Here is a 72,089-nt window from a genome sequence, read left to right on the forward strand (position 1 = left end):
GTTTTCTTGAAGCTCTTCTCCTTGGTGGTATCTCTGTTGTTGCTGCTGTTGTTGTATTAGCGCTTGCATGCTCCGGAGTTTCTTCTCCATATCTTCGAGCTTCCTTGCCATCGTCTCGTTGGCCGCTCTCAGCTGTTCGCAGCATTGGTTGCCTCTCTTGTGCCCGTTCCCGCTGGCGGCGTCGGCCCAGCTCACGCCTTCCCACGGCTGTTGCTGCTGCTCGCTGCCGCGCAGGTGCCTCGTTTGTCAAGTCCCTCTTTGTGACGCACTCCGGGACGCGGGGCGCCGGCGCGATGCACTTCGCGAGGCGCTGCGCGACGCGTGGCACGATCCGTTCACCCCACGTGACGTCACGTCGCCCAGCCGAGGGAAGGAGTCCGGTGATGACACGCGCTGTCTCTCGGCGTTTCGGCACTCCCATCTTCGTCTTCTCACCACGAAATGAATTTTAAATTTTGCCTTGCAGACCTTATCTCCGGTGGGGTGACCTTCGCCGCACAGTTTACATTTGGGAACGCACTTGTGTCCATCGTTGGGGTTGCTCACTCCGCACGACAGGCACACTTTCGCGTTGGGTGTTGGGCACACGTCGCCCCGTTGGCCGACCCTACCACAGCACCGACACACTTCAATCTGTTTTCTGTACAAGCTGCACTGGTGTAACGTCGATCCGTATCTCGCGTATCTTGGCACCTTTTCGCGCTCGAAGGCGACGATTACCGTCATAGACGTTCCAATGCGCTTGGCTCCCACTGCCGTCGGATTGTGCTTGGTTAGAATCTGCTCCAATATTTCGGTCTCGCTGTTTTCCGTTGGTATCCCTTTGATTACTTTCTTCACCGTGCCGTGGGCGGCCGTTCCGTATGCGTTGATTTCATACTTGTTTCCCTGCACTTCGATCTCGCGGATGCGGACGTATTTTTCTGCGCGTTCTCTGCTCGGAGTGCTGAGCACCATGATGTTTTGCTGGTAGTTGGGGCACGCCATGTCTTCGGCCCGCTCCTGCCTCTCTATGCCCGCGGCCGCCATGATGGGCATGCGGGCGGCCCGAATGGCCTCCTTTCTTGCACTCGTGCCTCTCGAAGCCTTGTTATTACGCTCGGTTTTATCGGCGTTGTCGATCGGCTCACCTTGGGCACCTTGCTCCTCCGGGTCCTGCTGCTGCCTCTTCTTCCTGTCGTGGCCGCCGATGTATAGTCAGCCGGCCGAGCTCTTGAAGTCTTCTGGCGATATATCCTCCCCTTCGACTTGCACGCACATTCGGTTCGATGGCCCCTCTTCGGATGACGTCGCCGCCATGTCTTCCTCCATCATGCCCGGCGAGAACGCCGACTGCTAGGCTTAGCGAAGCGCTAGTGCGTTAGGCTTAGCATCGCCATACCGGCGTCGAAAATTTAACTTTCAATAACTCGGCGAAAAGCGCACCTTTTTGTTGAAATCCGGTGTCGGTCGATAGTTCTCGACTTCGCGAAAACACTAGTAGCAATATCTTCGTGTTTGAGACTATTGGCACTACTTAATTGGGCATAAATTACGGAGCTGATGTAAGCACGTACGCACTCCTTGGCGACCGCAGCGCCCTCTCCCTGGTCAGTTGAATGGGCTTGCAGCATGATCTAATCGGCAATGGCTTGTATTTCAGCAGCTGTAGGAGAAGGTACATTACAATGTCGACGGATGATCTCGTCACGTGGACCTACCGCGACAGCTGCCCAAGCGGCAGCTGTGGATATGTTGTCGGTAAACGTGGCGTACGTCTGTGTTATATGTCATGTGATGGGCTGGAAAGATGGAGGGATCTGCTTTGACGCCTGCCGGAGCCTGAAGACGGGTCCATGTGACGCGGGATGGGCTTGGCCGTTATTCTAGGAATTGTGTCCCATGGTGGAGGTTCTTTTGGTAGAGGAGATAAATGAAATGTCGCAAACCATATATCAGCCAGGATGGTGCGGCCTTGGGTTGGCGTCGTGAGCGTGTGCTGTTGGGCAGTGATGTGCGCGGCTACTTTCTCCTCAAGGGTATTGTGGAGGGCCGCGTCGGCAAGGAGATCTTGGGGCGTACATGGGCACACCGAGCTCCGTTCGTAGGCATTTCCAGATATATATGGCGATCTCCAATTTATTGTTTCGAGTTTTCGTGAGTTTAAGGGGAAGGGCGTACAAAACTCTGGAAAAAAAAAAAGATTTTTGCTTCTCCTATCTTGCAAAGCTCGTGTTCTTTGAGGCCTATGTTGTGGCGGGTGACTCGACGAAGCATGTTGATTATATTGATCTGATTGATAATAGTTTTGGACTGTGCTCTTCCCTTCTCGTTGTCATATAAAGCAGAGGATGCGGATGTGTAGGCGTCAGGGGATTGGGTGGCCGTTGACAGTGAGGCTGATGAGGGAAAGATAGAGGTCTGTTTGTTTATTGCTCTGATTAAGAACAACGACGTATTCTGATTTTTCAGAGCAGCATTCCAAGCCCACAGATCTGAGCTTGAATAATATCCAAGCCATCCTGGAGGGTACGCTCCTGAGTACCCGAACTGCCTCGGAAGCTCCAACTTGTGATATCGTCGACATAAATGGCATGGGAGAGATCCGAAACCGAAAATAATTTAAAGGGCAGGTTTTTCATAGATTAAACGGAATTGGCGATAGGATGGAGCCTTGAGGCGTACCACGGCGTATGGAGAAGGGGGCTGACGGTTGGTTAATTGCCGGGTCCAATGATGCGACAGTGCGATAGAAAGTCTTTGATATAATTGAAAAGGCGCACGCCTTTTCAATTATATCAGACTTTCTTGAAGGCTTTGGAGGATCGCGTCATGGGAAACGTTATCGAAGGCCTTTTTTATATCCACGCCGACGGTAGTGCGGAGAGGACGTGGTGGCCGCTCAATATAAGAAAAATATTTTCTCGCTTAAAACATGTGCTTCGATTAAACTTTCAGAAATAAATGCCCTTTCTACACTCCTTCAAATGAGCTCAAGTATCTATTTTTTGATGGACCGCCACACACTACAATAGGCGCCTAAACACGGACAATATTGCAGTTTTTTCTAATTTAATGTGTTTAGTACTTCGAAAATACTCGCTTCTCGTTCATCATTTTTTACCGCGCTTACCGACATTTTTTTTTTCAAACTTAATGTGTTTAGTAGTTCGACAATACTCGCTTCTCGTTCCTCGTTTTTTACCGCGCTTACCGCCAACAGTATACACAAACTATGGCGCTGCACCATCTCTGAAGAAGTTGTAACATCTATAAAAAAATCTACATATGGCCCAGAAACACCGCATTGCTTAGCAGCAAAGCACATTTTGAGACACATTAGCAGCTGTGTGAGCAGCTGTTGGCGTCTCTCCTGTCGTCGTCGTAATCCTCGTTTCGTGTAGCCACGGTACTAAACTACCGGGACACTCGCTTACGCCTCGCGCGCGCGCGCGCGCGCGAGAGAGAGAGAGAGGGAGAGAGAGAGAGAGAGAGAGAGAGAGAGAGAGAGAGAGAGAGAGAGAGAGAGAGAGAGAGAGAGAGAGAGAATAAACTAAAAACTCATATACTACCCATAATAAGCTCATGGGTGGGATAGGGATTGGGACACGGGGAAATTGGGGCTTGGTCGCAGCCTCTTACAATGTGATAGTGTCCTGAAGGCCAGTGGCGTCGCTGGGGGGGGGGGGGGGGGGGGGGGGTTGCGAGTGCCAGGGGGCTCCGGGTACCACCCTATCGTTAAGGGGGTGGGGGGCGCACTTGAGCCTCTCCAATGTGTAAGGTGGACGGCTGTAACGAGACCGCAACTTTCTACTGCCTATTCATTGCCAATTTGCCAATTAAATGGAAGAAGGCGAGGAGATCTCAGTCATCCAAGAATGTCGAGGGTACCGATTAAGGGCGCGCCTCGAAGATTTAATTGGTGGTGGGGTGATGGTGGAGAAGGAAGGATTCCTGAAGAGGGGGCGCCGACGGTATGACCGCAAGGCGAGGAAGGGTGTAGCGAGCAAGCTTGTTTCTCGATGGGCGACAGTGGGGCCAACAAAGCCCCTTCGTCGCCTCGACTACAGCTTTCGGGTGCTGGAGAATAGCAATATGGGGGTGGGGATTAAGGGCCAAGAAGACTCAGTGACTGATAGAACGGAGAATTAAAAGAATTAAAAGGAGATCAAAGTAAGCCTGAAAGCATGAAATGAAGGTTGGTCTGGGAGGGCAAACTGTACAGCAGTGTGTGTCTGTGTGTGTGTGTGGGGGGGGGGGAGATAGTTGGGCCGTCGCGGTTCCCCTCGTTGCACGAACCAAACAATTCGCTAACCAACCAATCCCAAAGATCTAAAATCGGTTGTTCAGGGCCCATGCTAAGTTGCTTTTTATCGTGCCGAGTGAAAGTTCATGGTGCTTGCATGAAGATAAAGAGATTCTGGAGGGGCGTGTCACGTGCGGCCCCATGTAATAAAACAGAACAACAAGGGACGAGTAGCTTGTACAACAATTAAAATATGCAGGAAAGCGAACAGATATGTAGGCATTTATTTTATTTACCTCACTGTTAATAAGAAATTTGCATCTTTCTCGTACGTGTGGAGGTCGCGCACTCTTCAATGATAAGGAGTACAACAAGCTGATGGCGTAACATTTTTTTTGGTAGGTGCATCATTAAAAGGTATAGAATTTGAAAAAAAAAAAAAAAAAACTGGGAACAGAGAAAAAAAATAACCGCATAACAAAAATATAAACCCCTGGTACCGCCCACCCATTTCCTTTCATAGCCTTTCGGTAAGCTGGCTCCTGCCCACATTTCAAGATGTTCATGGGGTCATACGATAACTGAGGTGGGTTAAGGTGGTATAGTTTCTCTTCGAGGAGCAGGCTGCAGAGCGCCTTTTTACGTTATTTGAAGAAAGCTTGACCGAGGTCTTTCAAATGTCGAGGGCTGTGCGAAAAGCCTAAGTGCACAATATTCTCTCACCTCGTTATGCATTGACAGACGAAAAATGTACCGGAGCGAATCGAACAGCCCAAGAGCAATGTCGAAATACCAGTGGAGCGCCGTCGCCCGGCTAGTACTGTGAAACATCAGACCGCCAAAGGGACTTCGGTGGAATGTCCATCTCAGAAAGCGTGACTAACCGTAGAAAAAGCTGCTACTTCAGCCGTACTTATTCAAAGAGCTGTAAAAAAAATAAATCGTCCCCTCCAAACCCTTCCGCTTGTGTACATGCACGAACTTCGCTCCACAGCAAGGCGCTCAGTGAGTGGCCACCGCTACAACAGAAGGAAACAAGCGGCTTCCGAAAACGTCAGGCTCTTTTCGTTGGAGATTGCATTTTATTTCCTCGGCTTAATGGGAAAAAGTCGGTTCACCTAGGGACCGTACGTCTTGCTCTAGGGGCTTGCACGACGAGAATGAAATCATGGTCACAAGATATCGGAATGGGCGTGACCGAGAGTTCGTTCTTCCCTCATCGTATATCGAGCTGCATGGCTTACGGCTGCCAGCCAGCGTGACATGACGGTCCACTTGGACCCCCACAAATGCGATATGGTACTCTACCAGTTGCTCCCACATTGCTTGGAAATTAGGTTCCTTCAATGCAGATACGCTTCATTGGCCAACGGCAGCCGGCGGCACTGCCCCCAACATCGACAACCCAATCCCATCCTCTCCCCCTTTAAGCCCGAGACTCGGATATAATGTGTTAATTTTCCGAATATCCCAATGCCAACTTGGTTGCCAATGTGTAATGCAATACTTAATTATAATGTACAAATGGAAACGACATCGTTGGAAACAAATGTCCACCGACCAGACATGCACGGCATGGTCGTAGACTACTTGTGCATGACCAGGGGTCGGTTTCGGCGTTGTCATATTACTATCTACTCCCGTTCTCAATAACTGGATGACTTCACTTGAAGAGATAAAGATAATTGCCAATGTATCTATTTCAAACGTAATACTTGCAGTAACCCGCTGCGATGGCTCGGTGGCTAAGGCGTTGTGCTGCTGAGCATGAGCTCGTTGTGGGTTCGATTCCCGGCCGCGGCGGCTGCTTTTCTGATGGAGGCGAAAAGCAAAAATGCCCGTGTGTACGAGATTTCGGCACACGTTAAGGATCCCCAGGTGGTCAAAATTAATCCAGAGCCCTCCTCTACGGCATGCCTCATCGCCTGCGTTGCGTCCGCGTGTTAAATCCTACAATCAATCAATCAGCATCGGAATAAGTATTTTAAATGTGTTGAAGGCGTTGCGTATCGCCTTCCTCTGAAATGTGGAAAGACTTGCGTAGGCCAAACAGGACGCTGTCTTAAAGGAGCCATGAAGAGAAAACACAAGTTTGGTTCATTCAAAAGATTGCCTCGTTAGAATCATACTGACACCACTTTTAACGTAAACTTCGCTCAAATAAGCCACATAATTAGGAAAAAAGGGAATGGCCATGCGACCCACTAGCTCATTTCCCGCAACAGAACCTATGATGTCACACGAGACAGTTCTGCGATTGGCGGAGGGCGGCAAAAGCAAACGAAAATTAGGCAGTGTATAAGCCTGCCGAACGAGCTATTTGCCTTAAATTTAGGGCACATTCTTTTTAAAGCCGTAAGCATCGTGGTAAGTGTAAGTTACGAAAGCACATGTCAACATAGAAGTACTGCTGCGTACTGCTGTTGTTGGTACTGCGCGCACTATTCTTGTTTAGCTGCACAGGACTGCGGGGCTTTGGGGTTGTCTCAGACGACACTGGCCGATTGATTGACGCGATGGTGTCTTACGTGAACATATTTGTCGAGCGAGCAGTATGTTTCACGAAACTATTTTCTCCCAGAATGAAAAAAAAAGGCAGAAAACGACACGCCACGGTATGGTGGCGCCATCTAGGTCCAGTAACGTAAACAAATACCTCGATACCAACTCTGCCGTACAGGGTGGAGACACCCTTTGAACGGTCCCGTGCCTCTGCGATTGGGTCAACGTGCTCAGCGCGTTGTTCGTTTAATTTCCCACGCGACCCAGCAACACGAAACAAATCAGTTGATTCAAACTTCGCCAGTTAACCGCGTTGCGGCGATACTTTTACCGCGATTTTGATACAATGACTTGCTTCGGCGGCGAGCGAGCGATCCAAAATGGCGGCCCCAGCGTGTATGTGTGTCTACCCTGTACGGCGGATCGTGAATCAAGGGATCCTAGGCTGCAGAACGGTCTGTGATGTCATTGTAGCTACGAAAACACACGATTTAGCGGGAAAATCAAAATTTTAACATAAATTGATTAATTTCTCAGTGAATAAAGCAACGTTTGCATTCGAACAAGCGCTGGGGGCACTACAAAACACGAAATCTTTCGAATAACACAAACTTCTATTTTGTCTTCATGGCTCCTTTAATGTTCGACTGTGTGGACATGCAAATAATGTACACCGTGGCAATGAGGGACACTTAGCTGCCCACTGCAAAGATTGTGAAGATGGTGCTTGTGGTCCATTATTGCAAAGCTGTGAAGTGCTTTTCAGGTCGAGAGACCAGCGCACCAAGGAAATCATGGAAGCAGTGAATATTCAGACAGCGCATGAAAAGTGTATCAGGGTGCCATCTTTGCACTTTTCAGCCAAAGAAATTGAATTTCTTTAAATTGCTGGCACACGCGCTGTTGATGGCAGTGTCTGCGTGTGCAAAATTTTATCTTGTGCGACTTCACCTAATTTTTTTTGTTCCTTTCTTTTCTATTTTTCAGATTTATCTAGTGTGTTTGTAAGCGAGTGTATTTTTTTAATAAATTTCAGTTGCAGTAGTGCTCTTGTGTTGTGTCTTGTCTAGTCCCTGTCCCTTTTTTGCGCTGAACTGTACATAACTTCCAGGTCTTGCAGGATTGAACTAAGTAAAATGTTAAACGAAATTGGAGAGAAAAGAGACCTTTGAGGGACACCTCTGGCCTGAGGAAAGTGGTCACACGCATAAGTACTACAAAGAAATTTGCGTCCTTGCAAGAACTCCTGTATCCACGCTGTAATGAGGTATATTACAGGCCATCACACAATCAAGACTCTATAATCTACACTGTTGTAGGCGTTTGCACATCCAACACGAATAAAACAGAAAGCTCTCCCATTTTTCTGGTGAGCCGAATTGACGAATTCAGAGGTGGCTGCCAAGTGTGCCCATGTCCTTGTTTTCTTTAAGCTTCAAACGTAAACTGGCAAACTTACTTTCAACCGGAGCATGCATGTGCCAAATCGAGCTCTTAATTGGGATGGCAAGTGGTTAAAAACACTGGTGGTGAGCAGTTACAAACACTAATGAAGAGAACAATTCCAAAATGTGAAAAATTTATCAACATCCTATTACAGTTGCCGACCTACTTTTTGCATGCAGATTTTCCAGTGCTTTTTTGGACTTCTCGTTTATTGAGACGCATTCACGGTCCCCATCAGATCAAAAACCCAGTTATCGCCTGTGCTTTCCAGGTATTGTGTAAGCACCATTGCAATGCTGTATCGAAGAAGGCGCAAGGGTGGAAATTAGTTTTACATAGTGATGTTAACCATGCCGCTGTGCATAGAAAATGAGCGAGACAATGCTGCAAGGTGTTCAAAGTATTGTATTATAGCCAGCACCTAGACAGCGCATACAAAGTACGTGTAAATTATGCCACAAGATTAAACTAAGCATGTATAGCAGCAAGCGATTCAATTTAAAAAAAAAAATCATTCAGAAACACACATAGACGCAACTAATCTATGCCACTAAACACATTAAAAATATAACGAAGCAAACAGCAACAAATAAATGACGCAGTTAATTTTAGTTAAGCGCTAATTCGTCAGGAATTGCAGGCTGTTTTTTGCACATTAATATGTGCCATGTTTTGTGTAACATTTAGAAATCAACGCATGTACCCCTCACAAGGTTTCTCTCCACTTCTTAACGCTGCTTGGCAACCCTCAGTGGGTTCATCACAAAAAGCGACAACCCCATTACTCCATTGCCTGGCGAGCAGCTATACTGGGATTGTTGACAATTTCTCCTAAAGACTCCAGAAGTTCCTTGCGGTAATCCTCAAAGTCTCCGTCAATTTCTTCAATGCCCTTGTGTTCAATCACCCACAGCTGGCAATTGGTATCGCGGATCAGACGCTCATCGTGGCTCACAATGATGACACCTGGAAGCAGTGAACAAGAAGCTGTTGAAGCTGCTCTTGCACAGGCACAATTGAGGTCTGAATAAGAGCAAAAGTATGAATTTTAATACACTAATTTTGAGAATTTCACTCCATAACAATGAAATACTATACATACAGCTTATTCATAGTACTAAAGTTTATAGTCGTAGCCAATACATAATTCAGAATGGCACCAAATTTTTACCTATGCTGTGCAAAATTTCTTTTATTCGAGAGACGCTGCCATCAGTTTATGGCATCTTGCGTGGTCAATGCTGCAATGTATTACAGTCAAACCCTGCGATAACGAAATCCCAGAAGGTATATTTTCAGGTCCCGGGCAAACATCCATAGAAGCCCATGTATTTCACATCTCGCGGCAACAAAATGTTTTCGGAAAGCGATCCTGCGTTAACGAAATTCACTGTAAGTCTGGTCGGCATTTTATCTACCCATTTGGGGCTAACAGTGTCCAAAAAGTGCTCAAATGCACTTTTTTCAGACTCCAAGTGCAAAAACTTCTGCCACAGCGCGCTTGCATGGCCGCCGCCATTTTTGTTTCCAAAAAAGACCGCACAGCAGGCAGCCGTGGAGGCAATCTCGCACTGACACCACCAGAGGGAGACACACGGTGACTCACGGCACTGATTTGGCTTGGGCTACGCTAGCCGGCTACAGCTGAACAGCGTGCGCATGTGCGTTCATTGTGTGTGCGGTGATTGGCATGTTTGCTCTCAATAAGCTGCCTCTGCCAGCTCAAAAGCGGAAGTTTTTATCGCTACAAGATAAGGCAGCCATCATTGCCCAAGTCAGTGGCCCAAGTGGAGGAAGGTAGAATAGCACCGATGAGCTTGGAACCACCTGCAGTTTGCTCTACCCATTTTGAAAAGCAAGGATGCCACTTTTTAATGGTGCATGTGCGCAAAACAAAACTGACAGCTGTGGCTTTTCTGGATGTCAACAAAGTGGTGCTCAGTTAGTTTTGTGAACAGCACTGAAACAAAGAGGTGTCACTGTCTGGCAAAGGTCATCAACAGAAGAAGCTGGTCTTCGCTTGCATGCTCGGACATACTCGGTGCCGAAGACCAAAGAGAAAAGCGTGCAGAGAAGGAAAACCCGTGGGATGTCTTGATGCGTTTGACATGATTCGGTCATTCTTAGGCGTGCATGACTAGCAATGAACCACCTCTTGTAGTGGGAGAGTTGAGCTATGAAGTTGATGCAACCGACTTTTGGGAATGAATTTTTTTTTCTGGTTGGCGGGCGATTTTCCTGTTTATGTTTCATTCTCGTGGCAACAAAATTCCCACAAAAGCGAATGAATTTTTTGGCTTTCCCCGGTGATTTCTTCATGCGAGGTTTAAATGTATAGCGCTGACTGAGTGCCGTGCAGTGCACTGTAGATGCTAACATGACTGCTGTAGTTTAGACGTGGCCCTGCACGATGGAAATTTGCCGAAATTGATTTATTTTTATCTTGTTTTGGTCTCTGTTTGTTTACGGTTTTCATTTGTGTGCACATTGTGGTTTTGGCATGGCCACGCATGGCTCTGCTTATGGGGTTGGCTGTGGCAATGATTCTTCCGACAAGGATCCCTATGCAGAAGAAGAGCCCTCCTTAAAGGGGTATTCACACGACGGAGCGTTTCAGCGGAGAAATCCGAGGGAGGTCGTGACGTCGCCGCAGGCGGACCTCCGCTCGGCTAGCTCCTTCGCTCACACGGAGGATGCGACTTTCGGACGGACATCACTGTTTGCAGCCGCCTATCTCGAAAGCATAGCTGCCGTAGCACCGCCGATTCCGCGACGGCGGCAATTTCTGTTAAGCGCATACGTACTGATCTTGTCAACCGACCAAAAATTGGTCGTCGACGCGATGCAGGTGCCGCCGCGCGGAGAGAACGGCGCGCGACGTAGTAGCAGCCGACCGGCCCACCTACAGGCCCGCATACTGATGTTAGGCTTAACACTGCGGCGAATATTCGATCGCCGCTCTGGCAAGCGGCTCAGGTGACGATTTTTAAAGCAACTTTCCATCACATCATTACCCCATTTCTCGTATACGCAGCTTTGTTTGCGCCTTGGGGAGCAATAACAAGCTGTCGCTCGAGCTACCGGCGCCGGCCTGCGCCACTTCGCAGCCGCGGCCGCCGCTCGCCAAGCGCCCGTGCTGGTGGTATACGCGGCTCCCTCAGTGCGCCTGTCATGAGCGCCACGCATTTTCGCGTCCAATGTATTAAGAAGCGATAAAAATAAAGTGCCTGCAACCGCTCTAGAACTTCAGTCGCGGCCAGCTGCCCGACGAACAGACGAAATCCCGCCGCCTCCGCCGCGGAGCGTCGGAGGGTTTGTAGCTCGCGAGCAGAAGCTCCGATCTCCCATCGGAGGCGGTGCGCCGGAGAGAAACCGTGACGTGGGGGTCACGTGGCGCGCACTCCTAGGAGCGAAACGGCGGATTTCTCTCTCGTGTGAATACCCCTTAAAGTGCGTCTCTTCACAAGGCTCAGTGTACTTTGTAGTAGCATTAAAAATATGTTTTCCTTTTTAAGACCTGACCTTACTGTACGTGCCTGTGCCCACGCAGTACATGCATGCATCAAGTTTCCGAACCTGAAATGTTTTTAACAAATTTTATTGTAATTATAAGCATTAAGAACTTTTTGAATGTGAAACTGGCAATAGAAAAATGTTGACCACAGAAGAGCATTACAAAAAAGGATTGACTGAAGATTTGAACCCCCAAAGTCGGCAATTGTGTTCACATTATTGCAATTCCTGTTTCATCTTAACATTACTGCTCAGTGATAAAAACAATAGCATGGGCAGTGGCTTACCGCCTTCATAGTCTCCAATAGCTTCAGCCAAGGCATCAATGGATTCAATGTCCAGGTTGTTTGTAGGTTCATCCTGTCAGCACAAAACCAAGACAAGATACACAAATGCACTCTTGCTCCAACATTCATTGAGCACATACTACAGTCTCATCATCACACATTCCTTCAATGCGTTGGTAGTGAAAATCCCGAGAGAGTATTTTCAACACTTCTCACAGCAGGCAAACTGTAGTCTAATGTAGGCACTGATTTCCACTGACTGCTGCAGGCAATTTAAAGTTTTAATACGTTCTCTCTGACAGAATAATAATGTAGGGAAACAGAGAAAGTGTGGCGGCATGCAGATATGGCGGCATGGGTGTAGCAGTGATAGCTAAGGTACAACATTAAAAAAAAGAGAAGGGGAGGGGAGGGGGGGGGGGGGAAGACAAGCAACTGCATGGCAAGAGGTACACCCTTATTTTTCTCAATTGTTTGGCACGATTTTTGCTGGTCTTGTCATAGTATCCCCTGCCTCAATGCACTATCACGACACCTTCAAATGCGAACAATGGATTGCATGGTTTTCAGTGGACGCTGTGTGCATGCTGGAGATTGACTGTGTATGTGCAGTAAGGATAACTTGTGAGAGTTCACGTCCAATGCTGGTACGGAAAGACCATTGTTTGGCATGCAAGCATTTTGATTTGGGCCCCCACTGTTTTTGGCACCCGTTCATGCTGCCATTGTCTAACTTTGTAGCAGTGTACGGTGAAACCAGTGCATGTCACTACATTATTTTTGTTAATTTCAACAGAGAGCCCATCGAAAAAAGGTCTCCCAGGATGTTCTCAAGTTTTCTTGCGCAAGTGATGCCATTCGCTTGTCTGGTCTTGGCAGCAAAGATAAATAATATTGGCCCCTTCAGTGGATGCACAAACTAACGGCTGACACCCTCCCCTTTGGTGCCTGCCAAGGAGAAAGGGGAAAAAGTGGGGGGGGGGCACTCACCAGGATAAGCACATCAGGCGCCCGGAGGCAGAGCTCTGCCAGGGCCACTCGGGCTTTCTGGCCGCCAGAGAGATCGCTGTTTTTGATGGTGTGTGCGTGGCTCACCAGTCCAAAGCTGCCGAGCTGCTTGCGTGCGTCCTGGTAGTTGAGGTTGAACAGCCTCTGAAACATGCAAATACAAAACTCAGCCATGCCTGCTAGCACAGACAACGCAAGGATTCCACCCCAAACCTTTGTTTCCTTCCCCGAGCAGCGACCGTCACGCGTCATGTATGCTTGGTTTAACTCTTTGCTTGACAGCAGAGGCCCAAATTTTCAGATATTACTAATAAAACATTTTGCACATAGCCAGCATGTCTGCACACTGCCACTGAAGCCATAGGGAGTTAAAGGGACACTCAAAATATTCGTAAACAGGCTCTGATTGGTAATTACCTTACCAGATAAAAGTGTAGAATGCATAGGCCATGTTGCAAGTTTTTCCAGCCAATATACACACGTTTTTCGGCTAGAAAAGTGCTTTCAAATGTTACGCTTCCCTAGTACCCTCCTCCCCACCGATTTGCTATAGCCAGCTATGGCAATGACACACTGGCAAGTCTGTAGGGCTGGATAAAGTGGATTGCTGGCACAATTAACCTGTATACCCAGTAATTGAACAAACGAAAAGTCAACGTTAACTATAAAATGGGTGAAAATAGATGTTTTGAATGTTGACTTAGATGCCTCTTGTGGGCCTCATTGACACTTCAATGATTAGGAGAGTACTTCTCGAGTTAGATAATTAATTACAATTAATTAAAGAAGTCTTATTAACAAAAGTGACTGCCCACTACTCCACTGTACTGCAACATTATGCATTAAGTTTTCTTCGAATAACGCCATTGCTCTTTTTTAAAACCTTGCTGCATGATAGCTGGGACACCCTGTATATCATTTGCACAATTGAAACACCAACTGATAACAGCCTATGATGCTTTTCCCCTTCAGGCAAAACAATATTACTCACAGCACTGCCATATTGTACTGATGCTGTATGCACAGAGAACGTAAAGTGCCGCTAAAAATCTCAAATTCAAAAACACTGCAACCGTAAGGTGTTTTTTTTTTTTTTAAATTGAAAGCAGAAAATATTGTTTTGTAACCCCAGACTGCCCTGTACGATTGGATGTAGCGCCTTGGCAAAAGTTGCGTAATGCAAGGTGACAGCTTGTCACCCTGCCCCCAGGCCTCCCATTTCAATTTTCGAGTTGCATGTTTACCAAAATTGCACAATTTGTGCTTTCTATCCACCTCAATTTTTGACATGCAAAAACACATGCAGTAAGGTGCAGGCGCTGTTTTCGGTCAACAAAAGGAGACTCCTTTGTTTTATAGAAGATTTTGCTTACTTTCCCATTTAAAAGTAATATCTTTATTAGGAATTAACACACTCGTGAGGAGAATGATTTTTTAAAACCTGATGGGGAAGTTGAAAACGCCCAGACAATCAAGCGGTTCAGAAAATTGAATTCGAAAGGGCACTGATATGTCGCTATACCCGGGTACAACTTAAGAACGGCAACGGAAGTTGCCATTGTGCCTCATCACTGCAGCCGGATGATGCTCCGCGCGGCGCAAGTAGGGCATTACTGGGAATATTTTGAGTACTATAGCCCGAGCCGTTTCAGTGATTTTTCGGACTTAATATGCTGACAAATTGCTTCATCAACGACAAACAAACTATGTGAGAAAAGGCAGATGATATCATGCATTCATAGCAATCTCCTTTCAAAATGCACGCGCCCGTCGACATGTGGGTCTGTCGCTTAGGTGGAGTGATACCGTACACGAGCTACGTATTGCCATTTTTAACTCGTTGCCGAGTATAGAGTTTTCCAGCAAAAATGTTCTCATTGGCGTTCCTAAAATTGGTCACCAACTGTACCTGCATTTGCATTACATGCTCAAACAATTTAAATGATTAATTAAACACGCATTCCTTTCTCCTCACGTAACTACATTGTTGACACCGCAAACTTAAAAGTGCCTGAAGGAATTCTGCATAACATATGCACTAAATTATTGCGTTAGCTTCATGCACACACACACACACATACACAAACGCAAAAAAGAAAGCCCATGTGACAGTATCCTGAAGCAAAGAGATTTTTACCTGTAGGTACTCAACAGGGCTTTCATCAGGGCTCAGCTGTTCACCAGAATGCTGATCAAAACGGCCTATTCTCTGAAAAGGATATTAGAACACGGTTAAGAGCTAAAAATGGTCCTAGGGAAATCACTACCCATCGCGTAAAAAGAACACCCATGAGCAATAGCTCCTCAATATTGACGTTACGGACTCCGCCTTTTTGGTCCAAAATTTTGAACAGTGTGCACCAAAATATCTAGCAGCACAGCGAATATCAGGAGCCTTTTGAGTGCTGAAAAGTACGAGGTCTTGTGACTCAAAGAACCCGTAAGATTGAACAGGCTAACAGGAAGCTTTCCTCATGCTTAAAGAAGAAAAAAAATCATACATAACTATTACAGATAGACACATGTGATGGAGTGACAGGACAAAGAGCTCTTGCACTTTCTTTCGGCTTCCAAGCAGGGTGAGCCAGCGCGTTATCTCCAAGAGCTAACTGGTACGAAGGTGCAGACCTGCATGGCTCCACGGTGCCGAGATGTTTTGTTTGTGGTGACCAGAGGCCACACACTGTTGCAGATGGCAACTTTTGGTCATTTATGGTTATAAGGAATGTTACAAATGTGTTTTTCGGTTGGGACTTGTATTTTCTGAAAATGAGTTCTCAGAATCCTTCAGAAGAAATGCTTATTCTGAGTATCTGTACGAGTGACAATCTATTTAGAACAATTCCAAGTGGACAAACTTACTTTGCATTGTACGACATTTTTGAAATACAAGACAAGCTGTCACTTCTGAAATTTTAAAAGTTCTGGAACCTTCAACACTAGTTATGATGATGAGAAGTATGAAAAACATACTTCAATTTCTGGTAATGGCTACAGATACGAAGTTTGTTTTTGTGCACAACGCAAAATCCAAAATTTACGCAAACTCTGCCCGAAATTCTCCGACAATGCTGATTGTGCACAAATAAAGGACTGCAATAAAACTACCACTAACATTTTACTCATTGTAAGGCATTAGTTAAGATCGTTTCAAGGTCTGGTTTAAAAAAGAAGAATGGGGGCAAAATAATTTTTAAATCCTGCAAAGGGTCGACTTTTCCCCGAAAGAAACTTAGTCAGAAACCAATCAATCAGATGAAGAAGGGCTGGAATAAAGGCCACCAAAGCTCTACCTTACATCCATCTCCTCCCTTTGCACGGGTTCACCAGCTGTGGGCGATGTATACAAACACACAACGCAAAAAACAGACACCATAACCTGTAGCTATAATAATTGCTAGCCTGATGGTTTCCTTACCAGCCTGTGGTTTCTTCGGGCTTCGCCTTGGTTCTGGAACATAAAAAAAAGTTAATTACAAAACTTTTAAAACGATGAAAAGTGCTCAATAAATTTCATTGCAAAAAACTGATATTGTTTCATGGGATGAACTTGATTGATTACGGGGGTTTAACACGCCGACGCTACACAAGCGATGAGACGCGCCGTAGTGGAGGGCTCAGGTTTACTTTTGGCCACCAGCCAGGGGATCTTTAACATGCGCCGAAATCTCGAACACACAGGCGTTTTTACTTATCGCCTCCATCAGAAAAGCGGGCGCCACGGCCGGGAAACGAACCCGCGCGTCCCTGTCATGGGATGAACTTGAGAGTGAGAGCAGGGTGCTGGCCTTGGCGATTCCCTGTCACTTTTGGTTTAGCAAGTGTGTCAGGTGGTTATGCATATACGAAGCAGCAAGGGCATTCACACAGCGCCCAATTTGTTACAGTGTAAGAAATACAGCCCACATTCCTCATGGCTAGGCTACTAGGTATTATGAAAAGTTAAGCGACACCACAATGCGCTAGATAAACGAGAACTTAGTTAATTGTGAAACATTGGTAAACTTTCAGATTTACGAGAAACAATGCTAGATTTTCACATTTAACCCGGGTTTTGCTGAGCATTCCACCATGCGACCACGTGATGGTCCGGCTTCATTCACGCCTACATCAACAGCCCAACACGCATGCAGTACACATACAGCAGTGAGCAGGGAGCAGTGAGCTGTCCCTACTCAGTGAGTAAGAAGGATGCGCCCAGGTCTTCCTTGCAAACTCGTATTCCTTTGCTCAGCAGGCTTCACAGACTAGACGCATTTTTTTCGCTCATGGCGCATCTAGCGCTCTCGCGATAAAAAAGGGAGCTGAATGTAAAAGTCAGGGACTAAACATTTGCAATATCTTAAACTCCAAAATAGCTGCAAACAACACAACATAAATATCAATCGGAATGCCCGCTCCTTGCAGTTGAGCGGCTACTCACGGGTGTGAGGTCTCCACACAGGAGTTTGAGAAATGTACTTTTTCCTACACCGTTGGGTCCAACAACCGCAACTGAAATTAAACAAAAAAGTGCAGCGATTACACATACAGAAAAATCCTGGGCCATCTCCACTAACGTGAAACCTTGGGAGGCGCGAAGCACGCAGTGTATTCTAGGCGCCTTGGCGTTTTTGCCCACGGAGATGAAACCGTTGAGGGGTAACTTTGCTTTGTTTGAAGCACGAGGAATTCTAGCGCGAGGCATTGGAAAACGAGTACCCTGGTGTGTTCTTTCAATACGCGCTACGTTCTAGAGCGAGGCGTCAATGAGTGTCCCGTTGTTTTAGTACCGTGACTACATGAGACGATGACATGAGACACCGACAGCCTGAGCCCGTAACGGCTACGCCCCTTAAAAAGCAGTTGACTCAACGAGGAGTAGCATAATCAAGCCATCTGTTAAGAGTGAAGTCAAGACACGAGGATCATGGAAGCCGGTGGCCATGCATAATGTCCTCCTATTCCTGACTAGTCTGCTGAACACGGAAATCCCACAAGGGTGGTGCAGGCCCAGCCTCTGTGCTAAAAGCAAGGTGCCTTTTGCAGAGCACAAGGCATGGCAGAAGGGGTTGCTCAGCTGGTCACTTTGCGTTCAAGAGTAGCCCCGACCATCATGACACGAAGAGTGTCACAGCACCAATCAAGCCAGAGACAACGTTATGATCCCAAGAGATGCAGGTGCTAAAGGTGTGTCACCCCGAGACTACACACCTCGCTATCTAGGGCTATTGCGCAGGGCCATTGTGCAGGGGCGACATGCAAGGGAGCTCCCAACAAATGTGGATGCAACTAAGCCACGCAATGCTTTCAGCCAAGCACTGCTCTTGCAGCAAGCCCTTCAATGGCTGACACGGAAGGGAAGCCATGAAAGCCATATGGGGTGTTTCGGGAATTCATAAACTTATCTCTCACAAATGGCATTCAATGAACAATCACATTATTTTTCTGAGAATCATACTGAAAATACCATTAGGAACCTTAGTTAAAATATTGGGGAAATTATTCATTTAAGGTTAGTGTACCACTGGCAGCAGCTGGATCCACCTGAATTCTGTTAAAAATAGAGCCCTTCCCTTAGCCTGACAAACCAAGGAGAAGGGTGCATTGACAAAGGCATTCAAGCAATCCCAAGGGAGGCTTCAGGAGCTCATGTTTTCAGGCACCCACTTTTACAACCCCTGCTCTAAAAAAATACCAGTTGTTTCATTTAGTCCCCTCCCCACCAGGTAATTATTTTTTCTTAGCATAATTTTAGCAGCTTGCATATGCTATCACTTGTAACAGCGGTTGCGTAACTTCTGATGACAGCACTGATTCGGTATTACGAACATTTCAGTAACAACTGATCATATTAACCTTAATGCCATTTACACAAGCTTGTTTTCAGCTTCGCAGTCCAAGCACCTTCACAGCGTGAATTTGCGACACATTTTATTTGGAAGTCTTCTTTGCGAATGCACTCTTCTTTCTTGACCTCTTTGTTCAATGCAAGCAGTAATCTTTTACTTTATTTACTCTTCAGCAAAGTCTAGACATTTAGCTCATTTCCAGACGTGGAAAGAATACAAAACACGTACGCCTTTCACAGCCCCGTCATTGTCACACGAGTTCCCAATATGGCTTGGTACTATTTCAGTACTCAGAACTTCAAACTTGCAGAAAGAGCGCACGAAAGGGATGAAGGAACAACCGGATGAAGCGCTTCATCCTGTTGTCCCTCCTTTGTCCCTTATGTGCATGCTGTTTCCACATAATCGAAATCATGTACCCACCAGACAATATCTCCACTTTGTTAACAAACCTTTCTGGAACTATATAGCCTTGCATAGCGAATCCTAACTTTGTGAGTATCCAGGCCAAATTTATAGAGAATATAAGAATGTTTCCTAACTTAAACCTTGCAAAGTTATCAAACAGTGATAGCTTATTGCAGTGTCTTTTTTAACGGATAGGTAAGCACTTCTTTTATCTTTTTTCTCTTGTGAATGCCTGTTTTGTAGCAAGATGTAGTTTTCTACACCACACTGGTAAGGCAACATATAACGTGCACCGCTGGTGTAGTGCAAGAGAAACAGCTGCAAAATTTTTAAGAGTAAGAGTTTTGATAGAACAGGATAAAAAAAAGGTAATGTTGGTACACACTTAACTCCACAAAAACCCCAGTACAGTACTGTGTTTATTGTAAACACAGCTGCTCATTAAACCTTACCTCTAGATGACATGTCAATGCCAAAATCTAGGTTCTTGAAAAGCAGCGGTTGTCCTGGGTATCCAAACGTAACATCTGAAAAATATTGCACCCAGTTAAACGAGAAACAAGGCAACTACATGGCAGCCATGCAATAACTAGATCGAGTATTTGCCACTGCTAAAGAATTTGGCTATATATGCATAGGTGATTTTTCTGATGTCTAAGCTTTCCTGCAGGCACGTGCAAATAGTGATTTTCGCCCTTAAAACAAATATGAAGCAAGTAAACACTTCCTTCAAATAATACATTCCGCAAGCAGAAACTCGGCCTTCTTCAACGACTAGATGGCATAATAATTCAAATAGCTGCAAGAAAAATAACCACTGCAATAACACAAAAACTGCAATGAGAACTTAACTAGCTGCTTATTTTCATGCAGCCTGCGCAACAGTAAATCAATTTTGACAAATGCAAAGCAATTCTCAAGACACCACTTGGAGTCCAGAGAGCTGCTAACATTTGATGTATTGAGCAGTAATTCCCAGTAGGATTTTCTTAGTGGTGGCTGCAAATTTAATTGGGTGCCAAATACAGTGAAAGCCCGTTAATTAAAACGTCAATAATTTGAATTTATGGAGAATTCGAACCACCGTACGATTTGGTCTGTCGAAGCTCCTATAGAAGCTTATGTAAAAAAAAGTCTGTTAATTCAAACCACGGATAATTGAAACTACGCGCCCCCGCACTGGTGGCGTGGTGCCACAGAAACACTCCCGCTGCCTACCCGCGACACTGCATAATCTCCAGAACATGGGGAAAAACGGAGAGAGAAGGTATGATTGAGTAAAACCAATTAAAACCCGCATGGCAGATGCTTTCCAAGACGTCTTCTTTGCGGACTACGTTGGTGAGAACACTAGTGCAGTGAAACGTTTGATTTCACTGAGGTGGCCATTTCTCGTGATGAAGGTGAAAAACAAAAACACCGCATTAAAGATTTTGAAATGGCCTAAACTAATCCATACTCCTCCACTACACTACAGCGCACCTTATAGCCCAGGTGAAGCTTTGGCACGTAAAACCCCAAATTAATTGACTATTCAGTACCAAAAAGCGCTCTCCACCACGCTTGCTCCCCCCTGCCATGCCTGTTACCTCCTTTGATGCTTCCCTCTGTGAAGCAGTGGAGTGCGACCTTCAAACGGCAAAGGGAGCTGGCGAAGGAGACAAGGATGGACCCCAGGGAGAAAACCCCAGCCACAGAAAGATAAAAAATGTTGCATCATACAAAATATCCCTGCTTCTGACGTTACCTCATAGCATTTTACCCAGCGCTCAACCGTATCTGTGAGTTAGGCATGCTTGACTTTGCTTTGATTACATTTAGCAACTGAGCCTTAGTGAGTGGAAGAGGTGCAAGGCAGATATCACGAAGAAATACGAAAGAAAGAAAAAAAAGGTGGGCTTAGACTTTCCACGCACAGAGAACACACCCTGCATATGTCACATTTCTCACAGGGAGGAAAAGGCCGCCTAACTTCTGCTACTGGTTAGTGCCAAATACTTTGAAATTTTTGAATGCTGAAATTCTGATTGAGGCAAATATTGAATAATGTACTACAGTCGAACACGGATATATCGAACTCCAAGGGGATCGTGAATTAGTTCGATATATGAAAAATTCGATATAAAAAATATGGGCTCTGAGACCTCACCTATGGTGGACGATCACTTACCGATCGTCGCATTCAAGAATGACAACTAATTCCGCACTCACGACGCAACAGGACGCTTCATTTCCATGAAAAAAAAATCGCTGATCTTGGCCTGCTTCTTCGTCCAGGAAATGAAATTAAAGACGCTGGTCTCGATCTTCTCGACGCTGCACAACTAGAAAATTCCAGCAGTACGCTGCGCCTTTGCACACCATGCACAACACGCACGAAAAAGAACAGCGCGTACGTACCCCAATAACTTTGAAGGTAACAACTCCAAGGCTCTCTGAAAGGACTCCAACAAAGCGCTCGCGATGGTCATCTCCGAGAGAAACAGTGATCTCCGAAAGGTGCGGGACAACTCGCCAAACAACAGCAACAGCAGCAAAATGCAAGAAGGAGGAGGCCGCCAGCGCCTTCGTTCCCTCTTCCCTTTCCCGAGACGACATCGGGGGAAGACAGACCCAGGGAGAGGGAGAAAAAAAAAACTCTTTTTCGGCAAGCCGAGGAACGAACGCATCCGCAAAAAAAAAAGAAAAAAGAAAAGGACGTGCGCATTCGGGGCATCCCTACCTCGCACTGTCACATTTTCCGAGCGTTCGGGATTGTGTGCCTAGACAGGGTTCGTACAGGCTTGAAAAGCAAAAATTCAAGGGTTTTCAAGGACTTTCAAGGACCAGAAAACACATTTTCAAGGTCCCCATCTAACGTTTTATATGGGATTATTTATAACGTTTCCAACACAATGCAAAAGTTTTTTATTGCACAATACCTAAGCACATTAGTGCACATTTAGATAGTTGCTAACGGGTTCGTAAATGCTTCCCCAGCTTTATTTTTTATTTCATGGCTGGTATTTATAGGTTTTTCTTTTTCCTTTGTGTTAGCTGAGGCTGTTTGATTTTAAAACTTAGTTAATGTTGCCTGCATCTCCTCCTCTGTCAGCAAGAGTATCAGCTAAAATTAAATCCGCAAGTGTTGCTGCAAGGCAGGATGAAGAATGTACACGTCCACCAATTGCACGAAAAAGCAAACGCAGATGGAGCGTATGAGGCACAGGAAACATGCAAGGAGCATGCGTCCACAGACTATATGGAAGATGCAAGATAGAGAACAGAAGCTGGCTTTCACTGGATTGTATCGTGACATGGATTGGATTGACATGTGTCTGCTCCCACCAAACTTGTAATTTCACGCAATACACTGAAACTTGATTGTTACGATGTTTCTTTACATTTGCTAGCACCTAAACTCCACGACAAACACTTTGAATTCTTGTGAAAAGACAGGGCCATTGATTCTATCCGGAAAAATCAAGGGTTTTCAAGGACCATTCAAAAATTCCAGGACTTTCCAGGCCTTGAAATTGACACTTCTAAATTCAAGGGTTTTCAAGGTTTTCAAGGACCTGTGCGAACCCTGCTAGAGAGATTTAGCATACCGGGCTCCGTCCGCTAACGCTACGGCGGCCGGTAGCGGGGCCCAACTGGGCAAGCGCAAATTCGTTCCGGTAGGGGGAATTAGTTCCGCGAGCCAGTCTACTCCATGCCCACGCATTCCTCCACATCCTCCTCAACCTCAATCGGGGGTGCAGCGACCGCCGAAGAGCACCTTCCAGACCGCGCGGCGTTCGATATACCCAATGTCGGGAAAAATACGGTTCGATATAAACGTACGAATTCCTATACTTTTACACAGAATTTTCAAGGGGATAATTTATGAGTTCGATATAGACAAAAATTCGATATACCCGTGTTCGATATATCCGTGTTCGACTGTATTCTACTGAGTATAAAAAAAAACGAATGTTTGCGCAGGCCTACTATTCTAATCTGTGGCCGATGCAGCTATTCAGGGTGCAAAGAAGTCCTCCTAGTCCAACAAAAACGTTTTTGAAGAAGCTACAAGAGCAACCTGAATGCTGTTATTGTAGATAAACACCCTATGCAAGAAAGGAGGCAACTACTACACCTCAAATTAAAAACAAACAAACAAACAGACCAATGAACTTTTTGTACACTGGTTCTAGGGCATATGATTGTCAAACTGCAGGAAGGCAACAATAACGGCTAGCTCCCATAATTCAAATCTCTTAAAGCTGGCCTACGGTTTGAAACACGAGTCGCCACAGTTTGCCCTCAGCTACATAAGTGTTAAAGCTCCTATTATGCACACTGAGGCCATATGCATGATACGAGCACTTGTGGGCAAAGCTCTCTTCAGTGTAAACCAAGACGAATAGGGGTATGAATGGCAGCCAATCGAACATTCTCCTTTGTGGCCCCCGCCTTTCCACTGCGCGGACGAGTGCAAAAAATTTGTCCCTCAGCAGTAAAGGCAGGGTTACAAGCATAGCAAATGAGTTTTGAGAAGTGAGCTTGCTATCCAATAAGCTGACTGAGGAGATTTTTGCAAAAGATCTTTTTTCCTTTTCGTGGAATTTCAACTGCACATGCATAGTAAGGGTGCACAGAAATCCCATACTATGCAGTTTTTCCTTTAATTTGCATTTTTCAACGCCTCCATCCGACAAGCTGAAGCTCTAGCTGAGAATAACGGGTGTGTGCACAGTGCCTTGAAGACCAGCGGTAGTAACACTCTGACACGCCCCTTCATTTTGCTCCAGAAAATACCCAAGACACAAAAGACAGAGACCCAGCCCACCATGACAGCTAGTTTTAGGATAAACAAGAAGGGAGAGAGAGTAGTCCCCATTAGAGGACATTCCTCGAGATGACATTCATGCACATACACACTTAGAAGTGCGTATGCGGGTAGTAAACTCCTGAATCTTGTTTTAATTTTGCATTGCCCAATAAATTACTACTATTGTCCTTTTCCTCGGAATGAGTTTGCATTTTTGTCCATTATTTTTACAACAGAAAGGTAAGGGTTGAGTACAGAACAGCAGATGAAATAGAATTTTAGGCACCCATGTAAAAATTTTACTGACTAGTACTTGTGTTTAAGAAAATTTAAGGTTGTTGTGCTTTGGGACCCCTTTTCAATTTCAATGTTTTCTACCACTTTGTATAGAAAACAGTGAAATAGGCAGAGATAACCAACTTGCCGAGAATTCTGTGTTGATGCCCTGAAGAACACATATCAAGAAAAAGGATGCAGGTCTAAGGAACTCTTGATAGTCCCTGGTGTAACGCTATTTCTAATCACGCTATTTAACAGATGTTAGTTTTCCACAAGCAGAATGCCTAAATATTAGTTTTCCCCCTTGAAAAATAGAACATCCGTGCGGCATACTTAGGCTACCTTTAAAAAAAATCACATGGTACTTGCTAACACATATGCACACAAATGTGCTTTCTACACACTTAACTTGAGCTCATTTTCCTAAGCCTGATTAGAGAGCTCATGCACACGATGTAAAACGCCGATAAAATTGGATATCCAACACAAACCTACCCTTCCTAGCAAGTCGACTTTCCCCATAATAAATGTTTCCCATAACATAATTTTTTTTTGTAGGTACACTCTGAGTAGCTCTGTTCAAAATTGGATGCTAGAGTGAGCTGGAACAGGTCATTTTCCACAGATTAGGTGCCCCTTTGTAAAGCGTGCCCCCAAATTTTCTCACTTCATCCTTCGACAAAGTTTTCTCTCTTTTTTTCTCTACTCATCTAGTACCTCAGTATATTTTTGCTGTTACTTTAGTGGTCCATCCAAGTAACAGAGCAAGCACTTCATGACAAGCACATAAATCCCTAAATCAAAAACTCAACACAATGTAGGTACAAATAGGCACAAAGTTAAACAAATTATAGTACTTCCAATGTTTAAAACCACTCCAGCATACCTTTATAATCTTTATAAATAAAAGTGACCAGAAAATAATTACATCTCAAAATCTCTATTTTTTAGTACTGACCAGTGATGTTCCGTGTGGGGAATTTTCCCTTTTTTGGTGAGTTCTCTAATGTAATTTTTGCCAAAAGGGAAAAAGGAAATTGCTAATGGATGCAGGGAATTTTAGGAGTCAAGTAAAAAGGAAAAATAATGTCAGTAACCTGGACCTCACATCATTAATTACTTTGTTTTCTTTTCTTAACACTTCGTCGGACTTATGTTCAAATATTCACAATCATGTTCCCACAAGCCACAAGCATCCCTGACCGCTTCCAGTCCAATTCATACAACAGGAGGGAGCACAGAGGAAAGAATACTTTATGAGAAAGAGCTAACAAAGTGCAAAGTGGCGGCAGCTGAAGCGCTGAAGCCCGTTTCGCGTGTTCCTGCGCAATATACTAAAAAGTAGTTCGGGTGCGCCTTAGTCCACATGCTGTAAACCAGAGATTGGCATCAGTAGCCCTGGTGCTTAGCTAAAATTACCTCAATTACCCAACAATGTTGTTCTTTTTCATAAGAGCAGTTTTATCTTAGAGCTTTTGCATGCAAAGTAAACATGCTGTTTGGTACAAAACGTGAACTGCATAGTCAAATGCTGCCGAGGGGAAGATGTAGTGGAATTCGGTTCACGCTGAAACTCCGATTCTCTGAACAGTGTCTGCATCTGGAAGGCTACATAAAGTAGACATAGGTGAAGTAGACATAACACCCAACATACGTAAAGTATGTTGGGTATTATGTATGTGACACTGATAAATGTCACAATTTCATAGCAAAAAAATGATGACAAAATATCTAAATGGCCCTTCTCTCAAAGGGGCTCTACAGTGGAAGGGAGCCACAAGAATAGTAACGGGGAACTCCTGCCTCTTACAAAGGAAAACGCAAGACAGGCCAGGAACCGCATTTATTCAAGAATGATGCTACTATAGTGGAACCCCGATAATACAACTTTCAAGGAACTGTGCGAAAGCGTTGTATGATTGGAGTATGAGTAAATGCTGGCCCAGTAGACGGTCTCACATGACAGGTGGGCTAAGAACTAGTTAAACTACTATATATTTAGTGCGTTCTCACGTAATTTGCAAACATTTAGCTACGGTAAAATCCCAAGTTTCTAAAAAAAGAAATGCCTATTTTGTGCCCCCCTCCCCTCCGCAGGGTCTGTGCTAGCCCGCCAGCCATGCGTCACTCGCGACCCCCATGCCGTCCGATGTTCGCCCCCCAGCCCTGCGCCTGGCGTGCGCGAGATAAGCTGGGAAGGAGGAGCAAACCGAGAGGGGAAAAGGCAAGAGTGTGAAACTGCTAAGGCCAAGCGAAACAAACGATAGTACAAGGTGGCAATGAAAAAAGGCTGGAAAGAAAGGAACGGAGTGACAACGTGGCTTTGAAAGACACTGATAAGCAGAGAGCAGAAAGAGGGAGAGAGAGAGTGCCGTGGAAGGAAGAAGCTTTGATCGAGCAGGCGAGGAAAGTGGGAAAGTGGGGGCTCGGTCATTGCTGTGGGGTTGCGTCATATGAGTTTTCGTGTTCGTCAGCTCGATGGGAGCTCCAAATTCGTGGTCCGCCGGCCACCTGGACCTTGAATGAATGAACAACTTTATTTTGCCCGAGACGGAGTCCTGGATGTTCACTACTCGCAGTTGCCGTGTTGGCGTTCTGCTGCTCTGTGGGGCCGTAGAAGGTTAACCCCCACCCGCCAGTACCCGCCTGCTTGCTTGCGTCTGTTACGCAAGTGGTCTGGCCCGCCTGCGGACTTCTGCACATCAACCAGCGTCAAATGGGGGTTAAAAATGAAGAAAGGTCGGGACGAGGCGGCAAAGCGGTGTAAAAGGTGGGAGAAACGTCGATTTATCCCCGCCAGGGTCTGTCGTATGAAGTGGACCATGTGCACCCGAGCGTCGTATAACCAGGGTTTTTAGTGCATTGTTTCTATGGAGAGTTTCCCAAGACTACGGTGATCCGTCGTAAGAAGCGGGTTGTCTGGGGGATGTATCATTGGGGATCTACTGTAGCAGCAAACTGCTCAGGGGTCAGTTGGGAAGTTCATACTAATATTTCTCACGTGCTGACTTGGAATGCCTCCGCGTGACTGGTGAGCCAAGAAGCTATGCTCTAGTTGTGACCTCTACAACTGTACTACAAGTGCATTATAAACTCACTGTAAAGACCCAGGATTGGAGGGTTCAACGGCGGCGGATTCGGAAACTTGAATTTGACAATGTAGTCCTTGGGCCTCTGGATCAGCTCAGCAGGGCCGTTTTCCTCCTCAGTGCCCTGAAGCTTCTGCTTGTTCTTTGCCTGCTTTCGTGTCAGGGCTTGCACCGTGGTTTTTGTCTGAAACCGGAGCCAAAAGTGAGATAAGAGCATGGCAAACTCACTTGAGAGTTCAATGCCCAAGAGTGTTCTCACGCTTTCCACAGGCAAACTGTGCAGTGCAAAGCAGGAAGAAAGCCTGTTGGCTGCTACAGGCACAGCCAAAGGACACCCCAGCCTACTTTTTGGCAAGGCACGTTGAAAGCTGCAGCAAAGAGCTTCCAAACAGAAGAGATCATATAGCAAATTTTCGTGCTTTTGTTGCAAACAATCGATGCACTGTTGGCACTGTAGACAATCAGTGCTTAACGCATTTACAGGAAACAAATGACAGCCGAATGTCGTGAACACAAATAGCTTATACAAAAGAATCTCAAATATGCCTGGTTTTGCAAACAGAACTCCAGAGGAAATAAAATATCAGTAGATCCCAGCAAATAAGACCCGTGAAAAAATATTGAACTTTACTGGTTCCTTTTATATACTGCTTTTGACATGGTTAAATCATGCAGGAAGTCCCAGTTCGGCAGAAGTGTGACTCAGGCAAAGTCCACGTGAGAACAGAACTCAAACGCTTATAACAGAGTTCATTACACACGTCCATCAAGCATTACCACAAGCTTTTTATGAAAGTCTATCAGCCAGCCAGAATTACAGAAAGTCTGCAGACCAGAAAAGCATTTCCGTAACTAGTAAGTTGTACACGAGGCTAGTTTCACATGCAGCAGGTTTATGCACACAAGAAAATGTTAGTGAGCAAGCAACCAGCCAAAGACATAGGTGCAGATCATAGCAGAGTGAGCACAAAAAATGGCAATGCAAGCAAGAACTGTCTTACAGGAATGAGCACAGGCTCAGAGCTCTCCTATATTTTGCTGACATAGTCAATGGCACACCATACACTTGCAATAGACCTAACTGCAGCCACAAACACAGTTCAGCAATATATACTCACTGCAGTTTTGCTTGACATGCCAGACGCCTTCATCACCTTGATTTTTTTCTCTTGCTTTTCATATTCCTTGATGAGTTCTTTTCTTCGCTGCACATACATTTTCTTGAATTGGCCTACAAAGAGATAAAAAAAATTGGCCCTTGATGATCAGAAATGTCAGTAATATTCCAGTCTAAACTCTGGTTACCAGCCACATAAATTTCTGCAGACTTCTAAACAGAACACCGAAGATGCCCGAGTAATTAAATTTGTTGTGTGCTAACAATTGCGGCAAATACTGAGGATATACCCTACCAAAAAACAGTTGCAAGTCAAGTGAAATAAAAGGAATAGAATATTCTTCGGTGGGGAATCAGCAAACGTCAAATGTGTATGTGAAAAAAGGAACTTCACACCAAATTCCATGATGTGTTCCTTTTTGGTGGCAGGGCATCTCTTCGAATTTTACGGTAACCAAATTTTGGAATAACGAAAAAATAAAAAACTTACTGAAATGCTGGTAAAACAGCATGAACCAGATATATTTTGTGAGATTTCTTCTGTTTTTACCCTTCTTTCTCTGGTTTAGGGAAACACATGCTGGACAAGTTCAAGAAGTAATTTCACTCTATTGCACAGAAGCAATGCAAGTTATAAGTTTGCAATAAGTTTGTTCCAAATTGCTTTTACTTTACGTTGTACACAAATAAGAGCAAATACTTAGAAACTAAAACGAAGACAAAATGAATATTTGGAGAATGCTGCTTGAGCAAGGCTAAGTAAGCATCCTAAATATTAACAATAAAAATCAATTTACAAGTCACTATGAAAATTCGTCAAACGAACAATTACAATGTGAAAGAAAGAAAGAAGGAGAAGTATGGCTCAATTTTTGTGCCCGTAACTTACTGAAGTTTCCCCTGTAGTAGAAAAGCTTCTGGTTGTCAAGATGAATAACATCTGTACAGACATTGTCTAAGAAACTCTGGTCGTGGGAAACTACAAGGAGGGTCTTCTTCCAGACCTGTAGATAGCTGAAAAGAAGATCAAGGGTAGTGTAAGCCTCGTCAAGCCTTCACCTCAACATCTGTTCACAGTGCTAGACAATTGCCCAATAAAACAAACTGAAAGGCAGCAATTTCTTAGAAAGGTTTACTAGAACAATTATGGGGCCCCAAGCACTAACGTTTTTCTACACGGATTAGAGCACTGCGCGGGCCGGAATTTCTAGGCCCAGCCTGACCTGGCCCGGTAGAGACACGGCCCGGGCCCGGCCCGAGCCCGACAAAACATTGAGACAAAAGCCCAAGCCCGAGGGGTTTGACTGTTGCAATATTCCTATAACAATCACTATTTTATTCTATTACGGTTTTCATTACTATTTCAGTTTATTACTATTTATACCAACTAATTATCAACACCAACAGCACCAGCATCCCTACCAACACCATCAACAGCAACACCAAAAAAGTCCAGAAGGTCAGTACTGTAATAAACTTTTATCTAATTTCTAGGAGGGCAGCTGGCCATACGAGACATGCATGCAATGCAAAAAAAAAAAAAAAAGCCAGGCTTTTAGTATTTCACAGGCACCCCCTTAAATCATACCTACCAAGAAAAAACAAAAGAAAACAGACTGCTTACTTATCAAGCCAAATGACAGCGTTGAGGTCCAAGTGATTGGTAGGTTCATCCAACAGGAGCAAGGTAGGCTCAATGAACAGGGCTCTGCAAAGTGTGTCAACATATGGGGAAGTTACAGAGGCATGCAAAGAGTGTAGCAATTACAATATGAAACATTATATAAATGAGTCTCAGGTATTGATTAAAATCAAGTTCACAACGCTATGGGACCATAGCATTGTGGGGACCATAAACACTGCTATGTGTAGCAAGGTACTTGCAATACAGCAAGTTTTTCAGGGAAGCTAGAATGAAGACACCATGTACACATGACGGTAGCAAGCATCTGTTTCTACCACGACCTTCAAATTTAACATTTTTTATTAATTGCCTTTAGGGTTGCTAAAGCAATGGCACAGAGAATTGTGGGAGGGCCCACAGGATTGATGCACAGGGTGCAGAAGTCATTCTGGGGTGCATTCTCTACCACCTGCCCGGAAAGACCGGTCTGCCACCCAGTTCTTTTGGATTAGCTGCAAGTGCCGACTTTCTTGTTCTTTCCACTCTTGTTTTTTTTTAACCTGGCTTATTAAGTGGCCTCTTATATAAGACCGGCCTTGTCCCCATAATCTAAATGAATGCTCTCGGGGCTCCCACAGAGAGCACGATAGGAGCAACAACTGCCTGCAGTGAAAAGTCTGCCCGGGCAACCCGAGGGTCTCACCTGGCGAGGGACACCCTCATCCTCCAGCCACCAGAAAATTGCTTCGTTGGTCTGTCTTGCATTTCGCGCGTGAAACCCAAACCGGCCAAAATTCTTCGGGCACGTGCTTCCGCCGAGTCAGCGCCAATCAGCTGCAGTTCTTCATAAACCTGCACAGCGCGACAGGGGGCTCAGACACGCTTCCACGAACAAACAGGTTCCACGCACACACCGTTCGAAGATACAAAGGAAGTCCTTTCGGCCAATGATAGGCAATTTTTTTTCCTGAATGCACTCAGTCTGCCATCAGACATATTGAAGTAAAGAGATGAATGGGGGATGTCTAATGAATTAATTATTTTCAACTTCTCTTTTTAATTCCCTCCAAACGTACAGGATGGATAAATCTGGCGTCAACTGCTAATACTATGTGGAGTACCTCTGCTCGATTCTAGTGCATGCACACTTTCTGCGAAAAATATAGTAAGAAACAATAGTACTGTTGAAGTGACTATGAAACTAAACAGCCCCATACAAGGGCAGCTTAGTGTTTCCGGATCCAGGGGAGACTTTAGTGAAAATGGCATAAAAATCGGGACAGTTATACATGAACTACAGCTTCCCAAAATTTGCACGATTACTGGTGTACCATTCTAAGAACCTTTTTGCTCGTGTTTTACCACGGGTTTGTGGTGCTAACGATGAAAGCAAGCAAAGAAATGGCTATTTTTATTCTTTTTTAAGTGAGTTCTTGCAGCACACTGGGGCTATTCAAATCTAAACAAAATGAAGGGTCAGCAGCACCACCACCAATGCAAGATTCCACACGAAGCCCACACAATCCAGAGTCTGAGGAGATAATTTATGCACGTCAAGGCCGGCAAGTCAACACAGGAATTACAATCTCCTATTGGGCAGTACTTCCCAGCATGGGCTCCCGAGATCCCGCCAAACTCGCATCACACTAGCCCTGGCCACTCCCAACATGGCTGTCCAGTGGAAGCATCTGGGACCCCACTGCCCCGCATTCCATTGGTCATTTTCACTGAATCGCTCAAACTGTCGGCTAATTCCTATACTTGGGGACAACTATCTGTGGCAATGCAATCAAGGCTACAGAGCCGAACCATGCCGTTTGGCTGCACAGCTGAAGTAGTTCAACAAAAATAATTGGCTGGGTGTAACCTAAGCAATTCAAAAATACCTATATGGCTCTTATCTTTCAGCCTTGGACTGATAATGCCACTAAATTAACAGAGAGTATTATTTTTAGATTTTCGGGTATTCTTGGTTGTGATGCTCGACACTGACACCACAAGTTTTCATTTAAAAAAAGACAAAAAGAAAAAAAAAAGATAGAAAGGAAGAAAGAAAGAAAAAGAAAAAATGGCGCCCTTGTCGACGGCAGCTTCCTTTCACTCGGTAGCTTGCCACTTCATTCACCGCATAGTATTTTTAAGAAGCTTGAGAACCAAAAGCTGTCAAAACAAACAAAGCAAGTGGACTGCAACGTGTACGCCTAAATGACTGACGCAACCAGGACTCCGTCGTTTCAGCATTTTGTTTGATTAGAGATTACAATGGCAAGGATGGGGATTGAGCACAAGATTCATGGGTTCTGCAGCACAAGCTTCGGCTATATGTTTTCCGAGCTGCGGAGCGCTAGGGCAGTGGGCCACTTGTACCCCTTGGGGCCGGCATAACTCAACACGATCCAAATGGGATTTGACTTCGCTCTGTAGAGTGTGCGTGCTGCTCTTCGGTATACCACACCTGCGCTATGTAAGCACACTACACATGTCCAGGGTTCTGCCTAGTCTTCAGCTCCAGCAGAGCTTACATATCAGTGCATGGCTTCAAAACTGCAGCGCTAAGAAAATTCATGTCATTTCTGGGCAATATAGAGTTGCACGGTACCGTCCACAGTATAATTTATTAAGACGGTCCGAGTTCTCCAGTCAGAGCGTTGGCTTGTGTTTAGACACAAATGAAGCTCAGGGAAGGAGACACCAATACACCTGCATGATCGGTTATCGCAGTTCAGCGCACTCGATCACGGTGCTTACATGAAGAAATGAACTGTAGCAAATGTCAATCTGTCACGCCGAAACTGAAACTGGAACCAGTTTATCGGGAACTACTTTGGCGCCGTAACACAAAGCAGCTAACTCCGCCCCCAAGTGCTTTCTCACCACAGCATAGAAAGTTGTCCCCAAGTATAGTATTCCAGATTTAAGACACCCCTACACACTCGCGGCAGCAGCTTTTATTTCAGACCACACGGCTATTTCAAAACAATCGACTATATGAGGCACGAATGACCGCACATTAAGAAAAAAAAAAAAAGATTAAAAGACTGCACACTTTTTAGCACTGCTATAGCTTAAAGGTACCTACCACGAAGACAACATGCAACCTAAAGTTTGCCTCGCTGAAATAACGATTTGCCCATTTTAACATTGAATTCAAATCAAATAAGTTTACAATGAGGAAAACGGAACAAAGGGTGGCGACTTGCCAGCTACTTTCCTGTACGTGATGCTGAACTTTAGTTGCACGATTAGCTGATGCCAACTAAATCAACTAAATAATTAAAATAGTTTTGTGGGCTTGCAGTCGAAGCTCATCCTGTTTAAAATTAAACAAAATGGGTACACTGCAAGAACATAGGGGAAATAAAAAAATGGCTGACGATTACTATACTCCCTAATGCGAAATTTGTGCGCAGTGCGAACCGCAGTCTTCTCGGTCATGGTGCATAGCTGCTGCGTCTCAGGAAGTGATCGCGTTATCAGCGAACGCGTGGCGGTGCGCGCTACTCTGCCGCTATCTCGCAACGCGGCGCTGCTGCCGAGCATGTCGTTGTAAATCGTGTTTGAACCCTCTGCGCAAATGTCACGTGGTTTGGATGAGCTGCGCAATGAGGAACATGTTTCACTGCCTCCCCCTCACACTTTCGCCAAGCGTCGCAGCCGACGAGTGTCTCGTATGAGCTCAGCATACTACCATTTCCCTCCCACTTTTACCACACTTTCCTCCACGGTTTTCTTTCTGCCTTCACTCGCTCAGTTACAGCGCCGCCGCCAGGGGGGCAAGGGTGCTGCACTATCTTGAGTGGCTCGGTAGAGCTCCTGAAGTCGAGAGAATCACGAACGAATGACGCCTACCATTTTCTCAAAAGGCACCAAGGGTTAAGGTGAGCTTAAGTCGTCCAGCTATATTGCGAAGCGCGAGATTATTACACATTGAAATGCCTTAGTAGGTTTCACTGTGTTTTATCAGTGATTTAAAACTTGTTTTCTTGACGACACCGTCGAGCCAGTGGGCTGAGAGTCCATTTTTGGCTGCTCCGCCTCGTACGTCAGGGAGCTCTTCCTCCATCATATCGTGGGGAAGTCAGGTAATTTGAAATCTGCTCCTTTATACACTAATACCTCAGCGATGATAGCCACGTTTCCTGTCAAACAATTTGTACTGGGGAATGAGCTGCTTAATCCTTTGAACGATGTTGTACGCTGTCTTCACGGTTCCTTCTAGCTGAACTCAAAGCCTCCAGAGTTAACTGGCCCCTGGTTCAGTCACAACGGGCAATGGCTCCCAGATGCCGCTCTCCCTTGAAGCCGTCCAAGACTGCAGCTTCGCGAAGATGCGTCACTTATGTCAGCAATACTGCAGCCATTCAAACACGGGTAACAGGGTGATAACAAATTAAGACGTTCCTTTGAAACCTAGAACTTACTTCTGTAAGACGGTCCTGGTTCTTTAGGTTGCCGCGAGTTGCATCGTCTTCAAGTTTCTTCTGCTCCTCCATCAGCTCGGTGCGCTTAACATCGGCCCTGAGAACAACCTCAACGGCTGGAGTATCGTCGGCAATGACCTCTGTAAGCGCAATATGAATGAAGTGTTGTTTGTTAGGGCGCGAGTGGTACTCGAATACTGAAAGTAGCAGAGAGTGCACAGCAGCACAGGATATAAACACAATCTTGTTTACCCCAAATTGATGTGGTAACAAAACCATTTTTGCCACATAAAAAGCCTGCATAAACAATGAGTGACTCCCATAATGATATGCAAGCAATTATCTCTCATCCACACAAAAAAAAATTTTTTTGACAGGGGTGAAAAATTCTTTTGATTATTACCTTATAAGCGAAAGGTCTTTATTTCTGGGCTAAAGCAGTAACCACCTTGAAACAAAAACTAGGGGCTAGAGTAAAACGTGCTTTTCTACAGAACTCTAGTTAGGTTAAAAGCTAGAACATGGTAAAAACAAAACAAAATGGTAAATGTCTTCACAGTCACAAGAATAAGGTACCACAATGTCAGTTTATAACCTAAATCTCTTCGCTTTGGATTGTGGTAGTGGGGTGCTAACAACCGACTGTGGTTACCCAGGAAGATACCAAGTCATCATTGAGAGTGCATTTACCCTTAGTCTTTAAACTGAAACTGAAAAAGGAGTTGCCAATAAATACGTCAGATGGCGATAGTTTCGCGGGAGATGTGAAGTCATCAGAACTTAGCGACCGATAACCTATGGCACCGTAACGAACAAGCAATGTTCAAGCAATCAAGACATTGCTTTGGAGTTTAATGCTAACCTACTGCAATAGAAAAATTAATACAAATGTCACTTAACCTACTCAACCCAATGAACAAAGCTAGGCTTGTTCCAGGATTTATTATTTTAAGTGCAGAGCACTTTAGGGGCTTGCCTTATTGTCGTAGCTCGCTGTAACATGTAACGCATAACGCTCGACCGACAAAACCAGCTGGCGCAGCGATATAACGGATCCAAGTAGAGCCTCGTGTACCGTCGTAGCAACGTCCCACAGAGGCTTCGAAAACAAAGCGGTTTACACAGTCATAACTGTTCAAAACTCATTAACCTCTGGCGCTTGTCATACATCGCCCCATTATTTAGCGCAAAGAAAACTGCAGGTATATTTGAGGCAAACTATACGTAATTAACCGGCAGCACTTGCGTTCATTTAGCTATGAACATTCATTGGGTTGGTTTTTATGATAGTAAGCGAGAAAAAGTGGAAGTGCAAGAAAAAATGCTGCGTTTCAAACTGAGCAGTAAGGTGCCGGCGGCGCTGGCACGTGCAGGATAAAAAGCCAGCACAAAAAGAACAGAACCCCTGCTGGTGCTGTTTCAGGCGGGGGGGACTGCGAAGGCGGGAAATTTGAATTGCATTGGACAATCATCAAGAGAGGACTGAGACAGGGCAGTGAAGAGCGTGATGGGTTGTAGCAGTGAGCGGATAACAGCGCTACAGCCCATTATGGCGAATCACTGCTCTGCACTTCCGACGACAGCTTTCATGTTGGGTGGAACAGCTTTAATTTTTTTTAAAAAGGCTGTGGTCAAGCTGACAGGGAAACCTAGAGATATTACAGCACTCGAGAAGAACTCCCCTTGCGGCTATAGCACTGACCACTAGGAATTGGTGAGTATATCACGCCGGTAAAGAGATTTTTTTTTAATGACTCAACTTTTCTCCAATATACTGTTGGTCCTTTAAAACTTCATCGTCATCATCAGCAACGACCTACTCAGGTCCATTGCAGGGTAAGGCCTCTTCCATTGACGTCCAACCATTCCTGCCCTGTGCTGCTCGAGTCCACTGCTGGGGACCGAATTTCCCTATTTCATCCCTCCATAGAGTTATTGGCCTTTCCCTTCTTCTAGACCCATCTCTTGGCATCCACTCTGTTACCCTAATTGTCCACCGGTAGTAGGTTCATCTCACTGCATGGCCAGCCCAAGTCCATTTCTTTTTCTTTACTTGAACTATGATGTCCTCTACTTGAGTTTGTTCCCTGATCCAGGAAGCTCATTTCCTGTCCCTGAGTGTTACTTCTATCATTATTCGTTCTATGGCCCGTTGAGCCAATCTAAGTTTCCTTTCCAGTTGTTCAGCCGCATAGACGACAGCCTGGATTCCCAACAACCCAGAGAGCAGGCTGGGTTTAGGAAAGGGTACTCAACCATGGATAACATACATGTCGTCAACCAAGTGATAGAAAAATCCGCAGAATACACTAAACCCCTTTACATGGCATTTATAGACTATGAGAAAGCGTTTGACTCGGTACACAACGCAGCCGTGCTGACCTACATAAGACTTCTAGACAATATATACAAGGGATGTACAGGCAGGATAACAATTCACGAGCAAAGTTATAAATTCTTGATTTGAAAGGGAATAAGACAGGGAGATACCATCTTGCCAAGACTGTTCACAGCATGTCTGGAGGGGCTATTCAGAAAGCTTGACTGGGAAAACAACGGATTAAGGATAAATGGGCAATACTTGAGGTTTTCAGACAACATAGCCTTGCTGAGTGAGACTGCAGAACACCCGCAAAAAATGCTTGGGGCTTTGAAACTTAGTTCAATAAATTCAGCAACAGCATCAACCTAGTCTGTAATGCTTTCCTGCAATGTCGGTCAACACTTGCCAATAACTTATAAAGATAACCGAGCACCTCTCAAACATCCGGGAGCTGTTCCAGTTCCAAATTTTTACACCTGGGATGATGACATGTGCAATTTGTGCAATTTAGACATGTGCTATGCTGGCTGAGACTTGTTAACTACTGGCTTCTGAGCTGCAATCCTTCACAGGACCACCTAATCCATAACCGTTACGTTGAATTCAAGATTCAATACTAAATTTATGTTTCTCAAATAATGGACAGCAGGCTGCATCTATCGCTAAAGGAATAGTATAAAACCAATGCGTGATGCAAGCGATTGACATACAGGGCGTGAACTTTGCTTTACTTAACAATTGTAAAGAAAGTCAGTCAACTTAACGTTCCATGGAATGAAGGATGGTAAAGATAATGCTCAGGGACAAGAAACGAGCACCTCGGATCAAGGAACAAACTCGGGCGGAAGACGTCGTGGTCCAAATTAAGGTAAAGAAATGGACTTGGTCTTGGCATGTAGTGCAATAAACTGGCAACCAGTGGACCACCAGTGTAACGGTGGCTACCAAGAGAAGGGACTAAAAGTAGGAGAAAGCCACTTGCTCGATAAAGGGATGATGATGATGATGTGTCGATATTATTGGCGCAAGGCCGACTAAGGGCACAGAGCGCCAAAGGGAAGTTATTTCATGAGAGTGAAACTCGATAAAGGGACAAATTACGAAGTTTCTGGGGCACAGAATCGACTCGAGCACTGCAATGCAGGAGTTGTTGGAGATCTAGGGGAGAGGCCTTCGCCTTGCAGGGGCTTAGATAGGCTGATGACGATGATGACGACATACTTAAACAGATGATAGGCTTCTCCACAGTCAGTCCAACAAACTGAACTTCAGCAAAGCCCCCAATCTTAAAGGACGGACAACCGATTTTTGTCGCGTATATGTTCTATGTTCTCTAACTCATATGAAAGCCAGCGTTTTATATAGCCCGGTAACCACAAGCAATTTATAAACAAATTGATGGAAATAATTTTAATTTGGCAGCAAACTTCCTGAAAGGGTGGCGGTTCGTAGTGTCGAAACTTGACACTATGTCACGTGACCTGCAAACCTAGCAGCTACTGTAACTGCTGAAACGTTTATTCACTCATCGAAAACCTTTTTAACACAAGTATTTGCATAAGTTTAAATTGTATATGTATTTTTAAACATTATTTTGAAAATTTTTAAGACCCGCCGCCCGCCGCTGCTGGGTTGCTCTCAGTGTGGCTAACTGAGCCTCCATGCCCAGAATCAACAGCAGCGTTCAGTAAACAGACCCAGTGAAGGAGATTTGACGATTCTGCCTTAGTCAGGGGCGTTCGTTCTGCCAAAATATTCGATTTCAGTTTCTAAATATGCCAACTGTAGCTTAAAAAAATAATAATAATAAATAAAAAAAAAAAGACACGCCCGGGGAGAATCGAACTACCGACCTCCACAACATGAAGCCAGATTCCACCTATCCTTCATCCCAACAGATGGCGCCTTCGCGCAAAATAGACTGGTGAATTAAAAAAGCACGTAAAAAAATAAAGACCGTGATTCACACTTTTTTTAGCTGGGGACGAGTTTTGAAATATCGCTTTTAATTTCGCATACAGACAAAAGTATGTTGCAGCACTATTGTATGTCATGGTTGCCAGCATTATTTTTGGGAGGACACATACGGCTCGTAGATCTAAAAATTTCTATTTAAAAAAGTTCTAGGGCGTTATCAGCAAAACCGTTTCTCGTTAAGGTGCTTTAATTAAGCGATGACCTTTTATTTGGAATAGAGAATATATACTCAACAAAAATCGGTTCTCTGTCCCTTTAATTCCCACTGCCACTGTTCTTTTCAGAGTGGCCTGCTTTGAAGGGAACACCGTAATGCATAGTGTGTGCTGTGCCGACTACCTACTTCCTGTGCTTAAGTATTAAAGGGACACTGAAGTGAATTTGTCAAGCTCCCGTTTTTGCTTGCACTGCGTAGACTGGCTCAAATTAGCACACTTTTCATCGTTTATCCGGTTGACAAATCGGTAATTATTTTACAAAGCGCGAAAGAAGAAAAACTACCATGCGCGGTTTGCGGCGGCCGCACCAACTAAGGCTGTGACGTTGGGAGGAGGGGGCACCGTGATTGGACGATGCCCAAGGTTAGCAATCAAACAAGTTTCGGTTTCGGTTCTGTAAAACATAACCAATGGCGTTGTTGAATGGGCATTCTCAATATCTCAGTAATCATCGCACCGCGCTTCTGCCATGTTGTCGGCTGTAAAATGCACAAGATAAGCCTCCCAGGACGGCTTGGAATCGTAGCATTCACTAGCCGAGGCCTACGCAGTGCATGAACGCCCTCCGCGTCCCCGCAGACGCGCAAATGCCATGCGTTTTTCCCCTATATTTGGAGCTTGCCTCCCTCATGCCTGTATCGTAAAAAGCGTGTTCGCACTAGGCCAAGGGTCTGTTGATTCTGGCCTGTGCCCACTGCCCGCAAGCAGTCGGTGCTTATGGCAACAGCACGCCAACGAGAACTCGCTAGCGCGCCAGTGCCAGCCTGCGTACGTTCTGTGAATTAGTTCGTGCAGCAATGAACGTTGCGGCCCAAAAAAAAAAGGTGAACGCAGTATAGAAAACATCGGCGGAAAACAAAAAAGTTAACTTATAAAAAAAAAAAAAAAAAGCACGTACCCGCGGGGATTCGAACTTGTGACTTGCAAAACACTTGCGCTGACATACCTAGCGCTCCAAACAACTCGGCCACGGGCGACCGTGGCCGACCTTGGAAATATAAGATATATAATGTATAACCAGTTTACACTTTTATTTAGTTTTAGCATTCCGAGCAGCTTAGGTGACTATTTGTTGTTTTGAGTTCGTGCAGTAAGCATCCCCCAAGTTTTCACAATATCTCACGTCTAGCAATTGCATTTCTTAGACGGAAAAGCGTTCGCAGATGCGTAGTCGTGCTGCTGGCCGCTGTGCTTGTTCGCCCAGCGCAAAAAAGTGCTTCCCGCACCCTAGTTGTACGCTGTACGGTAAAAATATCAGTTGATTTTGTTTCCTTAGTACGTATATTGACTTCGCTGACTCTTCTCCCGCCTTCAAGAGGCCTTATATTTTCCTACTGGCGTACTAGTCAGCGAAGCGGCGCATGTGCGCTTGTGCAGCGCTTTTGTGAAGCGACCTTGACTTGGAGCTAGATACAGTGTACAAACTAACCAAGTAAAGAAAGGCACATTCTTCCATTCACAAACGTGTCCTGGCTTCGTTTCAACTGAGCGAACGAATTGCGACGACTCGTTGGCGGCCGGCGGACGAAACGCTGGGCCGACTGACTCTGTCTGAAGGCCGGGGAGCCGTGCAGTAGCGCAGCCGATTGCGGGCTCGGCTCCTCCCGACGTCACACGAAAACGCCACAGAAAATGGGCGAGCGTAAAGAGAGGAGGACAGCATTTTCGAATTAATTTTTCTACTAAATAAAATCGCGTAAACGCGCCCAGAGTGGTCGAAACATGGCCTGGGGACTCCGGACTACAATTTGCGCTAGTAATCCCGCAATGTTTACATATCACTTCAGTGTCCCTTTAATGCATAGGCGCATAGAAAGCCACAAGCCACACATCACACACCTGCTTCACCACCAGAGGCACTCACTATGCCTGCAAGTATTCTGTGGCTGCTTTAAACAATGTATCGTTCTGTACACGGAATAATTGAAACTAACCCAATCTTTTTGCAAGATTTAGCATGTGACAGTCGGTTGTCATGAGTAAGCTTGAGTAACAATACTGCTACACGTTTGACTGTGCAAGGTGAAAACAAATTTTAATTTCGTTAAAAGCAACAACGATTACCTTGTTCACAGAGTAGAACATCAATGTTGGGCGGAATTTTCAAGGAACGGTTTGCAATGTGCTTCAGCAACGTTGTTTTGCCATGGCTGAAAAATAAAAGAGGATAATTGATTGATTGATTGATTATGAGGTTCAATGAGCCGATGCTACAAAGGCAATAAATAAGACGCCCTTGTGTAGGACTCCGGATTAATTTTGACAACCTGGGGGGTTTTCATCGACACACGGGCGTTTTTGCTTTTCGCCTCCATCTGAAAAGCAGCCGCCGTGGCCGGGAATCGAACCCGCGTCAGTAAAGGAGGATAAGAACGACAATAATGGCGGAACAGACAACAACGCTTTGAAGCAGACAAAACAAGGGCTCACCCATTTGGCCCCACAAGGCCATAACGCCTGCCGGCAGTGATTGTGAGGCTGGCATTTACAAAAAGGTCTTTGCCCCTTGCAGAGATCGAAAAGTTGTCAACCTATTGGAAACAAACAACAATACCACCAAGGAAACAAAATTAGTCAATGCACTTGCCATGAAAGGGTTTAAGGTGTCAAAAGTTATTACTCAAGACAAGTTCAAATATGCAGCAGCTATGCACACAAAAATGAAGGCCCTGAATACATGCTTATGAACACTAACTAAAGCTTATCCACACTGGGTGATGAATTATCTCCATCTCCCTTCTTGCCCACTATTTCGGTCTGAGCCCCACACATCTTTTGTCTGTGCCTTCCTTTCTTGGCGTGCTGCTTCAGTCTTGGCCAAAAAACTAACTGGCCTAGACTAGTTGGAGATTTGGGTGTTGTATTTTCAATGCCCCACGTCAATCGTGATTGCTGTCTGCTGGAAAAAATGTTGAGCCGAGTACAAAAGCGTTCACATGGCCACCATTTATAGGGCCTCTAAAGGCTGAACAACTTTTTGCTGTAACTGAAAGATCACGTGTTTTGTTGACCTCTTGGCTTTTGTTGTTCCCCTGACTAATTATGTCTTGTTTGCTGAGGAATAAATAATTTGAACTGTTATTTCTTTCCCAGTTTCTCGCGAAGTTAAATTGCACATTACAAAGCACCCAGAGTGAGCTGGGGGCCTATTCTCAACTTAGCTCGATCATCGCCACTGTCCTGAAAGCCTGTTCTGATTGGATTTCCCTCTCATCACAAAGATTGAAAGTCAATCAGAAGGGGTCTTTCTGACAAGACACCATCTTCGCATGGCGGCGTTCTATATCGGACGATTCTGAAGCCCCACTCCTGTTTCCCGTCCATGGCCGAGTGTTCCCAGAAGATGCTGCCTGGCAGCAGGTGTAGGAAGCATGTGCACTAGACAAACGGGGCGGCAAGTAGGTATGGTAGGCTCTCACATTCACCCTTTGTGCATCTTTTGGCTGCGCTTGTACGCAAAGCGAGACACTTCGATGAACTCAGCATTGAAACAAAGCCTGCGCTGAGTAATCATATTTTATGTCTGGTATCTGAACTTTGTGTCTTTCAATAAGCACACAAGTTAAATTTCCCACATACCTTTCTTTTACATCCGCATGTTCCTGGTGCCTCAGTGTTCTGTTTCAGAAAAAACGCTTAGGCCAGCTCCCTTAATCCTGCGCTACACCATTCCAAGTTCGTAATGTCCCAAACCGATGTGCAGGAAAGTGAATGGAGGGGGTTATACCTGATTTCATGCTTCTGGCTTTTATTGCGTTAATAAGCAACTACTAAGGCTGAAAGTGGTCTATCTGTATTCCCGACTATTTGTTTTTCCTACATCAAAGAGATTTTGTGTTCATCCACAACCAATGGCGTCTCAATGTTTGTGTGGCACCTGCGACGCACGTTTGAGAGGATAACTACTTCCAATATGGCCGTGCCCGCTTGCCGACCACTGCTGCGTCATCCAGCGCCAACGAGGTTGCAGAGAACCAAAAGCTCTGCATGCGATTTGAGTTACGAATGTGCTGTAGTGCATCAAGAAGCCGCTTATCATCGTCTGTCCCGTGTGTGTCTTGCCACGTCTTGAGCATAGTTGTCGAAATAGGTGCACTAAAAATTGAATGCACTTGTATAGCCACTCGTTGGAGTTTCGTATGGGGCAGTCAGTGTTCCACGTCACTGTGTGGTGTACATAGGGGAAGATTATTGGCTTCAGGAAGATTATCAGAAATTAAAATGTTTCCACAAGAGCTTGACATGGCTGCAAGGGAACTACATGTTCAACCGAATATTTTCTTTATGTATGCTATTTCAAAAGCCTCATCAGTAATAAAAATATCTTCAAGGCAGCCTGCTGCATTTCAGTGTAAAGCTGAAAGTTTAATGTAGCATAACTTTGAATTGGAAGAATGCATTGGTAGGTCACTATTGATTTTTTCAATAAAAGCTCACAATAGTAATTTTTAAGGTGGCTGCTAGTGGTTCAGGGTGTTTTTTTATCAATTTTCACTGCCAGTCAGGGTTCTCTGCCTTATCCTTCCACTGCAAACTGTGTGGCGGTGATATGAAACTAAGAAAACGGCGGCAGCTGTTTTATTGCATCGCCGGTAAACACCTCAGGAATCGTCACCTGGATTGAAAGCATGACGTCGTAGTGTCAATCAAACCAACTGATGTAGAGCGTCTTGCCACTCGCGCGTCTCGTGAAGTAGCAATGATTAGACTTGTAATGTTTGACGTCCCGCAATTCTCTGCTTGTGCCATACGGTGGTGTCGTCTTGTTTAAATGGAATAAAATAACGCTAGTTTCTTCGCACCTACAGGCAATTTCGCAAAGCAGGACACCCCATGCGGCATTGCGACCTCCTCCGTTAGTGTGCGTCATCGCGATTAGTGTTTGCAGGGCGTCACTACGTTCGAAACGGTCGCACAGAACACTACGTTGTCCATTGATATCGTGACTGATTTCTGAAAGGCACCGATAAATTTTCGCCGCTGGTTTCCTTTTCACCCTGGGCTTATACAGTCCGTGCACTGTATCCAACCATTGCGGCGACGAACCACCCCGTTCTTCCACCCAGCGTTTACGACGCTTGATTCGACGGTGATGATGGCTGTGGAAGATATTGTATCGACTACATTTCTTGACGATGAGTGTACACACAAAGGGTGTACACCAAATATAACAGACGACCATTATCTTTCTCCAAGCAGACGACGGCTAAGCGACGTGCAGCGATCGCAATTAGAACTATTCAGACCCAAAAATCGCATGCGCGTTGTTTATGTGTTTATTTCGGTCGTCTAACAGTAAAACAATCACAGAGAGCCTTGAGTTAAATATAAAATACACCGGAAATAGTTTGTACCAAGAATAACCTTTGTTTGAATAAGTAATTTTTTTTCTGCAGAGCAAATTTTCAATGAGGACGATTTTTCTTTTTCCTTTGAAAATCATTCACTCTTGGGAATGAAACAGATATAAACGACTTTATAATCAAATGGTTATACTGTCAGCCACTTATGTTAGTAATCATGGGTACAAACATCTGCCATATAACGAACTATTTTTGCAACCGCAGAGGGTCAGGTAGCGGCCACGCAACGTTTGTGGGCAAAGCTCCTGTTACGCTCTTACTGTGTCATCAACTATCCCAATATAGGCCAACTTGCTTTCACCTGTCAATGTGCTGTTAAAGTGATAAGTTGGGCGATTTGATACTTAAACTCCAGGAAACAATGCTGGTGTGCGTCTTAGTCTTTCGATGTGGGCCAGTAGTTACGCCACCTGTGTCACATGGTTAGGAGTTCAAGCTGGAGAAAACAGAAGCATCGCATCTCTTCTGGAAGCAGCAACCCTTCGATGCCAGTGGTCCCATGAAATGCTCTCATTGTGCATTTTGTCTTAGCACTAAATAGAAACCATACCATCTGCCTCCGTCAGTTCCTCCACACTATACCTGCCCGGGAAGCTGAGTGGGCAACTTGACAGAATGCTTGCAGCAGAACTGCCCAAGAAAATAGCGTCACAAAATAGACACTGCAAATTGCATTTAGGTGCAGAAACATGTTCATTACCTTTATGTCAATGGCATTTTCAAGTTGCACCTGCTGCGCTGCTGATTTGTCAGCTTGGGACACCGTAAACTGACTTCCTTCAGACGACGTCTTTCCCTTGTTGAGGCTCTCTAGTTGTTTCTGGTACTCAGACTAAAAAAAAAAAAAGGTAACTCATAATACGTAAAATGCAAAAGCACACTATGCCCACAGGAGAAAGCAATGGTACCTGTTTCTTCATCAGTTTCTTCTCTTTGTGCGATATCTTCTTGGTAGCTGCTCCCTCTGGAATGTCAACAACCAGAAATGTCAAAGTTCACAAAATAATACTTGTGGCTCTGGCAATAAAATTTCGCAACTATGTTCTATGGATTTTCTTTTTGTGTGTCGGATAGCAAGGTACTAATAACACATCTTTCTTTGTACAAGTTCTCTTTGAACCTTATTGCTTGCTGCCTCCCTGCTGATATCTTGCCTAATTATAAACTGATTAATAAAAATGCAAGAAGGGCGCAAACCACCAGCTCTGAATTTTGGGATGTGCAGCTGTTAATGCGCAAGTTAGTGATGACTGTGCACTGATGCAATGATTTAGTTCACGCTTTAGTTCCGGAAATGAAATTTCAATGACCTTTACCGGCACTTAACATAAGAAACATATTCATGCTCCCAAGGTAGCTCAAATAGCAGTAAGAAATAAACCAGCATCCCAAAATGAGGTCCCTCTCAATCACTGTGAGAGCAGAACTGTAGGCAAGTATTTAACAATATGGTAAATCATTTAAAAAAAATGATGTCTTGTCTAAGAATTCCTCCATATGTCCGCGAACTACACTGGTAATCAAAAGTTGGGAGTTGTGATAAGGACAACGGAACATCACGCCCAGAAGCACCATCGCGTACCAGCCATGTGAATACGATATTTGCAAAGACGACAAGAGCTCTCCACATCATCCAGCCCAATAAACTTGACACAAATAAGGGAGTAACCTTAACGCTAAGACAACCACCTGGTTTCCTACTCTAACAGTGCGATGGCGCAGATCGCCTAAAGCAATGTTTTTCACTCGACCATGCCTGAGCATACGATGTACGCGGAAATGTGATAGCAATACAAGTATGGCAAAAATATGTCAGGTCGGACCCCGCATACCTTTGATGGCGTCATCACCTCTACTTTTGCCGTCTTTTTCAGATCCCTCGCTATCTTCGGCGTCATCATCACTACCAAGGGTCTGAAACTTGTTCTGGTTGCGACGAACGGGTTTAGAGTCCTCGTAGCCTTCACCGTCAGAGCCTTCGTCGTCACTTAGATCGAGGTCTTGCAGCTTCTTGTCAACATCGCCTTCAGAGTTGCCCTTTCCGGCTTTATCTTTCTTGACAACCTTTGCTTTAGACTTCTTCGGCGGCATCGTCAGGGGCTGTCAAGCTAGGCGCGATTAAACTTTCTGTTAGAAACCTAGTGATAAGTGCTCCCAATGCTAAAATTTAAATTTTTGTCGCCCCAACCTCGGCTCGCCGACGAACCACTGCTGCCGCCAGCTCGAGCCAGCACGTTTTTGCGCGGAGCCTTCCAGTGTCGTTGGAGCGAGACGTTTTCACCGCCTAAATTGGCGGCGTAGTTATGAATTCTACCCTACTGTTTTCAATAAAGTGAGCAAACAAGTGCAATAGTAACAACCAAACTCGCATTATTTTTAATTCTTATAGTATTATAAGGTATTTTATTGTGGTTGTGATTTTGCAAACGATGTTTTTTTTTTTTTTGCCCATGATTAGCAGACTATCCCAAACGTGTGAAAACGGGTCTAAAACTGCGAGTTCCCGGTCTCTTTAATGCATGTTTTAACTACGCCGCGCTCATCCTTGCCACAGAGGAATGTACTGGGCAACGTTTATAGCATAGAGTTAATACCGGGTTAATACTACTGTTTAATAGATGGTACTTGAGCCTAAACATGTGGCGGCGCCACTGAGCTTTGGTGGTTGATTGTAGCAGACGACAGGGCTGACGCGTTTCCTGCGCTCGGCCTGAGCATGTCTCCGGCGGCCTAGAATGAATGTACATATCGAATATTGCCTGTTCCTAAAAAAATGCTGCGCTGCGAGTGAAGCTAATGCTTTAAACACCCCAGACCATCAATGCTAAACGGTGAGAGAGAGAGAGAGAGAGAGAGAGAGAGAGAGAGAGAGAGAGAGAGAGAGAACTTCAATGAATACTGAAGAGGTTAGCCCCACAAACGGCGGTGCTGGCTACTTCAGATGAGGCTGAACATCGGTGAAAAAAAAAAAAAAAAAGAAAAGGGGAAGAAGTGCGCAGCAACAATGAATAAGAGAAAGAAGAAAATAAAATCAGTTCGGAACGTAGAAAAAATTTACAGCACTAGGAGAAGAAATCTGAGGATTTCAAGGTTAAAGAACAGCGATTAATCCCGTGTCAGAAGTTAAAGGGACACTGAAGTGATTTGTAAACAATGCGGGATTACGAGCGCAAACTGTAGTCCGGAGTCCCTGGGCCCTGTTTCGACCACTCTGTGCGCGTTTACGCGAATTTATTCAGTAGAAAAATCAATTCGAAAATGCGGTCTTACGCTCGCCCATTTTCTGTGGCGTTTTCGTGTGACGTCAGGAGGAGAGGAGCTGACAATTGGCTGCGCTACTGCACGGCTCGCCGACCTTCCGCGACCGAGTCAGTCGGCCCACCGTTTAGTCCGCCGGCCGCCAACGGGTCGTCGCAATTCGCTCGATCAGTTGAAACTAAGCCACAACACGTTTGGGAATGGAAGAATGCGCCTTTATTTACTTCGTTAGTTTGTACACTGTGTCTAGCTCCAAGTCAAGGTCGCTTCACACAAGCGCTGCACAAGCGCACATGCGACGCTTCGCTGACTGGTACGCCAGTAGGAAAATATAAGGCCTCTTGAAGGGGGAGAAGAGTGAGCGAAGTCAATATAGGTACTAAGGAAATAAAATCAACTGATATTTTTACCGTACAGCGTAAAACTAGGGTGCGGGAAGCACTTTTTTGCACTGGGCGAACAAGCAGAGCGGTCAGCAGCACTACGCATCGGCGAACGCTTTCCCGTCTACGAGATGCAATTGCTAGACGTGAGCTATTGTGGAAACTCGGGGGACGCTTATTGCACGAGCGCAATACAACAAATAGTCACCTAAGCTGCTTGAAATACTAAAACTAAATAAAAGTGTAAACTGGTTATACATCATATACATTATCTTTTCCATCGCCGCCAGCGGCCCTCTGTGGCCTAGTCGTCTGGGGTGCTAGGTATGTCATCGCAATTGTTTTGCCAGTCACAAGTTCGAATCGCCGCGGGTACACGCTTCTTTTTTTATGAGTTAACTTTGTTGTTTTTCGCCGATGTTTTCTATACTGAGTTCACCTTTTTTTGCGCCGCAACGTTCATTGCTCCACGAACTAGTCCACAGAACTCGCGCAGGCTGGCACTACCGCGCTAGCGAGTTCTCGTTGGCGTGCTGTTGCCATAAGCACCGACTGCTTGCGGGCAGTGGGCACAGGCCAGAATCAACAGACCCTTGGCCTGGTGCGAACACGCTTTTTACGATACAGGCATGAGCGAGGCAAGCTCCAAATATGGGGGAAAAGCGCATGCATTTGAGCGTCTGCGGGGACGCGGAGGGCGTTCATGCACTGCGTAGGCCTCAGATAGTGAATGCTACGATTCCAAGCCGTCCTGGGAGGCTTATCTTATGCATTTTACAGCCGACAACATGGCAGAAGCGCGGTACTACGATAACTGGGATATTGAGAATGCCCATCCAACGACGCCATCGAATGTCAAACATGTTGTTTTACTGACCGAAACCGAAACCGAAACTTGTTTGATTGCTAACCTTGGGCATCGTCCAATCACGGCGCCCCCTCCTCTCAACGACAAAGCTTAGTTTGTGCGGCCGCCGCAAACCGCGCATGGTAGTTTTTCTTCTTTCGCGCTTTGTAAAATAATTACCGATTTGTCAACCGGATAAACGATGAAAAGTGTGCTAATTTGAGCCAGTCTACACAGTGCAAGCAAAAACGGGAGCTTGACAAGTTCACTTCAGTATCCCTTTAAGAGAGCCTTTGTCCCTCGCGCCGCGTCAGCGTGATTTTGCCATGGACCAAGAAAGTGATGCAGCTCTAGAGAGTTTCCTCGTAGCAGTCGCACTAGAGTTCTTTCAGCTGTTTCGCTTTGAGTTGTATGCTGCGGGCAGTAACACAAGACATGCCGTATGTCTTCTCTCACAGAGCACAATGGCGAGTCCGCCCAGCCTATCTTAAAAAGAAAACTATACCAGTGAAGGCAACGTTCAGGCGTAGTCGGTGAAGGACACCCTCAGTTTGCTTTCGAAGACCTCGCGGAAACTGGAAATTGCACCGAGGGTCAATCGCGTGCAGAGGCAAGGGTATCCTAAGAGGGTCCTGCCAAGCTGATGACTGCAGTTTCCATCCAAGCGCATTCACGGCCGTACTTCCGTCTTGTCTTGAATATGGGATTCCATTAGACACAAGCAGATTTTGCGCCTCTTTCAGTGCTGCGTCAGAGACGACGTTCCCCTTTATGCCGGAATGACCTGGCAGCCATTGAAGCGAGATGCGGTGCCCGTCTCGTAGCCCAGGTGTGTGCAATGCGTGTAGCTCACGCAGAAGTTGGCTGCAGCGGTGGGATGGCTTCATCAGTACTTGCAAGGCAGGCCGCGAGTCGGTAAAAATCACCCATTGTCGAGCGGGACAATTGGTGATCTGAAAGAACTAGTGCCGCCCTAATAGCAGTTAACTCAGTGAAGGTGGACGACGTCTTGTGACTGAGTTTCTCTTTCATAGTTAGTCCCACCGACGGAATTCACACTCCAATGGCTGACGATTCAGACTTCACGGATCCGTCTGTATATACCTGAACGTGGCCAAGATAACGCGAACTGATATGCTCCAGCCTGTAGTATCGCAAGGCTGGCTCAGGCAGAGATGATTTCTTGCCTATGCCTGGTATGGTGAGGCATATATCCCGTGGTGCAACTTTCCATGGCGGAAAGGCAGACTAGCTTGGGCGTTCGAAGTTGGCCTGTAGGAGGCTCCGTACATGAGGGGACACGGGTACTAGAGGATGGTCAGCACACCGGGTTACGTGACGGAGGCTGGTGCGAAGGAACTCTTGAGCTTGAGTGTCTGGGCGTACATACACCTTGCTTCGCAGAGAGTTCCATTCGTGGATGTGCACCTTGGAAGGCACAGGCAGATGCGCAGAACTTTAGCCTGTGCACACTCTAGCACTCTGAAGTTTCAAACCAATCAGCGCTGGGAGGCTGTACCGCAGAAGGCCAAGAAATAGTGCCTTATAAAGTTGCAATAGTGAAGACACTGAGCAGCCCTATGTTTTTCCTGTCAGCATCCGTAAAATGGGCATAAATGAGTGCAGGCCGTCTCTAAGGTTACGGATAGGGGGGGCCCAAGATAGTGAGCGATCTAATGTAACTCCGAGAAATTTATGGTTGTGAACGTACGGTATTTCTGTGTCATTTATGAGCAGAGGATAGCGGGATACATCCCGCCTCGTAAAGGCAACCGCGGGACACTTTTCGGGTGAAATCAGCAAGCCACAGGTGCTAAGGTACTTTTGAATTGCAAGAATAGCTTTCTGCAGCTTTGATCGTATACTTCTCCGGTTTTTGCCAGAAGCCCAGACACAAATGTCATCAGCATAGAGAGATGTGTTGACACCTTGGGGTAGCACTTTCGTGATGCGGATGAGACAGATGCTAAACAGCACAGTTAGGACTCCGCCTTGAGGGACGCCCTGTGTAATCTCATGCCGCCTTGTGTCGCCTTCATTGGTGCTCATATAGACATAGCGCTTATGCAAGTACAGTAATACCTCGTTAACTCGAAGTAGTAAAAAACGGGAAATATTTCGAGATAAGCGGATGTTCGAGATAAGCAAAGTTGCGTGAATTGCCATGAAATATCGAGTTCTTTGCACAAAAGGCGCTACTACTTAGCAGCTCTTAAACACCAGCTTTCAATCTTGCTTTTCATAAAGGTTTTAAAGAGAAAAACAACATACAGGATACGTTCGCGGGCTGGGTTTTGTAGCACTGCAATTTTACTTAGCAGAAAAGAACTGCGTAACGCTGGTCTGCTTTGCGGCCGCACTCAGGCCTATAGTAAGAAATCCTCTAGCTGCTACACGGAGTTGACGCATTGCATTAGCCGATCTTCCCCGCCGCTGCACTCAACCTTATTTCGCAGCAAGCGCAGCAAATTCTCCGTTTCGGCATATGTCGGCATCTCTCAAGGAGGTTCGTCATCATCGCCCCCGTCTTCGCCGTCCTTTTGCGGCTATTTCAACGATTTCGGCGTCTGTAAGTTCTCCTGTCACGCGCACATCCTGCGGTACCTCTGCGCATGTCTCTACCGTCACATGACGCAACACGAAGTCGATATGCCTCTAGGCTCAGACTTCACGAAAACATCGGCTTTGTGATAGTCGCGGCTCAACGTGAAAGAAATCGAGGGGCTTATGCGCGGAAGCATCGTGCGAATCTTGTGAAACGGTACGCGGCGGCGAAATTTTCGTTCCCCTCTTTCAAGATTTCGAGATATCCGCAGTTTGACCCAAAAATACTTCGAAATAAAGGGCACCAAATACATAGGACGTATAGGAAATGGTTCGGTGCCGCGGAAAATTTCGACTTAGCCGATTTTTCGAGATATCCGAGTTCGACTTAACGAGGTATTACTGTAGTTACAGAGCCAAGTGTGCATCCGCCCTCGTAGCCCTGCAAATTCGAATAGCTTCACGAGAAACGCTATCGAAAGCCGCCTTGATGTCTAGGAACACAGCTACTGTGATCTTTTTTACAACCTTTTGCCGATGAATGTCTCTCACCAAAGCAATGACGTTGTCGATGCTGCTTCTTCCTTCTCTGAACCCTGACATCTCTGGGGGATACACTTCTCTGTCCTCAAGGTCCCAGATGAGTCGCTGCAGCACCATTTTCTCAATTGCCTTCCCCATGCAGCTTAGTAAAACAATAGGGCGGTAAGAGTTGATGTCGGTTGGCAGTTTTCCTCCGCTACTAGGCGACCAACTTTCCAGCTTGCTTCCACGCGGCCTGTCTCCCACGACTTGTTGTAGAAGGTAAGCAGTTGCCGGAGGGCGTTACAGCCGAGATGTCGCAAAGCTGAGTATGTAACGCCATCGGCGCCTGCGAAGAAGGCAGGTTAACGGACGCTAACGCTGTGATTACCTCGTGCACAGTGAATAATTCATCTATGAGCGTAGCATTCGTAGTGGACAGCCAATCGGTCGGGACCTCTGAAATCACTGCATAGCTCCGGGGAGCTACCTTGGCGCAAAATTCGTCATCTACGTCCAGTTCACTGACGCCACGCTGGAGAGCTATTGATGAGAACGGATGAGCTTGACTCGGTGTTGCTCTCAGGCTGCGGAAAACTTGCCAAATGCGAGTCAGCGATTTGCGGGGATCAAGCTTGGAACAAAATTCTTTCCAACGCTGTCTTGCAGTCTTATTCAAGTACTTCTGAATGCGCTTCTGGGCATGTCTTGAAGCTCGAATGTCATCTGGTGACAGCGTTTTTATCGCACGACGCTCTGCTCTCCTGCGAATCGCGCGAAGGCATTCATACTCTCCGTCCACTGGTGCCGACGCCTGCACCCAGCTCCGTCGTGTTGACTGTGGCTGGGCCCTGGCAATAGCTTCCGCCAGCTTTTCGTTCGTAGACAATGCGTCAGCATTATCCTCCAGCATGTCTCCGAAGGTCGTCCAGTTTACAGTCGACAGTAGCCGCTTGATGGTACCGCCGCGAACTCCAGCAATCATGGTGTACGTTGGGACGTGGTCGCTGCCGAAGCTTTCAATGTCTGGATACCAGGATACGACAGGCAGCAGAGAAGCGGACACCATAGTCACATCCAATACGCTTGAAACCCTGCCCCGAAAGATCGTGGGACCACCACTGTTGAGCACTGCTATAGTCCTGCTTGGCTGGCCACATCGAGCAGAGTGTTCCCCCTTGGTGTCGTCTTAACACTGCCCCAATCTGGATGGTGCCCGTTGAAATCCCCCGTAAGCAAGTGCGGCGGCGGCGTAGAGTCCAAGAGGGCTTGAAGACGCTTAACGTTGAACTTTGCCTTAGGTGCAATGTATCCTATGATTACAGTGAAAGCCACCTGATTGTGCTTCACCGTTGCCGCGACATACTTATTCGAGTCATCTGGCTCCACATTATGCACTAGAAAAGTTAAGTCATTACGAATTGCAAGGAACACTCTGCTGTTTCCTTTGCTCGTCAAAGACCGATACAGAGAGTATCCCGAAAGACGGACATCCCGACGCAGTCTGGATTCTGAAATGGCGACGACTGGGAACCTATGCTTATTGATGAGTTGCCTAAAGTCAGACAACTGAGATGATAGTCAGGAGGCATTCCACTGGAACACTGTTGCCTGATTCCGAAGAGTTTGCATCGGTACCGTCATAGCAGTCCCAATAGAAGTTACAGCCAGCTTCGAAGGAAGGGTGTGTCAAGTAAAGTAAGAATAGCACGAGTCACAGGAGACGTGAAAGGTGCTAGAACTGATCGTACGGTGTCAATGAGGCAGAGTATTGATGAACCAGAGTTCGTAGATGGTTGCACGCTCTGCCGGCTCATGCGGTCTTGGCTGGAACGTGTCCAGGCGTGCTGCCGTGGGGCAGCAGGAGCGGTGGGAGGGGTTGGAGCTTGCGGAACTTGATCAGGCGTCTGCGGTGGTAGCGGCGGGAACTCAGAGAAGTCAAAATCGGTGTTCTAACTTTGCCTCTCTTCTGTTGTTGTTTTGGTGTCGCGACGTGTGGAGCGTTTCTTCGATGAAACGTCGGACAAAAGTTAAAGTCAGCCTCATGAGTCCTGCCACGGTTTGGACAGTGCTTCTCAGTTGAAGTACAGGCCTTCAGCTCATGGTCGTCTCCACAGCGGGGGCAGCGCAACTTGCGCTTGCACGTTCCAGCGATATGACATAGAAGCTGACATCGCGTACACTGCACCGGTTTTTCTTCGTAGTCGTACACCTGGTGTCGAGTGTATCCCAGGATGACATATTCAGGTCTCGGGTCAGTGGTGAAAATAATCTGTATAACCTCTGATTTCCCTATGCGTCGCGCCAATCATGCTGGTGTTCTCTGCCGCACGCTCTCAAGTATTTCAATGTCAGTGATGCCCTGTGTTACCCCCCTGATAACTCCAACAGCGCAGCTTGCTGGGCGAGGTTCAAAGGCACTCACGGGAATGTCCCCGATCGCTGTTATTTGCAGGAGGCGTTCAGTAGCATCGGCATTCCATGTGTCTATATCCATGAGGGTGAGCCTGTAATTTGGTCGCAGCTGCAGCACCCCGTCCGGTGCCTTGCCTTCCAGGCTTTCTTTCAGCGACAGTGGATTAAAGCGAGTAATAATTTTTTTTAATCCAGCGGCTTTAAGATCACAGTGAGCCCATGCTTTGGGGCACTTGGAGCTGCGTTGCTTGCCGCGACAGACAGATATCTTTTAGATCCTCGACGTCGTTTGGGAGGCACAACAAGTTGAAACTTCTCCTCGTTGGGGGGGAGTGCGCCGTCTTTAGAGTACTCATAGGTCATGGTGGTCGAAGACTCGGAAGAGATTGAACTGATGTCGTGATCCATACCTTCAGTGGTGATGTCGGCGCGTGTGGCCGCAATCGCATCCTGTGGTGCAATCCCCGTAGAGAGCAAAGTTGCAGGAGGTTGGAGAGGCACACTCTGTGGAGCATTAGAAGTTGACGGTAGGCCTAGCGCTCCAGGGGCAGCTGCAGCCATCGAGCCAAGATGTGTAGCGGGCGGATTGGGAAGCCCCGGAGGCCATGCGGAGCCCGCGGGCAGCATCGCGAACATTGAAGAACACTGTTCTAACCACGTTGCCGGTGTAAAGACTTGAGTTCACACAAAATAATCCAGAAAGTGCAGAGCGGGCCGAGCACCACTTGACTGAGGCTCGGCCGTGCACATTATCACTTCTTTTGCAGCCATTTTCTCTCAGATACGGAGAATGGGCTGTGAAATATTGGTTCCACCTCGAAAACTGGCGTGCGCGAGCCAGACGTCAGCTGTGTACGGCCGCTAGGGTGCAACCGTCCGTGTGTTCGCAGCGGTGAAAGAAAAAAGTTTTGACCATTAGAATATCGAGCAGCTGGAGTGTAACTTTACCTTAAAATGTGTGAATATAAGGCATGGTTATCGGCCGGTCATGCGAGTTAGTTTGCTTTTCTGTGTATGAGGCGTATTTTTGAAGGCGCTTAGGACTTGAAATAATGCATACACTTAGCTCAAAGAATATGTGGGAACATGTTCCCGCATATATTTTAGATGCGACGCATCTCTTTAACTCGCCTTGTCCCGCGTTGTCGCGGCGTAGTCCGCATCCCTCCCCCATTCTCCTCGCCGCTGCAGCTGCGTGCTCCGCCGCTCTCACCGCAGCGCCATCTGTGCGTCAGCGCGGTCAGCGCGCAGCTTGCGCTCGGCTGCGCTCGCTCCCGTCGCCGTGCCAGCTGTGCGTAAGCGCGCAGTTTGCGCTCGGTTAAAAAATTTACACCATCTTCCCGCGAGGGGAACCATGGCGTAGATGCGACGCATCGGGGGTGAACATGCTGCGTAAATAGGATACACAACAACAGCAACCCACACGCTGACATCGCTAACATAACGGAAACGAAACGGCAACCCCCGATGCGTCGCATCTACCCCATGGTTCCCCTCGCGGGAAGATGGTGTAAATTTTTTTCGAGCTACGTGTTACAGCCCGATCGTGTTGGGTGACGAGCGGGCTAAAAACGTCGCAAAAATAAATATAAAAATATTTGGAACATACATACATCCCTCTTAAAAAGGTCGGCGCACTTACTAACAGAACACTAACCAGTTTTGACTACGAACCAGTATTGACTACGTACGTAGTTGCTTTTACTAACTGGTCAACAATGTGGATCTGCTGACTGCGCAGCGCGACATAGACACAGATTCATCACGCACACATTACACGTGGACAATCAACAAGTTAATTGAGCAAGAAAGCCAACGGGATGCACGAGGAGAGCGAGTATTTTACTTAGTTACCTTAAAAATACATTTGCTCTTCTTGCTTTTATAGCCAGCAGTGGAAAGCCCCCGAGAGAGTCGGTGGGCTGGTCATAAAAATAAAATATTTTAGCGATAATTTTATAATTATGCATTATAAGGGGAGCATATACAAGACAGCATGTGGATTTGCAAAAACTTTTTAATTGGGATTTGGTGTGGAAAAAGAGCTGTAGGTATTATGTTCAATAATTCATAGAATTTGTTACTTCAGTGAATGTTAGTATCAAACCAGCAGCAATTACTAAGTGCACGGTCTAGACTAGTAACGGTTCCACACTTAGTGGTAGGACCTACGTACCGTATTTGGGGGTAGTAAACTCCGTAAAAAGTTAGTAAATACAGCCGTTACTACCCTTTTACGAGCTTTTTTTGTTAAGGTTTCCCATGGTTGACCCAGACGGATGTGAAGTTACCTCGTCCATTTTTCTGGCACGGAACAGATACCTGAAGAGCGGCTTCTTGCAACAGCTAAAGCGCAGCGAGATCAGGCTACGGTTTGAAATTGATTCCTGAAACCAGTTTAATACGTGTGAATCCGCTACTGTCACTGTCTTGACATTTAATGAAGTGGTTCCCGCAGGCACGACGTACTCCTACGGACTGCTTTCCGCTTTGAGCCCTAGAGCGACGTGTTATCCTGGCGCCTTCTTGGGCCCTTCACGTATGAATAAGGAATTAAGAATCCAAGTGTCGCAAAAATATTTGTCGTTCTGTTTGTTTCGAGGATTACTGCGGCAGTTTTAGGACACGCCAGTTGCGCAATGGACTTTGGCATTTACCTTGTTAACATCGCTAGCAGCATATTGTGTCAGGCCGAAGAGTACCAACTTATAAAGGAACAAACAATTTTAACACGTATGTACGTTCGTTCCAGGTAGCCGCAGACGTGTGCAGAGGAATAGAACCACAGCGGCCGAATCCCAACATAAACCGCGTCAGCCGTGTCGTCTACTATACGATATATAACCACCAGCACGATGGCGGCCGACGGAGCTCAGTGGAGCCGCCACTCGGTCAAACTGAAGTTCAACGACTTGGACTCCCTACCACGCACAAAATGATCGTTGCCGCTGTCATCGCAGCTGATTGGTGAAACACTAGCCATTAACCATCATGACGCGTGGACAGTATAATAGCAACAACACCCATCGTCTTGGCCTTCGTCGACGCCGCATATTTCCAACTAAGCTATTTATTTATTTATTTATCACGATACCCACAGCACCAATGTTGGCATTACAGGGGGGGGGGGGGGGGGGAGATACAATAAAAAGAAAACACTGAGTACAGGTTTGTACAAAGCAAAATCGAACAGTAACAACCGAAATAACACAAACTGTTGTACAACGGCGAATAAAGACAGCATACAATTGAAATGAATCACCTCATCTGCAGGCATGCGGCGAAAGTTTCACTCGACGTTCAAGACAAAAGTCCGGTATAGACTTCGGAAAAAAGGACATTTTAAACAGATTTGTTCTGCATGAAATTTCTTTTACTTAGAGTGAATGATCCCTTCTGGAAGAGATGTAATCTGGATTTTGTAAGTAATTGTCGCGGTTTATTCCAGTTTTTGAGTGAAATATGCTCTCAAAAAGCGCCAGTCGGAGCATTTTTCTGCGGCCATGCAAAGATTGCATCCCAGAGAATTTTTTGCCCGGGACACACTAAAATTCCTGGAATAATCACTGCAAACAAAACGAACAGACAAATTTTGAATCCTTTCTATCCGCTCTGTATCTGTGACCGTCCAAGGGTCCCAGACTGTGCACGCGTATTCGAGAATAGGGCGGATGTAAGTCTTGTATAACAATGCCTTTGTGTCTAACGGAAAATGTTTGGTAATCATTTTAAGTGCGAATGCACTTTATAAGCGACCCCAAACCATCCACCGCCGGCGGCGTCGGCGGCGGCGGCGTCGGCGTCGGCGTCCGCAGTGCTCCACTATATTTAAAAAAGAAACAGCATCCGGCGCCAGGTTTCGATCCGAGGACTTTGCGGCCGCAGCGCGACGCTCTACCGACTAAGCCACGGACGCCACGCTGATATCAGTGTGAGTAACGCGCCTTATATCTTTAACGCATTCAAACTACGTCATCAGCGGCGTGCGTTGGCGACTCAGCGGCGTTATAGCGGCTTGATAACTGCGTGGTGTACACGTGATACTACAAACCCGATGGAAGAGATGGAAGAGGAGGCGGCGAGGCGGTGGACTGCGGGGGCCGAGCGCAAGCGCCGCAAGCGGGCCGACAACCGTGCATTCGCACTTTCACATTCTCCCCCTCGGGGAAATGCGGGGGAATTTTTTTGGTAATCATTCACGTTTGGTAAACGTAATCTACCATACAACTGTCGCAGTTGTTTTTGTCGGCGCGGGTATGGTCAGCAGCGGCATTGCATAGCTTACGCTACACCAGCCTCACGCATTGCGTGTATACGGGAGGACCCAGCAGTCTGAGCTGCTGTTCGGCCCGCTTCGCTCGCCCGCTCGGTCGCCCCAAGCTTCACCAAGCAGGAGAGACGGAAGGTGAGGAGTGTATACTTCCCCCGGTGTAAACACCCACGTGAATATGGAGCGCCAGCTGCGTGTTTGTAAATGAGTTCATTAGGGAGCGGGCACAACGGCGCTGGGGATCGGAGAGTGCGGATGAAGTTGTAAAGGAGCTCGCAAGCTGTGTGTGTCGGGGAGCGCCGATTTGGTGTGTCCATTGGCGCGGCGTCGCAACAGATGTGTTGCCTTGCTCAGCAACGATTGCCAGTCAATTACAACGTAAATCAAAATCACCAACATCTGTGATCGTTGGTTAACTTCTTTTCAAATGGAATTCAGTTGATTTCAGTTGGTTGTGTGGGCCATTTTTGGCGGGTATCTGCGTATCTTTTTTTTTTTTTTTACGCCTTGCTGCTCAGGCCTTTTTATGTTGTATACCCAAAGGAAACACTCCAGTGATAAAGCAGGCATTATTCGCCATAAGCATCTTCATTCTTCTGTTTACAACCCCCCCCCCCCCCTCACTTCCCCCCATAGAAAAAAAATACTAGTGTACGGCAGCCATCAATAGGCTATTGTTTTGTCGCTCAGTTTATTCTGTGCGGTAATTTGAGTGCCGGAAAGTAATATTTTGATGGCCTGTTACGAGGCATGAAGTTGAAAGTTGATCGGAATCGATTGGTGGCCGCGAATGCGTGGGCGGCGCAAAAACGTATCCGGACGGAGGAGACCGTTAGTTCGCGTTTAAAGCGGGTAGCGCGCTGCGGCGGTTCAGTCAGCGCTCGCTCTCGTTCGACGCCGCGTGCCTTTGCTTGACGACTCCGTGCTTGACTTGATTCTTCCGATGAAGACGTGATGGAAGCGACGGTCCCTTCAGCGAGTGGGCTGACACAATCCAATACCAGCGTCAGCGCAAAACGCTCAAGGCAACGTTACGACCAACTGAACCCCCCGATGCGTCGCATCACTCAGGGTTCCCTCGCGGGAAGATGGGCGTAATTTTATCGCAATAAAAGCGAAGCGCGTTTCGGATATATCTCTCATTTGGTACCTGACTGCGGTTTCTCTGGTACATACACGAAGCATCATCGCACGCAGCAGAAAAACTTGGTTTTCGCACCCTTCTTGAGACAGCACACTCGGCAGCACTTATGAGCTCGTGTATTCCAGACAGGACACCTCTCTTCCCCTAATTGTCTTGCTTCCTATACTAGAGGTCCCAGGCGCATACAATGTGTAAACCCTGGCCTCAGGCACTTTTTTTTTTTCATCAGGGGCTCCGACCAGCGAAAAAAAAAAGGGTGTGCTGCAGGGGGTAGAGAAGATGAAAAAATCAAGCTTGTGTCCATCGGTAATGATTTGGCGCGTTTACGTATAGGTGCCTTTCACGGAGTCTTTAGAGCCGTCTGTGTCTGGAAAGGCGTCAATAAGCGGGGCTGCCTTACTCGCTGTGAGCGTGAGGAGAAGACGCACGCGATAAAACGCATGTTCATTTTCTTTAACTGCTATGACTGCACATGCACGGAGAATTTGTGGTGCTTTTAACGAAAAAGTCTGCCGAAACTGCACCTGAGAACGACGGCAATTCCCCTCGTGCTACTTTTCTCTTGCCATGAGGAACTACAGCCCTATAGTATAGAGGGGCTATCGTGCTACTCGCTCCTCATAAAGGTGAGGAGTGACACAGACGTCGGGCCCCGGCTTTTAAGCGAAGCTTATTAAAGACGATAGCGTTTCTTGGGCTACTTAAACACGAAAATTTTGGCCCGTCTGTATGTTTGCCTGTCTGTTCCTCGATTCAACCACCCGGCCAAAAGATAAACGAATTCTGGAACACACACACACACACACACACACACACACACACACACACACACACACACACACACACACACACACACATATATATATATATATATATATATATATATATATATATATATATATATATATATATATATATATATATGTATATATATATATATATATATATATATATATATATGTATATATATATTCATATAACCTTTGCAAACCATTAACTCTGGAACCACATGTCAACATTGTTGAGCAGAAAAGGAAACATTAGGCATATCTGAGGCAAAGCATCAATACATAACTGGTACTAGGCAGTGTTCTTTTAATTGAAAATAGACGTGCGCTTCATTTACCCTAGCAAATACAAAACACGCGTTGAAAACAATTTTTTGACCCACAAAATACAGAAAGCTCGCGCCCAAGCCTATTGGCCGCGAGCTCGACATGTAGGTGGCGACAGCGGCGCGCTGCAAGTGTGGATGTTCCGCTGAGCGGCCCGTAAGAATGCACACTGTGGGCGCGCTTCGTGCCCTTTTCTCGCCGTATGTGCGCACGAAAGGTGCAAACAAAAGTGGTATGCTGTAGTTCGGTTCCTCAACGTTCAATGTATAGCATGGAAGCGGCAGTCAGTTTTCATTATTACGCCCAAAAAAAGCGACGACTCATCGGGAATCTCAGAATGGCCGTAATTGTGACAATGAACTTGTACGCTGTGGCTCGTAGCAAGCTCGATCTTCCCAGACGATGGCTTTGAGCCTTCAATAAACGCATAAATAGAAACAAATCAGGAAGCCTCGATCTCTGAAATTCAGTTTACAACGGCAATCTCAATCGCTTTCACTGGTAGCATGACGCATTCTTGCATTTGTGGGATGCTCTGAAATGGTAACACTACTTAACTGCCCCAAAATTCTTTCTGAGAGCTTACGATATTTTTTGTGTGTTCAAAAGGCAATACAAAATTGCTGAATTTTGATCAGCGCAGAGATAAAAATGTAGCCGCTCTAACGGGTATTTTAAATGAAATTTTAGCGACTCTGAAGGAAGGTATACGATGAATAACGGTTTCGGATCCCTTATTTACGGCTTTCGTCGCAAGTGAACTTACGAATTGAATTGTCAACGCACGCAGTACAATCCACATCTCATGTTTAGCTAGGTTTTCGCAAAGTGACAAGCAGGTTTACAGTGTGCGAACCAAGCTTCTGGGACCTCACAGTGAGCACAAATTTTCTGTTACGGCTGCTCTGTTGACCATTTACGTTCATTTTAAAATTTAACTGGTGCCTGCAACAGCGAGATGTGTTTGCATTCTTGCGTTTAAGGTCGCTTACGAACCCTAAAGATGGCAATAAATGAAGTTGCGCTGTTGCAGATGTAGTAAAACATTTCCTTTTTATTTCTCGTTGCAAATCAGCGCAGCGGGTTCCCGGTAACTACTTTGTTTTGTAAACTGAATATCGCCTTTGTCTTGGCATTTAATTCTTGAGGATTGGTTAAAAAATGAAATTCTGTGCATTTCGTTTTTTTTTTCGGGAAGGGGGAGGGGGGGGGGGGGGTCCTGCCAACGTTGCAAGAGCAGCGAGAAGAGAACCCATGTAACAACGAGCGCGAAAAGCCAAACTATGGTTATCAGTATTACTTACAATCGAAACTACACTAGCGTCGTGTTCTGTAGCGGTGAAAAAGCACTACACGTATTTTCAAAACTGATTAACCCCCTTTGTTCCGAGATTGTCCAGGAATTGTGGGGCGCCTTTTTCAAAATTGTATTGAAAGCAAGCATTGTGGGAAAAAAATAAAAAAAAAACAGCGAGTCATGGCACACACCTCCCACACATGTGGGCAACAACGTGCATTATATATTACGCGTTTTCTCCTCTTTCTTTAAACTTAGGTCCACGTTAAGAGGTTAAGACGTGACCAAATTAGGCATTTGGTTACGCTGAGTGAGACACGTTTCTGGACAAGGGGATTCATGTCGGATTTGAAAATGATATATATGAAAATGACACACGAAATGCCACATGACTGACGCAAACTCACAACTGCTTAATTTTACCGAAAAATTCCCCAATACTCTTGCGCATACATAGAAACGTATTTAAAATAACACGTAAAATTAGCAACTCGATACAGTTGAATAAATGTTTATTCCTCCTCCTGAGTATAACCAGAGACCAGAGTCTCTGGTATAACCAACGACTGTCCAAAAATGGTATTTATTTTAGAAAAGGTACGGAAAGGACACAGTCACATGTGCACAGGCGCTTGCGGGTGTAATTAAATACGTGGCCGGTAATGTATGGGCGATAGCGCACAGGTAGTGTGCAGTGTAAATGTTTTTGTTTGTTTCTTCTTTCTATAAGGACACAGCGCAATTTTACAAGGGTGTGGAATTTGCACGCGTATGCACAGGTCTTGTCGCTTCTTACCCGTTTCGCGTACTAAACTTTTATCCTTTAAATAATCACCACGCCACCTTCAAAAAGCACCCTTCGACGTTCCCGAAACGGCAGACGACTGCACTCAACAATAAGAACAGTGCAATGTGTGGAAGCAATGTTTATAACATGTTTCATACTCAAGCGGTGACCAGGGCGAAGATGTTTCGAGGAATTAAACCAGCGCATTAACCCGCAACGGCCGCTGATTATTGCGTTTCTAGAGGAAATGCGCACGCAGAGCTAACTATGTCATTGCTTACTGCCAAACGAGCACATATATTGGTTGTTCTGTCGTGTGCAGCACGCGTCTTGCGCCGCACGCAACGTGAAAAAGCAGACGACGCGAGAGCGCCATCCACACTAGGAGCGGTTCGTCCCGCCGCCGCCAGGGGCCGACTGTGTTCGCGCTCGGGGCGAATAGTTCATACCACAAGCTACGTGCAGCAATGTGGAGGCTACACTGTTGTCAACAGTCCGCCCTCTCAGGGCGCCTAACTCACCGCGAAGGAAGCGACAAAAGGCGCCGGGGCCTTGCGGTTCCACCTGCCGAGAGGGAGGTGTTGATTGATTGATTGTGGGGTTTAACGCGCCGACGCAACGCAGGCGATGAGGCGCGCCGTAGTGGAGGGCTCCGGATTAATTTTGACCACCTGGGGATCTTTAACGTGCGCCGAAATCTCGTACACACGGGCGTTTTTGCTTTTCGCCTCCATCAGAAAAGCGGCCACCGTGGCCGGGAATCGAACCCGCGACCTCGTGCTCAGCAGCGCAACGCCTTAGCCACTGAGCCACCGCGGCGGGTGAGAGGGAGATGTCCTTTCAGGGCCCCCTTCATGGTGCGTTAGGCACCCTCAGTGGGCGTACTGTTGACAACAATGTAGCCTCCACAGTGCTGCAAGTAGCTCGTGGTATGAACTATAGTCTACGTGGCGGTACCTCCTAGTCCAACAGTAAAGAAAGCAGTGGAACGCAGGAAAATTGACTTGGGCAAACCTCTATTGTGGTCATCGTGGCAGTAGCGAGGCGGGAGGGGAAGAGAAGAGAGGCATTTACGGGGTAGGGGCGGCAGAAGACTATCGCCTTGCGACGATATTTGCAGCGACATACGCGGCCAATTTTTCCTCCAGGTACAAACCCAGGAAACGCCTGTCAGTGTCCGTGTGACCTTCAAGCTCAGCCAAGATCAAACAGGTGCCTCGCGAGGCTGGGCGGAGTGAAAGCGTCTAATCGCTCGTTCGTTTTCAAGGTGAGGAGAGGGTGCAGAGGGGAGTACGGGGAGTGAGTGAAAGGCTTTTATTAACACGAGGAGGGCCCAGCGGCCAGAAGAGGGGGGGGGGGGGGGAGAAGAGGAGGGGAGAGGTGGTCTGGAGGCGATGTTCACTTGAATATCCTGGAGAGGAATATACAGTTCCTGAATGTACAGGTAGGGGGGGGGGGGTAGACCCCGGCTAAACTACCTTTTCGAGGCCACTCTCGAGAGTAAAGCGCTCAAGGGCAGCGAAGAAATCGGGGTCGCTGAGAGTCGTGGGGGGTATCTCGCTTGGATTGGGCAGGGCATTCAGCAGGATGGGGGGGAAGGATTGGTACGCAGAGAAGTGCCGAATAAGGTGGGTCAGATTGGCTACTGTAGCGTGTTGCATGATGGGAAGTAGGGCGGAGGTTCGCCCGTCGGGTTATGCCATTTGCGTGTGATGGGGGGGGGGGGTCAGTGCAGCGTTCGCGCGAACTTTGTTTATGAAAACTTCTGCAGCACGAGTTAGTGATTGGACTTTATGCAGGAAAACTGCAGGAGTAGCAGAAGCAAGGCGCTTGTGCCTAGCCTGGCGAGCGTGATCCAGCTGTTGCCTGAGGGAGAGCGGGGGAGCAGGGCCGCCAGCCGGTGGAGGAGTTACTTGAAGACTCTCCTGCGCTGCGTCATGTGCAGCCTGGTTGCTGGAACCTTGACCCATTAGTCTCGTTATCCATGCAACACGTACAGAGGTACCGTTGCGAGCAAGCAGACTAATCATATGTTGAATCTTATGAACCAGAGGGTGATCGGAGAACGATTTCCGGAGCTCACGTAGCGCCATTTGGGAGTCAGTCAGGAACCGAATGCGGGGTGGTAATGGGACAGAACGTTGTGGGCATGATGGGCCTGCGGACGGGATAGCAGAGGACCCTGGCTAGCTTCGCTAGAGACGTTGAGCGCCAATGTGGGCTCTATGGGCCCTTAGCGGGTTCAGGTGGGATACAGGGTGTGTCCCCACGCCCGGAAATGACCCATCCAAAATGCCCCAGAGAGGTTCGCGGCCTCCACAAGGGAGACGCCGCGACGGATGCGACTCACCGACAAAGGCGACGACAGGCTCCAAAGGGCCAGGGCGAACCAGGAAATTTATTGGCCGAGTGGTACAGCGCATATATTATCGCCCCGACAGGACTAAGAACTACACTATATCAACGCGCGCCTCAAGCGGGCCGCGACGGCTGAGGCGACACGGGGGTTGCCGGCGAGGTTGGACTAGCCTACCTCGCGCGTCCGATTGGGGTCTGGGGCCCCGGTCCGGACGGGTGGCGGCGAGGGTGCGGACGAGCCGCGATCCCCCGCGTTCATCTCCATCTCCTTTCCGTGCGCCCGAGCCAAGGGCAAGAGAGAGATGCGCAACGCGCGCGCCGCGGTTATAAAGGTGCGGGGGAGAGGAGGTAGTTTCCCCGGTGAGGAGGAGAGACAGCGGCGGCGGGACAGTTGGTGCCCGCCGGCGCGTCGGCCCGCGAGGCGAAGTCACATGCGGCAGCGCGCTCGTTTGAAGGTCGCCCTCGCGGGAGGAGGAAAAGGGGATACAAGGGATCCCCACAACGTCTCGCAGTACAAGTAGTCGAGAACTGCAATGATGGCATGTAGCTCAGCGTCTATTACAGAGGTACTGGATGCTTGTCGAATGCGAGCGCCGTCTAAATTAGGTAAATCTGGACATCGCCAAGCCAGTCCAGCAGGCCAGCAGGCACGCTCGCATCTGTGTAAACGTCTTGTTCATCAGTGAGTTTAGCCGCCGGAGAGCAGGAAACAGCATGATGGCGAAATCTGGAGCGGGATCTTGGGATGTTTATGCGTTGCAGATTGTCAACCCCTAAGGGGCGTTCCCATGGGGGAGAGGGATGCTGCGGTGGGGCTGGGGGGGGGGGGGGGGGTGCTGAGCGCTATTTGCGAGTCCCAAGTTATAAGAGCCGCCCCCTGCCGGGTCAATGAGCGGCGATCTTCGTGCAGTTGTTGAGTTTCCTCGAGGAGCAGTTCGAGTTGGGGTACTGGGGCTGATTGATTCAGGGCTTCCGTGCGAATATGGCGCAGAAGTCCGGTAATGGTGCGAAGAGCAGCGCTATAAAGAACGTGAAGATGTTTCATATGCGCGTTGGTGAGTTTATAGACAGGAGCGCCATACGTAAGTCGACTCATCGCCACTGTTCGAGTGAGGGTAAGGCAGGCTGACTGGCATGCTCCGCCGCACTTGTTCGACATACGCCAAATAAGACACAGCATCGGTTTCCAGTTGCGCTTCAGCTGGCTGATTAAACAGTTAGCGCTATTTCTGCTGGCCAACGGGGCACCTAAAATACGAATTTGCCCACTTTTACAGGAAATCGGCGTGTCACCGAGGTAGATGACCTTACGCATATCCAGTGGGAGCTGATGGCGACCATGAACAACGAGAAAGTGTGTCTTTTCATGGGCAAGCTCAAGGCCCAGAGTCGGAAGGATATCACCGAGGCTGAGGCACCTTGAGCTTCGTCCAGCATGTGATCCGGATCGGAAAAGTCAGCGGCTTCTACCCAAACCATGACATCATCGGCGTATATAGCAAAGCGAGCGTCAGAGTCCCGTTCGAGCGTACGAGCAACGCGGGCCATTGCTAGGTTGAAAAGTACGGGCCCGAGGATAGTGCTCTGGGGCACGCCCCTGTCCAAGTAGTAGGTCCTGGGGCTCCATCCCAAGTACGTGCTGCTAAGACGAATGGGACGGTTCTTAAGAAAATTACGTACCCAGTTTTGGGCCCTCTGACTAGGGAATGCGTGAGCTAACTCCTCGAGAATAGCAGCCTGACTAAAGCGATCGAATGCTTTGCGCATGTCAATTGAAAGGACGTAGTCAGGGTTACCCGCCCGGGATGTGCGATTAAAGACTCGGCGTAGCAGCCAAAGACAGTCATGGGTACTCAGATTTGGGCGAGGAGGAGGAGGAGGAATAAACGTCCCTATAAAGCAGTTCGCCTTGGGGAAGAGTCCTTATTCCAGGACCCCTTGAGACCGTCCGGCTTCTTGAGCCCTCTTCACCAGCCAAAGCTGGTCATCAGGGTCCGAGCTGGTCAGTGCTCTCTCCCAGTGCTCAGGGGAGGGGAAGGGCAGGGGGTGTAGGTTGGGGTTCTTCTCGCAGCCCCACACAATGTGGTAAAGCGTGCCCGGAGCCTCACAGAAGCGGCATTCCGAGGAGTAGAGGGTGGGGGCCAGAATGTGGGCTCTAGGCGAAAGCCCGTCTGCGCCAAATGGAACCATGGTGAGTCGTACTTGAGATGATACTGAAGGTGAATATTAATAACACGTTCTATGAGTTTACAAAGAACTGGGGTTAGGGAGATCGGTAGGAGATTAGAGATATTAGTGGAATCTTTGTTGGGTGTTGGTATCGGAGAGAGAGAGAGAGAGAGAGAGAGAGAGAGAGAGAGAGAGAGAGAGAGAGAGAGAGAGAGAGAGAGAGAGAGATAGAGAGAGAGAGAGAGAGAGAGAGAGAGAGAGAGAGAGAGAGAGAGAGAGAGAGAGAGAGAGAGAGAGAGAGAGAGAGAGAGAGAGAGAGAGAGAGAGACATTAATCACAGTTGAAGTGAGCATATTTGTGGTCGGGATCTTCAGTCCAAGACTCCGTTGGATGAATGAGCGTAAGTTTGAGTTTTTCTGGAACTTCGCCTGTGGCCCAGTGGTCATTAGCAAGGTCCAAGAGTGCGGAAATGGTGGAGTCATCTAGATTTCGGAGGTGTTGCGACGTTATGCCATCATGTTCCAAGGCCGAGCATCGTTTGCCGTGAAAAAGCGTAGCTTGAAGTTCTGCAAGAGTGAAGGGCGAGTCAATTGAGTCGGCGGAGGGAGCTGGGACGGTGTGATTGCTGTTAATGGCGGATGCAGACGGAGGGAGGCGTGAGGGAAGAAAGTCGTGATGAGCTGATGCTTGACCGTTTTTGGCGAATCTTTGAGTGTAAGAGGGGAAAACCGGCAAGATTTTTGTTTTCGTTTGTTAGAAAGGGCCCGCTAAAGGTCCCAGAATTTATATAGCCCTCTTTCCTGCCCTAGCTTGTCGCAGAGCCTGTGCCAGTGCTTAGTTGATAGTCTTCGCTGGTATTCCCGGATCCACTTGTACATGGCGCCGTAGCTTTACAAGGTCTGAATGGCGTTTCCCATTATTGGCCTAACGGGTAGTGAGAGTATGCGCCCGTTCCCACAGGTGGGACATATGAGCGTCGAGGGCTGGTGTTGAGGAGCCGCATTCAATATCTTCAAGCGCACTATCCCGAGCTGCTTGAATGGTATTGACGAGCGTCGAGAGGTTTATCGGACCTGCGAGAACAGCCTGTGCGCGGAAGGCCCCCCAGTCCGTGCGTGTGAGACGGCGCGTGCAAAAGCGTTTACCATGCAATTTAATGAGTATGGAGAAATGATCAACGTGAGCCCCCTACCCCACGTTGTGGATTATGGGGCCCATTCGCGAACCATGCCGTGAGATGCAATGGCGAGATCAGAGGAGGTGTTCGGCTGGAAAAGATAGAGGCCAATGTGGGTAACCAGAGTAGGGTCGTTAAGAAGTTGAGCCCACAATCGCCATCCATGGTTTCCAAGCGAGTTCCCCGGCCATCCGTAGAAGGGTAACCCCAAGTGGTGCTGCGGGCGTTGAAGTCGCCCCCTAGGAGCAGAGGAGTTCGAGGAAACTGTGACACCGGGTGTTGCAGCCAATTATACTGAACGTGCTTTTGAGAACCACTAACAAGGCTGTAGTAACCCGACGCCACAATCAGATCTTTACCGTCCGGGAGCCGAATGTGCATGATGACGACCTCGTGATCCTTAGAACACTGCACAGGAACACTGACACGGCGTCATCCGAGATCTGAACGAACCAGTGCAACTGCTTGTTCAACTGCCAGTGGCTGAGAGGGTAGGCGCTTTTTGATAACGTGAGTAATGAATGGTTCTGTGAACGTAGTGTTTCCGCGAAACGATGGAGAAGCGCGGGTTTCTTGAAGGAAAATAAGAAAATCTAAGATCTGGGCGACACGAGCGGCGAGAACAGGTCCTGCTTGAAAGTAGCTGTGGCAGTTCCACTGTAGAGCTCTTAGTGGTTACTTCGTTTTGCGGTCGTATCGCGTGCTGTAACCTTTCTTGATGGCCGCTCGTCCTTCTCCTCAGCTACACGTGACAGATTTTTAGTAATGTACTGGATCATGACTGCAGTTTGCGGGACGTATTGGTCAGTAAGCACCCGGAGCTTCTCCATGTCGTCGAGACGTTCTCGGAGTTCCTGCTGGAGGTCAGATCGGATAAATTTGAGGAGCTGCATGAATGCTTATGCTTCAGAGGGTGGTTGGGAGGTGGGGGTACGTTCGCGACTCATGCTACGGCTGCGCCGAGAAGAGGCTGCAGCAACCGAATGATCCCGATTGGCCGACTTTTTTGGAGGATCTCTGTTGCAATGGGAAACGCTGGTGTCCCCTGCCGCGCGGCGGCCAGTTCCATTTTGAGCTGTCGGTTCCCCTCGCGCAGCTGTTTCAGCTCTGTGCGCAGGTCGTCGAGCTGTCTTAAAATGTCTTGGTTGACAAGTTCATTTGTGCTGGACGGCGCCGAAACTTCCATTGCTGGGCAAGAAAGCGGTGCTGCCTAATGTGTGCGAGGGCTGGTGCGTCCAACAACACGGTCCGCCCACGTAATGCCTTCCAGGACACGCGAAGTAGTCCGCGGGTCCTCGTTGTTGAAGGCTGGACTCGCGGGCGTCTGGGGTTCATTTGATGAGGGTGCAGTCAGTACACGTTGAGCTGTACCGGAAGTCGAGGGTCCATTGCAGCCGGTGGCGCAAATCTGTGTACTGCAGCAAGTACCAGAGGGAGCGGCGTCGTCTGCGCCGACGCCATCATGGGCACGCAGGGCGGGAAAAGGGCAGCGTTCGCTCGGCTCACCGAGCGCGCCAAGGTGCGCTAGCCCGCGCAGAGGAACGCCACGAGCGATTCCCCCTGTTGCGACGTTGTCATCCGACCGCTGACAACAGCTGCGTCGCCTCCGACATACGTGTGGTAGCGTGGTTTGAAGGGAACGGCCAGCCAATGTTGCAGCCGTGAAGAAGTCCAGAAGCCGTAGGCAAAACGCAACTTGTTTACTTCATAGAGAGAGATGAGCCGAAGCCAAGGAACAGTTGTTGCGTACGAGAAGGCCGAACCGAGCCGGGCTCCGTCGCCTCCGACATACGTGTGGTAGCGTGGTTTAAAGCGAGTGGCAAGCCAATGTTGCAGTAGTCAAGAAGTCCAGAAGCCGTAGGCAAAACGTAACTTGTTTACTTCATAGCGAGAGATGAGCCGAAGCCAAAGAACAATGCCCCGACGGGTGAGGTTACAGTACAGAACTCGAGCAGAGTGACAGCATTGATTCACTGCTCAAACAGGAATGAACTATAGAGCTTGGGGGCGGTGTTATTTATACCCAAAATGCAAACGGTCGAAACAAGCGTTCCCTCTAGATTGTGCACCCGACACGAACGGCACAGACACACACAACACTCTTTCCGGAGTTCGTGAGCACTCGGTAGTAGCGGCGCACGCTGAGTCCGAGAGAGGGGAGAGAGGAGGTGTCTGCTGCGGACGCTTGATCGCGCCGATAGATAGGCGCCAGAGATCCAGGCTTGTCGGAGCTTGCTGCAAGCGTGAGTCACCGACAAAGGGGGCCTGCTTGAAAGGCGCACGTAGTGGAGGCTTCGCCGCATAGCCGAAGAGTATTGAAACAAAGCCCAGCGGCGGGCTCATTCGTAACACCCCGCGTGCCCAGCAGTAGCTGGCTCGAACGCTGGGCCCATGGCGGTGCCAGTAGGCTCAGCAGCAGTGATGCACAAAAGCCATGATAGACGTCCAGTCTCTAATCCAGCGTGGTCGGAAAAAGGCACCAACACGTAGCCGGTAACTTGAGGAATCGTTGATCACTGACAAAGAGCGGTCATTTTAGTAAAAGTCACGGTAAGATGAAGTAACGAGGGAGCCGAAGCGAGACACGTTTGCTGGCATTCGAAGCGGAAGCAGAACCGGGTACGGGGAAAGAGTAAGGGCTCGAGGCCATTGGAAAATTTGCACGTTCACTGCGGGCTCTTGGCTAGAAAACACACAGATAGATAGATAGATAGATAGATAGATAGATAGATAGATAGATAGATAGATAGATAGATAGATAGATAGATAGATAGATAGATAGATAGATAGATAGATAGATGATAAATAGATAGATAGATAGATAGATAGATAGATAGATAGATAGATAGATAGATAGATAGATAGATAGATAGATAGATAGATAGATAGATAGACACACAGATAGATAGATAGATAGATAGATAGATAGATAGATAGATAGATAGATAGATAGATAACTTTATTTCTTGCCCAGGATGGGGTCAGGAGTGGGGTAGGTTGAAAATCCCCTCCCTCCCTCTTCAGCCCCTGCTCCTTGGCGGCGGCCTCGGCCATCCGGACAGCCCAAGACTGAAACTCGGCATGCGATCTGAGCAGTACCGCCTCCCACTCCTCCGGTGTAGTTATGATTCTTCTTGCGTTATCTGTGAGGATGATATCAGGGTAGGCCCAGAGCATGTGTATCAGGTCAGGCCTTCCTGTGCAATTTGTAAATCTGTCGCAGTGTAGTTCTGGATAATAGTGACTGTACAGTATACCGGGTTGGGGTACATCCCTGTCTGTAATAGTCTCCATGCAACTGATTGTCCTTTGTATGACGTTTTTCGTGCCTCTGGATATGTTATCCTCCCCAATCGGTGATGATCTATGATCTTTCT

General features: G+C 46.9%; 2 protein-coding genes across 4 annotated transcripts in view; one reads left to right on the forward strand and one right to left on the reverse strand.

The window, feature by feature from the left end:
* Positions 1-8,558: 8,558 nt before the first annotated feature.
* LOC144152229 (ATP-binding cassette sub-family F member 1) lies at positions 8,559-46,682 on the reverse strand. Its single transcript, XM_077683469.1, has 18 exons — positions 46,259-46,682; positions 45,335-45,390; positions 45,127-45,258; positions 41,494-41,594; positions 41,128-41,213; positions 34,546-34,685; positions 30,828-30,976; positions 30,125-30,208; positions 29,390-29,514; positions 28,502-28,614; positions 27,393-27,567; positions 19,673-19,747; positions 17,405-17,475; positions 16,400-16,432; positions 15,119-15,190; positions 12,964-13,125; positions 11,974-12,046; positions 8,559-9,139 (listed from the first exon to the last, which is right to left on the reverse strand). The coding sequence occupies exons 1-18, from the start codon at positions 46,515-46,517 to the stop codon at positions 8,955-8,957; spliced, it is 2,091 nt and encodes a 696-aa protein (XP_077539595.1). The 5' UTR covers positions 46,518-46,682; the 3' UTR covers positions 8,559-8,954.
* Positions 46,683-58,635: 11,953 nt separating this feature from the next.
* The window catches only part of LOC144170436 (tyrosine-protein phosphatase Lar-like), an 88,592-nt gene continuing 75,138 nt past the window's right edge, over positions 58,636-72,089 (forward strand). For 2 of the 3 annotated variants that reach the window (XM_077700232.1, XM_077700249.1), the window contains exon 1: positions 58,637-58,800. The gene's annotated coding sequence lies outside the window, so the exon portion shown is untranslated. Of the gene's footprint in view, positions 58,801-72,089 lie in introns of all 3 variants that reach the window. The other variant, XM_077700240.1, reaches the window with a different exon arrangement.

Source organism: Haemaphysalis longicornis, unplaced genomic scaffold (assembly GCF_048455015.1).
Source record: "Haemaphysalis longicornis isolate Haplotype H1 unplaced genomic scaffold, Haemaphysalis longicornis Haplotype H1 scaffold_1, whole genome shotgun sequence".
Lineage (NCBI taxonomy): Eukaryota > Metazoa > Arthropoda > Arachnida > Ixodida > Ixodidae > Haemaphysalis > Haemaphysalis longicornis.

Coding starts and splice junctions, on each gene's coding strand:
- LOC144152229 (XM_077683469.1), bottom strand. CDS start 46,517: ATGCCGCCGAAGAAGTCTAAAGCAAAGGTTGTCAAGAAAGATAAAGCC. Junction 19,748..27,392: donor TCCAATCCTGGGTCTTTACA/GTGAGTTTATAA, acceptor AATATTTTTCAG/ATGTTACGTTTGGATACCCA. Junction 9,140..11,973: donor TATTGGAGACTATGAAGGCG/GTAAGCCACTGC, acceptor CACTGCTTCCAG/GTGTCATCATTGTGAGCCAC.